This window comes from Erigeron canadensis, chromosome 6 (genome assembly GCF_010389155.1).
Source record: "Erigeron canadensis isolate Cc75 chromosome 6, C_canadensis_v1, whole genome shotgun sequence".
Lineage (NCBI taxonomy): Eukaryota > Viridiplantae > Streptophyta > Magnoliopsida > Asterales > Asteraceae > Erigeron > Erigeron canadensis.
The window spans coordinates 20,085,229-20,157,317 of record NC_057766.1 but is presented as its reverse complement, the minus strand read 5'-3'; the positions used below and the strand labels follow the sequence as shown (position 1 = coordinate 20,157,317).

The 72,089-nt window shown below is 33.1% G+C and overlaps 3 protein-coding genes, 2 long non-coding RNA genes and 1 pseudogene across 7 annotated transcripts in view; 4 read left to right on the top strand and 2 right to left on the bottom strand.

The window, feature by feature from the left end:
* Positions 1–1,022, top strand: part of LOC122605403 (chalcone synthase 2-like) — a 5,138-nt gene extending 4,116 nt beyond the window's left edge. The window contains exon 3 of the mRNA XM_043778351.1: positions 837–1,022. Coding sequence (XP_043634286.1) covers positions 837–967 — 131 coding nt within the window. The 3' untranslated portion in view covers positions 968–1,022. The remainder of the gene's footprint in view (positions 1–836) is intronic.
* Positions 1,023–17,270: 16,248 nt separating this feature from the next.
* On the top strand, positions 17,271–18,634 carry LOC122605408. Its single transcript, XR_006324604.1, has 3 exons — positions 17,271–17,480; positions 18,131–18,136; positions 18,263–18,634. It is a non-coding gene; the product is annotated as an uncharacterized LOC122605408 (long non-coding RNA).
* Positions 18,635–20,164: 1,530 nt separating this feature from the next.
* On the top strand, positions 20,165–21,509 carry LOC122605406 (annotated as a pseudogene).
* A 14,667-nt stretch (positions 21,510–36,176) lies between these two features.
* Positions 36,177–38,228, top strand: LOC122605064 (caffeic acid 3-O-methyltransferase-like). Its single transcript, XM_043777937.1, has 4 exons — positions 36,177–36,687; positions 36,773–37,083; positions 37,547–37,611; positions 37,715–38,228. The coding sequence occupies exons 1-4, from the start codon at positions 36,296–36,298 to the stop codon at positions 38,009–38,011; spliced, it is 1,065 nt and encodes a 354-aa protein (XP_043633872.1). The 5' UTR covers positions 36,177–36,295; the 3' UTR covers positions 38,012–38,228.
* Positions 38,229–49,094: 10,866 nt separating this feature from the next.
* On the bottom strand, positions 49,095–51,950 carry LOC122605967. Of its 3 annotated transcripts, none has more exons than XR_006324770.1 (5): positions 51,227–51,950; positions 50,025–50,758; positions 49,873–49,917; positions 49,592–49,723; positions 49,095–49,485 (listed from the first exon to the last, which is right to left on the bottom strand). It is a non-coding gene; the product is annotated as an uncharacterized LOC122605967 (long non-coding RNA). The 3 variants fall into 3 exon arrangements; XR_006324769.1 differs by having other exon boundaries at positions 49,469–49,723; positions 50,025–50,109; positions 50,438–50,758; XR_006324768.1 differs by having other exon boundaries at positions 49,469–49,723.
* Positions 51,951–55,616: 3,666 nt separating this feature from the next.
* Positions 55,617–60,825, bottom strand: LOC122604429 (TMV resistance protein N-like). Its single transcript, XM_043777323.1, has 5 exons — positions 60,332–60,825; positions 58,866–59,961; positions 58,428–58,748; positions 56,422–57,396; positions 55,617–56,264 (listed from the first exon to the last, which is right to left on the bottom strand). Exons 1-5 carry the CDS (start codon positions 60,823–60,825, stop codon positions 55,617–55,619), a joined length of 3,534 nt encoding a protein of 1,177 aa, XP_043633258.1.
* Between the last annotated feature and the right edge of the window lie 11,264 nt (positions 60,826–72,089).

The window sequence follows — 72,089 nt, the reverse complement described above, 5'->3', positions numbered from 1 at the left end:
CTAAAAGTTAGAGAGGTTACATATTTATATCAATATTTTATTATTATTAACTGTTATCAAATTAGTAATTGTAATCAGACTATAAATAGGATAATCATTGTTGTTATTAGTAATTAAAATCAAATTGTATTTAGGAAACAAAATCTTCTTATATAAACAAAAATCTACAAATAAAATCACAACATACAAAATCATTGAAAACCTTACAAACTAGCTACTACTTTTATTGTTCTTAACAATTATGGCTAATGAAAATAAAATTATTTTTTTGCAAGATATCAATGAGAACTCGGTTAATTATATAATCAAAGTTAAGATATTGTTTTTTGAAAAAAGTTTGTATAAAAAAACCGTGTTACACCATCCAACCTTTGATATGATTTATCATTCGGTATTTACATTTAAATATGTCAATTCATTTTTAAGTATATTTAAATATGTCAATTCAATTTTAAGTATATTTTTACATTTAATGTATAAGTATTTTTTTTTGTTTCGTATATAAATTTTTATATTAAATATTAATATTGTTATAAAACCCGTGTATATGACACGGGTCTAAAATCTACTAAGTGTTTGAAATTTATACAGTCATTCCATCTATATAATATATTAGCCCATACCCATTACGTTTCAGTCCAATTGACGTTTGGAAATTCGAATAGAACGTACGGTATTATGTTTTTAATTTCTGTTTACCTTTGCAATACTTTCACTTTAATTCATTTCTGTTTTTCACTTGGTTATTTAGCTTACTACGGAGTGTTCCTTTCAATGCTTGGGTTAAAAATATAACGAGCAGCCGAACTCAGCCATGATGTGATTTTTTATCCTAGATGAACTACGAAACTATTCGGCTACAAGTGGGCTAAATACCACCGGGGAGGGTCAGAAATGGGGCGTGTTATTTGGTTTTGGACCCGGCCTCACTGTGGAGACAGTGGTCCTCCGTAGTGTGTCCATTTAATTGGAATCACAAGCGCGCTATCAATGATTATAATTATGCTTTGTATCATGTATGTTGTTTTCTACTGGCTTTTAGCGAGCTCTATTACTACTTTTTAAATAGAATAAAATGAATAAATGACTTCTATTATGAGAAGCCTTTGCATTTCCAATATCCATTATCTTAGTTCTTTTTTTTTCCGAACATTCAGTCGGTGACATCAGAGAAACCTCACCGTATAATGGTGAAGCCTTACACATACCCTAGACAACGAGAAGTTGAGAAGGATTAGGAGATAAAAATTGTTAAAGTTTATAAAATATTCATACAAAATTACAGTTTTGACCAGTTTCAGTAGAAAAATCATATCTTTCGTTTGGTTTAGTATTTTTGAGTAATTCCAGTTGAAGGTTAATCTTAACTCATTTGTCTACAACTTTTATTTTGATAGTTTTTCTTGAAAATGTCCTCAAATGTTCAGTTTATTCGTTACAAGACAGAAGACCAATTCTGTCAGAATGTTTATTGGTTAATGCATCCCACCAACGGTTTTGTTTGCTTGCTTTAACCTCTAGATTCCCACTAACAAAATTATTACTTTATTTTGTATCTCTTAACATCAAATATACAGATTTCAATCAATTTCAAGTTCATCAATCATCCTTAAAAGATCTATCTCAAGTCCCATATCAAAACCAAATTAAACTAGTGCAAATCTAAGCATGCATGTAACCATCTCATCATTTTAACAACAAATCTTTATCCATCTTCAATTCAACAACTTAAAAACATATTTTTATGAAAAACTCTAGAAATATATTCATCAAAATATATAAAAATATGATCATATTTCAAAGGAAAAATCACTTTAAAATCTATTTAATCTATGACAACACCTTTGGGTCTTAAACTAGTTGAATCCTTGAATCTTTCTTCTAGATTTCAACATGCATGAGCATGAGGAAGAAGATTCTATCAACTTGCCTTCATCAAGTGTATTTTCAAGAGGAAAATCAAAGAAAAACATGGTCTTTGATAAAAATCGTTTAGTATATACAAAAACAAGATAGATTAAACTAAGAGATGATGAGTTATACCCTTGATGAACTCGAAATGGAGGCTGTTTTGGGCAGCCAAACCCACGACCATATGACCCCAAAATGGGCTCCTTAGCTTGCTTTAACATACCCTTGAATGATCTAGCATGAACCCTTATTATTATAGTTGATTCACTTAAGATTTTTGAGCTCTATTTTGTGTTGTAAGAATCGAAATTGAGAAGAAGAGAAGGAGAGAAAAGTGCAGAAAATTTGAGAGGAAAAGAGAGAGAGAAATGGGATGGAGTGTGTGTTGGAAGTGTGAAAGGAGTGATGGTGGAGTGAAAGGTGTGAAGGGGTGTATTGGGAGTGTAAGAATAAGTGGTGTAGTTGATTTTTGATTGGGTAAAGGGTTTTGGGATATGGGGGCCGGTTTTGGGTAAGGAAAAATAGAGGGGATTTTTGAATTTTAAAGGTATAATGTAAGTGTATATGTGTATGTGTATTTGTTGTAAGTATGGGTGCATGTATGGACTTGTAGGTTAGTTAGTTAGTAGTCTTTTAAAAGACTTGTGTGATTATATGAATATGTATATATATATGGCCGTATATATGTGTATGTGTTCATATATATTTGTGTTTTAATTTGTTAATTAACCTTTGTTTATAAACTTGCATTTTATATAAGATATATATATACTTATTATTATTCAACACTTTTAAATGCATATTAGCTTATAAATATATTTTTAGACGGTCATCATATATATATATATTTGTGTTTGCATATACTTAGATTCTCATGATGTTTAAATGGTTGGACATCTATAAGGATTTCTTGATTGTTATCACAACCTGTGAGTCTTGTACAAATATTTTTTTGCAACTTAACTTCTCGAATGAAACTTTTTGGTTCGTTGGCATTTCATCAAGTTTAATTGGAATTAATTGATAGCTTGAGGTTGTTTTGAATGATTATAGTTATTGTTTATGGCATTTCTAAGATATCTAGTCATCTATGGTATTTCTAAGGCCTTTCTCTTAATAAACCTCTACGGATCGATACCTAGATAAGTATAAGTAAATAGTCCTAATTGGAAATTGAGGGTTGTTACATAGTGAAATAAGACCCTAAATTTAATTTAAGACCTCAATATTCAATTGAGACCTCGGACTTCGATTACTACCCCGATATGGTCAACCTTGGTCAACTTTAGTCAATTTTGGTTAACTTAGTCAAACTTGTAATTTGGTCAACATTGGTCAAACTTGTAAAATTTGGTCAAAGACTAACTAGTATGCTTTTGGACAACATGGTCAAAACTTGGCGGCACGTTATGAACACGTTTACCTATAATCAACACATATTTAATTATGATAACTTGAAACAGATTGTTGCGTGCCGGTTACTTGCTTTCTGATATCTTGAGTAGCATAATCTTGTTGCTTGCATTCAGGTGAACTTCGTAGTCCCCTTTTTACATGTTTTTTTTTCTTGGGGCTGAAAGGATACAACATGTTTTCTGGTAAAACTGTAATTATTGGATACATTTTGATAACATATTTTGGATACATTTTGATAACATACTTTGGATACATTGGGTTAACATATTTTGGATACATTTTGATAACACATTTTGGATACATATATGACTTTCATAACTTGGATACCTATTGATTTATGTTATGGATACATTTGGATGCATTGGATATATGTTCTTGAGCACGGCTGGTTGTTGAACTGTAAGGCCTGACATTTGACTAAACTAGATGCATCGGCTGGTTGTTGAACTGTAAGTCCTGACTAAACTAGATGCATCGGCTGGTTGTTGAACCGTAAGTCCTGACTAAACTAAATGCATTGGCTGGTTGTTGAACCGTAAGTCCTGACTAAACTTGATAAGTCCATGGCAACCTTGTGATTATGACGACCTTGTGTTTATGACAACCTTTTGATTATGACGACCTTCTATTTATGACAACCTTGTGATTATGACGACCTTGTGTTTATGACAACCTTGTGATTTTGACGACTTTGTGATTATGGCAACATTGTGACATGGCCACTTTGACTATACATGAAATGCATCACGTTAACCTGAGAACCTAGACTACAACTCTACGAACTCACCAACCATTGTGTTGACGCTTTTAAGTATCCTTTCAGGTGTACAGGTTAGAGGTGGTTGAGGAGAGTAGCATGGAGCCTTTATAGCAGGCTTTGGATTCTAGGATTCCTTGTTGCTGCTATGTTATCTTATGTTCTCTTATTTGTTAGTATGGCATTATGCCTAACCTTTGATCCCTTGCGTGGGAGTTGGATTACGTTCTATTTGTGTTTGGATTCATGTTGAATGTTTGAGTTAAATCTATGCTAAGACTTACTATATTGGTGGTTTCATTTAGTCTTCCTATGTAATATCCATGACGCGTGTACAATGCGTCGCATCCCGAGATTTCCGCCTTAGTCGAGGTGTGATAGATTGGTATCAGAGTCGTGGTTATAGTGAACTAGGTGGTTTTGCCTAGACTATAACCTAAGAACCTCACATAGCATGCATAATAGGATTTATGTGTGCATTTTGTTCAAATGAACCTTATGTGATTCCTTATGTGGTATGAAAGTTGTTGATTCATATTGATCGAGATGTATGATCTTTTAGAACCATGCTACTAAGCCACCTAGGAATCATATTGTTATCTGGTGGAGTTCGTAGGTGTGATTGTGATGCATTTAATGTTGCCATGATGATGATGATGATGATGTTTATTTATTCTCTTATTCTTGTGTGCCCAACAAAATGAAGCGTTGTTAGCGACAAAGTATGGCGATATATCATCACAGAAAAGCCTGATCAACTTTTCGCCTTTGGTATAACCGCCTATGGAACCGCTAGCAACATTGATCGCGCCCCCGATGGTTAAAGTGTGGTAGCAACCCTGGGCTGCTTAATGGATGTTGGTTGGGTGGAGGGTTAGCCGTTGGTACACCCTGTATACATACCTTGCCAATACCTAGAGAGCATACTAGTACCGTGATCCAACCATGCATTAGATTGGTGTGGAGGGTTAGCCGCTGGTACACCCTATATACATACACCACTAGTGCAACGGATGTAGGTGTTAGTTTCGGACCGCATTTTAGCTGTCGAAATTTGATCGATGCATATAATTTACCGGACATGTGGAGGGTTAGCCGCTAGTACACCCTGTATACATACATGAATGGTGGGTTGGATGTAGAGGTCAGATTCGACTTGCCCATTTGTTGTAATTTATGAATGTTTAATTGTGATATTACCTTGTACTGCCTGATTGACGTTGATGACATTGTTTAACTTTGGTTGTGATACTTGTTTTCCTGAGTTTGTGAGTACATGAAATGCATGAATGACTAACATTGAAAATGCTAACACGGGTGCGTTGAGAGTATTTAGACGCTGAGCAACATGTACGACATGGAGTGAGCCAACTATTTTACATTCCACGTGAACACAAGGCACTAGAACGGGCGCAATGAATCCACGTTAGGATGAAGAAAGTAACACGACACTCGTTTAGGGTTATTTCTGATTTGAACGTCGATACTTTCTTTAAATATTAATACATCAACCATCCCTAAACTACCCGATCTACCGAGTGAGCTCAACGATAACTTCTCCCTTCATGCAAATCAACATTTCTCAGAATTAGAACTCGCGCATCTCCCATAATCAGCAATCAACTGAGGAGGAAGGTAACACTGAAAAAAGAAATGTCTATCCGATAAGCACCTCCAATACCCGAATATCCACCCATGTAGTCTCTCGGACGACTTCATCGACTATCAGACCTTACCAACTACGCACGAGTGAACAACCTGCTTATCGTTCGGATGGTGACCCATACCTGCCACATAATCATCGAGCGAGTAGTAACATCGACTATCGTTTTGTGAAAACAGACAACATGTGTTAGAGGAGGAGTTGATGAGGAGAGCGACAAACGGGGAAGGTTCGTCGCGAACAGTGATAGGGGTCCCCATTGACCACACTGCTGGAGTCATACCAGATGGGCTTCGTTTTATCTGAGAGCTAGATACTAGACTTCTGCATCTTATCCGAGTGTTTGAGTACCATCACCAGCATATCCGTCAGACGTAAATAAGCCAAGGCATGCAGCCTTAAAGTCTGACAAAGGAAAGGAGCATTAATCTCCAAAGTCCAATCCTAGCATGCAAGTCATTATCCCTGATTTGCTTGAATACCTAAAAAATATACTAAAATATGTCAACACAGAGGTTGGTGAGTTCGTAGGTTTTAGTTAAAAAGCACAGTGATGAAGTGAGTTTTATGTCGATTCTTTAAGTATAAAAGAAGTAGTTGTTCAATATATAATTAGCAGAGTTACGCCATAAGTCAAGGTACTCAAGATTTAAAGCACATACAGTCCAAGTACTCAAAGTGTGGCCTTAGGATTCAACAATCTGCCTTTAGTAATGATATGTGGCCTTATAGTTAAATAACTTGCCTTGGTACTAACACATCACAAGTACGTCAAAGTCTCAAAGTCCAGCCTTACGGTACCTGCCTTAGTCCAAAGTCTCAAGTCTCCAATGCACACAAAAAGCACATCAAATAAGCACGACCATCAAGCATATAATCACACACATACAATCAAGTACAAGCACGTCAAATGGCACAAGCAAATCTATACACACAGGCTCAATATTGAATATAAAACATAAATCGTCAAAACTGCTTGAAAAATAAGTATACTTTCCAACCAAAACTTGTAAAAAGAGGGGCTACGAAACTCACCTAAAAGCAGCAGAAGCACAGCACCATAGAATCAATCAATAACAACACGAACAGTCAAGTAGACCTGAAACACGATCACTATCTGCCCAAAAGTCTTACACTATCCACAAGTCACCCAGTAAGTACATACTTAATATCACACGTCTGTGTCCTATACTAGTGTCTTTAAGAAATACCATGTTTAATGTCGTAATATATTATACTTGAATAGTACTTTTAATGTCCAAGAACGACGTTAAATCTTGAATTAATTGTCTAAAGTGATAAGACTTTTCGTATTAGCTCGATTGACAATAACAGGATAGAACCCAAGAATAGACACTGGAGCATCTGAGTTAAGTTTCACTGGGTTAGATTTCATTGACCTTAATTTTTCTTTGATTTTAAATTCCATTGACTTTAAAACTCATTGAACTTATTAAAGCTTTGACGTTAATCATATTGATGTTAAGGCTTGGAGGTTAATGTCTTTGAGGTTAAATGTAAATGACGACTTAAAATTTCTCTTGACCTTACATCCTTTAAACTTAAAGTCTTCTTAGAGTTTAAAATCCTTTGATGTTAAAAATTTCTTTGAACTTAATGCTCATTGAACTTCAGTTTCTTTGAGATTAAACAATACTGGTCGACACTAAGAATTCCTTTGACCTTAAATCTCTTAGAGTTTAATTATTCCATTGAACTTAAATTAGATCTGGACTTATTGTCATTGAGGTTAAGGGCTTTGAGATTAAAGTGATTGAACTTAAAACTCTTTTGAGGTTAAATCTTTTGAACTTACACTTTCTTTGATCTTAATCCTTTGAGGTTAAACAAAGTCGACCAGACACACAAAATAGTCGAACTAAGATTTCTTTGAAATTAAAAGAAATGTTATTGAGGTTAAATAATGTAACACCCGTGAGTTGACCATTTAAGTTTTAGAGTCAAAATAAACCTTTCAGTAAATATGACCTCGTAATTGGACTCAGCCTCGTATTTAAGTAATTGACACTGTAATTTTAATTTGGCATCGTATTTGGAGTTAGCCTAGTATTTGAAGTAGCCTCGTATTTGAGTTGGCATCGTATAGTATTCTTGTGTCTGCCTCGTATTTAGGACGGCCTAGTATTAAGGCCTTGTATGGAATCTTCTAATTTACCCAACATATAAATACTCATTTTCTTTCACAATTCCTCATTTCCCCCAATTTAACCTCCAAGCAAAACACACACATGCCCTTACTACCCCCCTTTTTTGCTACCCCATATTCCTTTACTACCTCCCCATTATTACCCCATTTTACAAAAAGTTTAACTGAAATTCAACCTTACTTTTGTTTAGATTTAGTGTCAAAAACTGAGTTTCTACCTTCTAAGCATCGTTACAAATATCTATTTTGGTCAGATTTGATGTAAGATTCAAAACCTTTTTTATGCTCTTCTTTTGAATATTTTCGGTTTATCTTTCAATACACACACTACATCTGCCAAGTATCAAACTATTTAAGTCCAAAACGTTTAGAATCATATACTACAGCTTTTGTCAAAGTTTCGTGTGATTTCGTTAACAAAATCTTGAGATATAAGAGTTTTTGTACACTTTTTATAAACTTTGTTCAAATGGGTTTTCGGGTTTAAGTCCGTTTTTTGAGTTTTTGACTTTAGTTTTGTTTTCCCATCATATTTGTGAGTTTAAAAGTACAATCTGATGTTAAAAACACATTCCAGGTCGAAAGAAACGATTAGGGTTTTCAAGAATGAATTTTGGGGAAGAACACCCCAGTTTGCGACCCCGTCGAAATGTAACCTCGTATTTCCATTTGTGACCTCGTATTTGATTTGTGATCTCGTATTCCATTTGCGACCTCGTATTTGATTTGTGACCTCGTATTTCAGATGTGACCTCGTATTTCAGTTTGTGACCTTGTATTTCAAATGCGACCTCGTATTTCAAATGTGACCTCGTATTTCAAATGTGAGCTCGTATTTTAAATGTGAACTCGTATTTCAGTTTGTGACCTCGTATTTCAAATGGGACCTCGTATTTTGAAATACTATCCCAGATTTGCTAGTCTTTCAAATTTAGCCTCTTAAATCTAGCCTCTCAATTTCAGTTTTGTCTTTTAGTGAAATAAGACCCTAAATTCAATTTAAGACCTCAATATTCAATTGAGACCTCGGACTTCGATTACTACCCCGATATGGTCAACCTTGGTCAACTTTAGTCAATTTTGGTTAACTTAGTCAAACTTGTAATTTGGTCAACATTGGTCAAACTTGTAAAATTTGGTCAAAGACTAACTAGTATGCTTTTGGACAACATGGTCAAAACTTGGCGGCACGTTATGAACACGTTTACCTATAATCAACACATATTTAATTATGATAACTTGAAACAGATTGTTGCGTGCCGGTTACTTGCTTTCTGATATCTTGAGTAGCATAATCTTGTTGCTTGCATTCAGGTGAACTTCGTAGTCCCCTTTTTACATGTTTTTTTTCTTGGGGCTGAAAGGATACAACATGTTTTCTGGTAAAACTGTAATTATTGGATACATTTTGATAACATATTTTGGATACATTTTGATAACATACTTTGGATACATTGGGTTAACATATTTTGGATACATTTTGATAACACATTTTGGATACATATATGACTTTCATAACTTGGATACCTATTGATTTATGTTATGGATACATTTGGATGCATTGGATATATGTTCTTGAGCACGGCTGGTTGTTGAACTGTAAGGCCTGACATTTGACTAAACTAGATGCATCGGCTGGTTGTTGAACTGTAAGTCCTGACTAAACTAGATGCATCGGCTGGTTGTTGAACCGTAAGTCCTGACTAAACTAAATGCATTGGCTGGTTGTTGAACCGTAAGTCCTGACTAAACTTGATAAGTCCATGGCAACCTTGTGATTATGACGACCTTGTGTTTATGACAACCTTTTGATTATGACGACCTTCTATTTATGACAACCTTGTGATTATGACGACCTTGTGTTTATGACAACCTTGTGATTTTGACGACTTTGTGATTATGGCAACATTGTGACATGGCCACTTTGACTATACATGAAATGCATCACGTTAACCTGAGAACCTAGACTACAACTCTACGAACTCACCAACCATTGTGTTGACGCTTTAAGTATCCTTTCAGGTGTACAGGTTAGAGGTGGTTGAGGAGAGTAGCATGGAGCCTTTATAGCAGGCTTTGGATTCTAGGATTCCTTGTTGCTGCTATGTTATCTTATGTTCTCTTATTTGTTAGTATGGCATTATGCCTAACCTTTGATCCCTTGCGTGGGAGTTGGATTACGTTCTATTTGTGTTTGGATTCATGTTGAATGTTTGAGTTAAATCTATGCTAAGACTTACTATATTGGTGGTTTCATTTAGTCTTCCTATGTAATATCCATGACGCGTGTACAATGCGTCGCATCCCGAGATTTCCGCCTTAGTCGAGGTGTGATAGATTGGTATCAGAGTCGTGGTTATAGTGAACTAGGTGGTTTTGCCTAGACTATAACCTAAGAACCTCACATAGCATGCATAATAGGATTTATGTGTGCATTTTGTTCAAATGAACCTTATGTGATTCCTTATGTGGTATGAAAGTTGTTGATTCATATTGATCGAGATGTATGATCTTTTAGAACCATGCTACTAAGCCACCTAGGAATCATATTGTTATCTGGTGGAGTTCGTAGGTGTGATTGTGATGCATTTAATGTTGCCATGATGATGATGATGATGATGTTTATTTATTCTCTTATTCTTATGTGCCCAACAAAATGAAGCGTTGTTAGCGACAAAGTATGGCGATATATCATCACAGAAAAGCCTGATCAACTTTTCGCCTTTGGTATAACCGCCTATGGAACCGCTAGCAACATTGATCGCGCCCCCGATGGTTAAAGTGTGGTAGCAACCCTGGGTTGCTTAATGGATGTTGGTTGGGTGCAGGGTTAGCCGTTGGTACACCCTGTATACATACCTTGCCAATACCTAGAGAGCATACTAGTACCGTGATCCAACCATGCATTAGATTGGTGTGGAGGGTTAGCCGCTGGTACACCCTATATACATACACCACTAGTGCAACGGATGTAGGTGTTAGTTTCGGACCGCATTTTAGCTGTCGAAATTTGATCGATGCATATAATTTACCGGACATGTGGAGGGTTAGCCGCTAGTACACCCTGTATACATACATGAATGGTGGGTTGGATGTAGAGGTCAGATTCGACTTGCCCATTTGTTGTAATTTATGAATGTTTAATTGTGATATTACCTTGTACTGCCTGATTGACGTTGATGACATTGTTTAACTTTGGTTGTGATACTTGTTTTCCTGAGTTTGTGAGTACGTGAAATGCATGAATGACTAACATTGAAAATGCTAACACGGGTGCGTTGAGAGTATTTAGACGCTGAGCAACATGTACGACATGGAGTGAGCCAACTATTTTACATTCCACGTGAACACAAGGCACTAGAACGGGCGCAATGAATCCACGTTAGGATGAAGAAAGTAACACGACACTCGTTTAGGGTTATTTCTGATTTGAACGTCGATACTTTCTTTAAATATTAATACATCAACCATCCCTAAACTACCCGATCTACCGAGTGAGCTCAACGATAACTTCTCCCTTCATGCAAATCAACATGTCTCAGAATTCGAACTGGCGCATGTCCCATAATCAGCAATCAACCGAGGAGGAAGGTAACACAGAAAAAAGAAATGTCTATCCGATAAGCACCTCCAATACCCGAATATCCACCCCTGTAGTCTCTCGGATGACTTCATCGACTATCAGACCTTACCAACTACGCACGAGTGAACAACCTGCTTATCGTTTGGATGGTGACCCATACCTGCCACATAATCATCGAGCGAGTAGTAACATCGACTATCGTTTTGTGAAAACAGACAACATGTGTTAGAGGAGGAGTTGATGAGGAGAGCGACAAACGGGGAAGGTTCGTCGCGAACAGTGATAGGGGTCCCATTGACCACACTGCTGGAGTCATACCAGATGGGCTTCGTTTTATCTGAGAGCTAGATACTAGACTTCTGCATCTTATCCGAGTGTTTGAGTACCATCACCAGCATATTCGTCAGACGTATAATGTGGATTGGGCTACCATGGGCACATGTTGCTAAAGAGAAGAAGGTGAGGGAAGAAATGGAGAAAAAGATAAAACGTCTCAAATGGCTTTGGGCTTTGCAATCTTACTTTTGTCTATGATATTGGCACGTGCGACAGTGCTTTAATGCTCGTGTATTTCCTATCGTTCGAACTTTTAGTATGGAATGGAATTCATCTTCGTAATAAAATTTGTGGAGCTTGGGTGCTACTAGACTTATCATTTATCCTTTCGACTTACATGAAAATGATCAATCGTACCCTAAGAAATTTTGTTTTACCGCTTAAGAAAAACTCCTAGTTTCTTTGGGTTACTATCTCCGATGCACGAATATCTCGATTTCTATTACCGTTCCTAAGAAAAATCATTGGACCGACACAATTTGAGAAGCTGATGCACTCTCTTTCGAATATATATATATTGCAAATATATTATTTGAGTCAGGAACGAACTTTGACGTGTGTTTACTAACCATATGTGTAGGTTGAATGTGGAAACTTGTTACGTGTATACTTGTTACAAATAGAGGCAACTAACGACCAAAACGTCATTACTGGTACATGTCTTTTGAACAATCATGGCTACTGTGTTGTTCAATTTTGGAACCGACTATAGTTTTGTGTCTGCCAACCTTTTTGTGTAACTTAAATATGCCAACATGATACTTGCATACTTATTAGCTAGTGGTCAACTAGCTAAACTAGACCGTGTAGTGCCTAAGTGTATTCTTACTCTTGAGGGCCATTCGTTTTACATTGAATTGATTCCATTTGGAATGGGTAGCTTTGACGTTATTGTTGGGATGGATTGGTTGTCCCGAGTGGATGCATCCATCTTATGTCGCGCTAAAATCCTAAGAATACCTATGAGTGATGGACATGTACTAAAAATTCATGGTGAGCGAACAGAAACCATCGACCAACACCGTAAGAGTGCTACTGATAAAGTAGTCACGCTTACTGACATTCCTATTGTGTGTGACTTCCCCGATGTTTTTCTTGATGATGTGGTGGGATTACCCCCACCTAGACAAGTCGAGTTTTGCCTTGATTTGGTACCTGACGCTATGCCAGTAGCGAAAGCACTGTACCGTTTGGCTCCTTCCGAATTGCAAGAACTAGCAACACAATTACAAGAGTTACAAGATAAGGGATTCATTCGACCGAGTTCTTCGCCTTGGAGCACACCGATACTATTTGTTAAGAAGAAGGACGAATCTATTTGCATGTGTATCGATTATCGTGAGTTAAACTAGTTAACCGTTAAGAATCGATACCCTTTACTGCGTATTGATGATTTGTTCAATCAGTTGCAAGGCGCCAAGTACTTCTCTAAAACTCGCTCTTCGTTCAGACTACCAAAGACAACATTTAGCACGAGATATGGGCATTTCGAGTTTTTGATCATGCCATTTGGATTCACGAACGCGCCTGCCGTTTTTATGGACTTCATGAACCGTGTATGTAAGCCCTATTTAGATCAGTTCGTCGTGATCTTTTTAGTTATATCCTACATATACTTTTAACCTTATGAGGTATATTCTGATTTCATAGACATAAGAAGCCTTGATTCTATATCTGATGTGACTGTAGAAACACCTATGTTATAATGCGTAAGGATATGTATAGAAATATATGCAAAAAACACAAGAGTCCTATCTTACCTTTAGTATGATTAGTATGTAACCATATATTATGTTTTTTCGTGATGATGTTGCCTATGCTTTTGTTATATATATAACAAGTAGACAAAAAAATGGGTCAGTTGGTATAGTGTGAAGTATAATCAACGATTTTTTAAACGTAGTTTTTTTTTTTTTTTGAAGTCCCCTTGGTTCAGGTTACTGGTCGACAACTTCTTGTATAATGGGTCAAGTCTGGTAAGTTTTAAGTTGAGCACAGGGAACACAGGGGCCAGGGCATTGATGGAAGGGTGAGCTAATTTGGGACTGTTTAATTATCTCTTGAAAGAGTTGAAGTTGTATCGAAAAAAGGTAAACGTTTTAGTTTGAGCAAGACATAATTCATGTTGCTGGAGGAAAGAAGGGATTCATGTTGGTGATTGTTGTTGTTGATGATTTGAGTAGCAAGGATGGTTTAAACGACAGGTTTGTGGAGAAAGAAAGTGGGTCCATTGATCGGGTTGTCGAAGATGTCGATTCAGTTGATAAAGTTATTGTTTTGGAGAGAGTGGAGGAGGCGGTGATCCAAGAAAATGTGGCGAGTAATCTTGGCAGTGGGTTACGTGATGAAAATTGCCATGGGGAGTACTATAATGTGGTTCCCGACAACAATCTATGGATACATAAGCTTGATGTGCTACAAAAGGTAAAAGTGTTGTACATAAGCTTATGTTCAGAAAGGAAGTTTTTGGTTAGATGTTGCATCCACCACCTAAAAGCCCCCCCATGCATTTCATGGTAAACCAACCAAATAATTAACACTCCCCCTTCCCACCACCACCACACACCCAGGTCTCTCCCCCTTCCCCTCTCCTTCGATATACCTAAAACGAAGTGTTGGAACAAGGGTGGATGATCTGATTGTGGAGAGTGGTCATCTTGTTGGTGTCAGTGTATCCAATTCAAGTGGAGGATTACAGGTTAGTAGCGACAACCTAGGATTTGATGCAGTTGTTCTTGCAATTGGGCATTCTGCACTTGATGTGTATTAAATGCTTCTTTCTCATAACTTGGAATTGATTCCCAAAGATTTTGCTGTAAGTTATGTTTATGTCATTGTTTTCAAAGAAAAACATGGTCGGGTTGGGTAATGAGTCATAGTTTCTTGGGGCTGAAATAGTTTGTTTTTAAATATGGGCCCAAACAGGTTGGGTGGTTTCTGTTAAGTGCTACTTTTTTTGCACGAGTGAAGAAGGTAAATCTTTACTAAACGTTACGGCAGGTTGGGTAATGATTCAAAAGATACTCTTTTCGGTAGGTTCTAAAGGGGTTAGTTGTATCAACAACAGGTTTGCAGAGATGAAGTGGCAGTTGCAACAAGTAGTTGAAGCAAGTGATAGCCAATTCTCGAAAAATCTGTTCAACAAAACCCCTAAAAAGAACTCACTTGCAGAGATGTATTCATCCTGCTTGTAACTTTGTAAGTGATCATTTACATGAATTTGCAATGCAGGTAAAGGCTACTAATCAAGGCTCAAAGGTATAAATGATGATATGGAATTTTGTTCAAAACTTGCTAAAGAAGCAGCTGTCATCCTTTCACCTGGTAAGCTGGTTCGGCTTTGCAAGAAAAATATACTTTTTGACTTTAAGGCTATGCTGAAGTAGTATTTGCTTGGTGGCCCAATTAAAAAAAAGTGGGGTATTGTATATTGATGTATGTTATCAACAAGAATTGAAAGAGTAGTAATACATTTTTTAAGCAAGGTTAGTGGTTATAACAAGAAGAAATGAGGTTTGTTTTAGATGATAAGGGAGTGTAAATTTCTGCTTTGGAACCTGCTTGAAATGATATAGCTTTAGGCATTATCTCCTTCTGTTTGTGAGCACCGTACATTATCTTTGTGCCATTCTTTAGATTGACCTTTAGAGCATGGTGATTGGAGGTTCATCCAAGCTTAAATGATGCAAGTGGTGTATAGTCTAAAAGCAAAAGCAATGACACACTAGCTAGCTTGCTAAAACCGTCTCAACTTTAAAAGATGATAAGAAACAATGTCCCAAACAGGTACTACTACTACCATCTTATATTTTACTTTTCTATGTTGCTATATATCATATAATAATGAACTGAATCTGGTTTAAATTGGTTTTTTCATTTATGATGCCTGCACTTTATAGGTTCTTTAAAGAGTCGAGTGAAGAAAGACAGGGAGCATGCCGAGAAATTCTTGAGTTATTAGGTGTTTGATCATTTATTAGCAATTTGTAGCTTTCGCTTTTCGTGTATTTGAAAATTAACAGTGGTACTTTTTGTGTTATTGATTGAAGATCGAAAATAAATACAAAAGTTTATATCAAAAGGCCCGCGTTTTACGCGAGATTTAAATCTAGTTAGATTCTATGTATGTATCAAAAACATCCTGGAAAAGCACTTTGTACTATTTGCACATGCAAAATTAACAAAAGGAGAGAAAATAACTCTCTCATGGAAGCACAAGAAAGGGTCTAACTATTCTAATCTATATATATCTAAAAGTTTTATCAAGCAAGTGGAAAAATTGACGTATTCTTGATGCTTTATCAATGTGTACTTAATAGATTTAATTAGTTTTCTTTAGGATAATTAATATGTATTTGATGTTATGTTTAATGCATTCTCTATTTTGTGTTAATTCTTATATTAGTTGGTGTCCAAAAAAAAGAAAAATTCATATATTAGTTAATGAACGAAATTCAATATTCTGAAATCTATATCTATATATGTATACTATAAAGAAAAGCTCAAGTTGTGTTTTTGGCATTGTATTAATTGTGAAATTATGCTGAAATTTATTGCATTAAAGCTAATTTAATTGTTAATTTATAAGTTAAATCATAATATGGGATATTAGACGAGTTAATAATATGGTTGATTTAATAATATGGAGTATTAATCTTTTATTAATGATTTCAATGCTATGGGCTTCATAATCGAACTAATAAATCATGATTGAAGGTATAATAGTTATATGGATAATTATATTATGGTGTGAAAAGCTTCTCAACTCCTATCAGTTATAAATCTTTACCCAATTAAAGAAAAAATCCAACCATCTTCATTCTTTACTGTACACTCTATATATGCATTTGTTTATATAATGATGCAACAAGTTCCTGGCAGAAAGGTATCCTTTATGCCTCCTAACGTAAGGTCTACAACAAAAATTTGGTAAGAATCAAGCACTACAAAAGTTTGATTTATAATTAATTTTTTTGGTTATGATCAACTTTTTGATTGAAATATGAAAACTTTTTTGTTTAAAACTCATTATCTATGTCTATTTCATCTCTCTTTATATGATTTGGTTAACTAAAGATTGTGAACTTTATTTTTTCTTTGAAACGATTTTGTGTTTAAAACTCATTATCTATGTCTACAACAAAAAAAAAAATTTCTTCTTTATCTGGTTTATTGAGTGTGTGTGTTTTCCCTTCTATATTTATTTACGTTTTTATCTTCTTGAAAATATGTCATGTTTCAGGTTTTTTATACGAAGTGATATGATTATGGATTTTAGTTTCAAGATGGTTGAGGTAATATTTTATATTTTGTCTTAAATACAACTTTTTTTCTTGAAGTTTTGGTGAGCTTTATAGTTTCAATAATGAAGATGATTAATATGATCAATCGAAGGTATGTTTATTGCACACAAATATATTTATTAAGTTATTTACAATTTTCTTTTTTTTTTTTTGTATCGAGTGTGTAGTTTTTATTGCATATCAGTTGTTTGTTAAAATGCCCATATGAAAAACAACTTTTATATTTAGTGAAAATGATTCCAAAGAAGCAAGAGATGGGCTTCCATTACCCTGGCCAGTTCAGCATAATCATCAAGCTAAGTCAGCACATGAATTAGGACCATTTGGAAGCAGATTAAGAAAAGGTAAATTAGATGCTACATACGAGTCCACATTATATTATGTGTACACTATCTATGGGTTTTGTCATTTATTATTAAAAAGTAAACAAATTTCATCCATAAGATTTTTTTATCTTTGTACAATGTGACATTTGTGTATGAAAGAGTGCACGTGAGGGACGAACTTTTAGGAAGACAGGCCAATTTGCTCATCCATAAGATTTTGTTAGTAATTTGGTCATAGTATTTCCACCTTTCTATTTCGTTTTTAGTAGGTGCTTATATGATGGGAGAATAACATATTTGACATTTGAATTTTAGGAAGATAGTCTTGACTTCGCTTTTCATTTTCATGTGCTATGCTATGTTTGAAAAGTTGTATTATTAAGTTGTTTATCATCTAAATATACAAAAGGTTGCAAGATGGGGAGTTCAAGGGTTGTATTTAGCCCATATACATAAATCAGAACCCAAATAGACCCAATCATGAGTTGATGGATAGAAATATCTACATTACCCGATATTGCTTATTTATAATAATGATCTTCAAATAAGTTGATGGATAGAAATATCTACATGACCAGATATTACTTATATTTAATATTGGTCTATCGATGTGTTTTTCTTCCGCTTATGATTCATATTTTACCTTGATTCTTTGGATTTTGACACAGGACCAGGTAAAACTACTTGACGACCCTAATGTCCTACCACCTTGGACTTACATTTGCAGCTCGATGATATATATGCATCCAACAAGATTCAAGACTCACAAACTGAATATGGATGTCCGTTACCCTGTGCAGGTACATCATCATGCACAAGAGATCGGTTATTAGGGAAAGGCAGTGAATAGCTACCATGCACCTTGCCTACGCAAGATCGTCCCTCGGGCCCAAAATTGAGAAAAAGGCGGGAACGGATATTTTTGAATATTATAGTCGCATGTTTTGTGGAGGCGTATTACAATATACTAATAATGTGTATGCTAACTCTTATGTCAAACCAGGCACTATTTCGGGAAGAAGTGGAAAGAGATGTAAAAAAGCAGCTTAGATGTCGGCGGGTAAGAATCCTATCATGGAATGTTGTGAGGTTAGTAGCATATAGACTCTCAAGATCGGGGTTGGCAATGTTGTAAAGTGTTTGGTTCATGATCAGCTTTCATATGCTTTATTAGTTCTTGAATAATTAATTATCGTCTTAATTAATCTTAAATTTCCTTCGAACTTGAGCTATATGGAAGCTTAATTGACCGTAGAATGGATTTTTTAAAGACAACTTAATGATCATCATCTTTCTAATGGAAGGCCATACTATAGTATATATGGTTTTGCTCATTTGCTCTTGAGATCTGAAACGAGTTGTCTTTTCTCTACTTGAAAGCTTATAGTTCTAAGTTCTGTAAGTACATATTTATTTCACTCTCTTTTTTTTTTTCCATTTGAATTGAGAATGATTTCTCCACTTGGAAACGAAACACAGCCAACCTGCCCATTATGTTCACCTCTATTTCCAGTAAAGGTATCCACTATTAAGTTGACGTAGAATTAAGCAGGTACGTACATCCTGATTCATGACTCTGTGTTGAGTTCTTTTACAGGAACTGTGAATTCAATATCTCAAGATTGGTATATAGAAATTTATTATTAGCATAATTGAACAATTGATACATAATTGTTGGGTTCTTACAATGTACTCATTTGAAATGCGGATGCTGCTGAAAACAAATGGATACAATAAATTATTTGAAAAAGTGTGGATATTGCTAAAAATTATAATATAAAGGTGAAACTTATTGTATCCATTTGTTTGATGCTATTTGGTAGACCTGACAAAATGGGCAGGCTGATGAAACGGATAATGCTCTTATATATTTTGGCAGTTTTAGCTTTTATAAGTTAAAGGTTCAAGAGTTTTGGATTAGCAGATAAAGGTTGTATTGGTATAGAAAGATCGAATGGGGTCAAAGATCTTGGTGGCTCAAATGCTGACTAAAAATGTTGTCCATTTATGTTTGATATCGGTGCTTCTAAGTTGAAATTTAATAGAGTTGTCCACGTTCCTACATATAGTGTTTGACAAAGAAATACTCAAGCCGTGCATCGCACGGGACTTCACTCTAGTCTAACTAAAAGAATAAATTGTTTTTGGTTGCGGCATTAAAAATTTGATGTGCTAAAAGTTTTAATTTAAAAAGAAACAAAATTTAAATTATAAAGGTTGTAAAAGAGAAAACTCTCAACTACATACTCACTCATCATGACCCTGTTTTTCTTAATGAACTCCTTTTAATGGAGAGAGTTATTAGAAATTATCCAATTTGTCTTTAATTAATTAATTTACACCCCTAAATTGTTATTTACTAATTTATATTTTAAGCCTTTACTTTTTTAATATATTTCAACCGAAATCATTTGATACTCCCACCATCACCAATAGTCACTATACCATCATGTCCCGCTCACTATCGTCGCATTGCACGATTGTGTTAGTTATCAAAACAAAAGCTGTTCTAAGTTGACTTTTTGAATTAAAAAGTAAAGGACTTTTTGAACTGTTGTCATCAACAAATCTAAGTTGATATAGATTGACTCAAGACCAAGTATGCCTGCCACTCGTACAAATAAAACACTACATATTACTTACTATTGAGTTATACGTATACATTTTGGGCTCTTTTTTTGGCTATATATAACAGCCAGCCCAGCATAGACACCGAAACTCACTCATCACACAAATTCTCAATTCAAGAAATTTTGCCACTTGAAATATGTCTAGCGTAAATGAATTCAGAAAGGCGCAACAAGCTGAAGGTCCAGCAACAATATTGGCCATTGGGACTGCTACACCTCCTAATCGTGTGCTCCAAAGCACGTTTGCAGATTACTACTTTCGTGTTACAAAAAGTGAAGGCTTGAAAGAACTTAAAAAGAAATTTGAGCGCATTTGTGAGTGATATATACATAACTTCAATGTATTATTAAATTTTTTTTTCTAATTAAAATATATATGCATGGTTTTCTAATCTAAATGCTGCTGTGTATTTTTAATTAGGTGATAAATCTATGATAAAAACACGATACATGTACTTGACCGAGGAAATCTTGAAGGAGAAACCGAATATATGTGCTTACATGGCGCCGTCCCTGAACGAAAGACAAGATATAGCGTTGGTGGAAGTGCCAAAGCTTGGCGAAGAAGCGGCAACTAAGGCGATCAAGGAATGGGGTCAGCCAAAGTCGAAGATCACCCACTTAGTTTTTAGCACCTCAAGTGGCGTTGACATGCCAGGAGCGGATTACCAACTCACAAGACTCCTCGGCCTAGATGCGTCTGTAAAACGCTTTGTACTCTACCAGCAAGGTTGTTTCTGCCCTTCGTTTGGCTAAAGACTTGGCGGAGAACAACAAGGGGGCCCGTGTCCTGGTTGTTTGCTCGGAGATCACCGCTGTAACTTTTCGTGGGCCTAATGAAGCCCATATTGATAACCTTATTGGGCAGGGTTTGTTTGGTGATGGTGCAGCTGCCATCATTCTAGGGTCTGACCCATTGCTAGATGTCGAAAAACCACTTTTTGAGCTTATTTCTGTGGCCCAAACAATTGTTCCTGATAGTGAGAATGCAATTAACGTAAACTTACGTGAAGCGGGGCTTATATTTCATCTCCGTGAAGATGTTCCAAGACTTATTTCGAAGAACATTGAAAACAGTTTGATTGAAGCCTTTGAACCATTGGGCATTTCAAATTGGAATTCACTTTTTTGGGCTATGCATCCAGGTGGACCTGCAATCTTGGACCAAGTGGAGCAGAAACTAGCCCTTCATCCCGATAAGCTACGAGCCTCACGACAGATGCTTAGTGAATACGGCAATATGTGGGGTGCTTCTGTTCTTTTTATCCTAGATGAACTACGAAACTATTCGGCTACAAGTGGGCTAAATACCACCGGGGAGGGTCTAAAATGGGAAGTGCTATTTGGTTTCGGACCTGGCCTCACTGTTGAGACAGTGGTCCTCCGTAGTGTGTCCATTTAATTGGAATCACAAGCGCGCTATCTATGATTATAATTATGCTTTGTATCATGTATGTTGTTTTCTACTGGCTTTTAGCGAGCTCTATTACTACTTTTTAAATAGAATAAAATGAATAAATGACTTCTATTATGAGAAGCCTTTGCATTTCCAATATCCATTATCTTAGTTCCTTTTTTTTTTCCGAACATTCGGTCGGTGACATCAGAGAAACCTCACCGTATAATGGTGAAACCTTACACGTACCCTAGACAACGAGAAGTTGACTGTGAGCCGTTACCAGTATTCAGAGGAAAAAACCCCAAGACTTATCATCCCTAAGGATCGAACTCAAGACCTTGCGTAATGATGACTAGTCCAACTGGTCAGAGGCATCCCAAGTTTTACACAAGGTCTTGAGTTCGATCATTAGGGATGGCAAGTCTTGGGGTTTTTCCTCTGAATACTTGTAACAGCCCATGGTTAACATCTCGTTATCTTTGGCACGTGAAAGGCTTCACCATTATACGATGAGGTTTCCCTGATATCGCATACCGACTGAATGTTCGAAAAAAATTTCTTTAGTTCGATCAAATAAAATATGTAGAAACGATATACATCATATTAAGGAAAATATAATTCCATCAATACGAGACATGCATGAGAAGCCCCATGTTAGTCAGTATAGTATATGTAACACCTCACCGTTGACGGAAACATGAGGTGTCATGAAAAGTACAGCACGACATAGAATTACATAGATATTGCTAAATAAAATAGAATATAATAAATATATTCTCAAAACATGAGTTCAAAGTCAGAACAATGCTAGGAAAACTTAATACAAGTAGGTTCAGAACAGTAAATAAGCCAAGGCATGCAGCCTTAAAGTCTGACAAAGGAAAGGAGCATTAATCTCCAAAGTCCAATCCTAGCATGCAAGTCATTATCCCTGATTTGCTTGAGTACCTAAAAAATATACTAAAATATGTCAACACAGAGGTTGGTGAGTTCGTAGGTTTTAGTTAAAAAGCACAGTGATGAAGTGAGTTTTATGTCGATTCTTTAAGTATAAAAGAAGTAGTTGTTCAATATATAATTAGCAAAGTTACGCCATAAGTCAAGGTACTCAAGTTTTAAAGCACATACAGTCCAAGTACTCAAAGTGTGGCCTTAGGATTCAACAATCTGCCTTTAGTAATGATATGTGGCCTTATAGTTAAATAACTTGCCTTGGTACTAACACATCACAAGTACGTCAAAGTCTCAAAGTCCAGCCTTACGGTACCTGCCTTAGTCCAAAGTCTCAAGTCTCCAATGCACACAAAAAGCACATCAAATAAGCACGGCCATCAAGCACATAATCACACACATACAATCAAGTACAAGCACGTCAAATGGCACAAGCAAATCTATACACATAGGCTCAATATTGAATATAAAACATAAATCGTCAAAACTGCTTGAAAAATAAGTATACTTTCCACCCAAAACTTGTAAAAAGAGGGGCTACGAAAGTCACCTAAAAGCAGCAGAAGCACAGCACCATAGAATCAATCAATAACAACACGAACAGTCAAGTAGACCTGAAACACGATCACTATCTGCCCAAAAGTCTTACACTATCCACAAGTCACCCAGTAAGTACATACTTAATATCACACGTCTGTGTCCTATACTAGTGTCTTTAAGAAATACCATGTTTAATGTCGTAATATATTATACTTGAATAGTACTTTTAATGTCCAAGAACGACGTTAAATCTTGAATAGTACTTGAATAGTACTTTTAATCCTAAATTTTTTAGTTTTGCCGTTCCCCGTTCCCATATCGTTCCCGTGCCACTTTGCCGTATCCGTTTCGGTGCTACATAGATGTATTGCATAAACTGAATTTCCAGACGAAATTCCCTGAAGTTGGGGAGACTGTAACACCTGTGAGTTGACCATTTAAGTTTTCGAGTCAAAATAATCCTTTCAGTAAATACGACCTCGTAATTGGACTCAGCCTCGTATTTATGTTGACATTGTAATTTTAATTTGGCATCGTATTTGGAGTAGCCTAGTATTGAGTTGGCATCGTATTCCTGTGTCTGCCTCGTATTTAGGACGACCTAGTATTAAGGCCTTGTATGGAATCTTCTAATTTACCCTACATATAAATACTCATTTTCTTTCACAATTCCTCATTTTCCCCAATTTAACCTCCAAGCAAAACACACACATGCCCTTACTACCCCCCCTCCCTTTTTGCTACCCCATATTCCTTTACTACCTCACCATTACTACCCCATTTTACAAAAAGTTTTAATGAAATTCAACCTTAATTTTGTTTAGATTTAATTTCAAAAACTGAGTTTCTACCTTCTAAGCATCGTTACAAATATCTATTTTGGTCAAATTTGATGTAAGATTCAAAACCTTTTTTATGCTCTTCTTTTGAATATTTTTGGTTTATCTTTCAATACACATACTACACCTGCCAAGTATCAAACTATTTAAGTCCAAAACATTTAGATTCATATACTACAGCTTTTGTCAAAGTTTTGTGTGATTTCGTTAACAAAATGTTGAGATATAAGAGTTTTTGTACACTTTTTATAAACTTTGTTCAAATGGGTTTTCGGGTTTAAGTCCATTTTTTGAGTTTTCGACTTTAGTGTTGTTTTCCCATCATATTTGTGAGTTTAAAAGTACAATCTGATGTTAAAAACACATTCCAGGTCGAAAGAAACGTGTAGGGTTTTCTAGAAAGAATTTTGGGGAAGAACACCCCAGTTTGCGACCCCGTCGAAATGTGACCTCGTATTTCCATTTGCGACTTCGTATTTGATTTGTGACCTCGTATTCCTTTAGCGACCTCATATCCTCGTATTTCAGATGTGACCTCGTATTTCAGTTTGTTACCTCGTATTTCAAATGCGACCTCGTATTTCAAATGTGACCTCGTATTTTAAATGTGACCTTGTATTTCAGTTTATGCCTCGTATTTAGAAATACTACCCCAGATCTACTAGCCTTTCAAATTTAGCCTCTTAAATCTAGCCTCTCAATTTCAGTTTTGTCTTTTAGTAAAATAAGACCGTAAATTCAATTTAAGACCTCAATATTCAATTGAGACCTCGGACTTCGACTACTACCCCGATATGGTCAACCTTGGTCAACTTTGGTCTGTTTAGTCAACTTTCGTCAACCTTGGTCAACTTTAGTCAAGTTTGGTCAACTTAGTCAAACTTGTAATTTGGTCAATATTGGTCAAACTTGTAAAATTTGGTCAAAGACTAACTAGTATGCTTTTAAACAACATGGTCAACACTTGACGACACATTATGATAACATGTTTTGGATACATATATGACTTTCATAACTTGGACACCTATTGATTTATATTATGGATACATTTGGATGCATTGGATACATGTTCTTGAGCACGGCTAGTTGTTGAACTGTAAGGCCTGACATTTGACTAAACTAGATGCATCGGCTGGTTGATGAATTGTAAGTCCTGACTAAACTAGATGTATCGGCTGGTTGTTGAACCGTAAGTCCTGACTAAACTAAATGCATTGGCTGGTTGTTGAACCGTAAGTCCTGACTAAACTTGATAAGTCCATGACAACCTTGTGATTATGACGACCTTGTTTTTATGACAACCTTGTGATTATGACGACCTTCTGTTTATGACGACCTTGTGATTATGACGACCTTGTGTTTATGACAACCTTATAATTTTGACGACCTTGTGATTATGGCAACATTGTGACATGGCCACTTTGACTATATATGAAATGCATCACGTTAACCTGACAACCTAGACTACAACTCTACGAACTCACCAACCTTTGTGTTGACGCTTTTAAGTATCCTTTCAGGTGCATAGGTTAGAGGTGGCTGAGGAGAGTAGCATGGAGCCTTTATAGCAGACTTTGGACTCTAGGATTCCTTGTTGCTATGTTATCTTATGTTCTTTTCTATGTTAGTATGGCATTATGCCTAACTTTTGATCGCCTGCGTGGGAGTTGGATTACGTTCTATTTGTGTTTCATTCAACATGATTTTCAACACGTATTTATACAAGATTTGGTTACATAATTAATCTAGGTCAAAAATTACGTTACGTTCTATTTCTGTTCTGGTCAAAAATTACCTAAGATAATCTACGTTGAAGACCTAGATTAATTATGTAACCAAACTTTCATCCGTGAGGTTGTGTGCTTAAAGATCTTGAAGGGTGAGTATACTGAGATGTCAAAATAATTGCGGAAATGTAACGTATTTGCTAGATATTGAATAATCACGTAAAATAATACTTAAAAGAATGTTTTTATCAAGATAGGACTGTGAAAATAAAGATCTACTTGTAAAATCTAACAAATGAACATTTAAAGTACCAAGATCTTGAATAAATAACGTTAAAACGTGATAATACTTAAGAATTCGTTGAGAAACAGTATAAAAGCATGAAATATGGCTAATTAAAGTACTTTAAAGTAAATAAAGAGATTACTTTGTAAAAATTGATCTAATGTAAGCAAAACGTAAAGGTATGAGCGATAATCGTAAGAAAAACGCTATATAAAATATATATATATATATATATAAAGTAAAATGCATAAAAGGAATAAGAACACTGTGATTTGTTGACGAGGAAAAGCCCTTAATCCTTCTGGATTTCCGGCATAAAAACCCCAGGAGGAAACAATCGTTCTTGCCTTTGTTGTCTTATTGATTATCGTAAAAATGTTTACAAGAGGTGGAATTTGGTTGATCGATCTTTCTAAGTGTGAGCACGGTGATGAGAATAAAGAGAGTAGTGTGTGAATACAAGTGTGTTGTAAGCAATAAGTGAGTAGAAGATAAGATGCCTAATATCGATCAACCTCCTTCGTTTATATAGACTAAGGGTCTAACTGACTATCCTAAAAATCTGGGATCTTGTGGCTGAAAATCAGGGATCTTGAGCAGATTTTTTTCTTTGAGCTTATTACTTGGTAAATGAACGTTGTGGAGCCATTTCTACACGTTTTCAACCATAAATTCCGACTTTGGGGGCAAGTCTTCCATTTTAATCGTTCTTGTACAGCTAAGTCAAAATAAAGTAACGGTCAGATATCTTAGAGCCCCAAGACCTTGAACCACGAAGATCTTGAACCACGAAGATCTTGGACTAGAAGATCTTGGGACCTGAAGATCTTGGAGGTGAAAATCTCAAGCATAACAATTGTCCCCAAAATTCTGACTCGCATTTAGCTCCTTAAACGGAGTTAGAATTTTCCAGAAAACATCTTTAACAATGTCAAAATAAAAGTTCAAAATGATAATCAAAAGTATAAGGGATAGAAGTGACCGTGCATAGAAGATTGTTTTCCAATTTGTTATTGGTGTCCCTTGTTTGTCTTGACGATCGATTAGGAGGTCATTATTGGCTTTATAGCTATTCAATATTCATAAGTTCGTTGAGAGTATATGCAAACCCTACATTAAAGTAAAATATATGTATATATATAGATAAATCCTGCGTTCAGGATTACAATGAGTGAGCCAAAATTAAGAGGGGAGACTCTTAATTTCAACGAATCATTGCATTTGGGATGTTGGTATCCAAGATCTGGAGGGTGTCCCCGGTCCTTGAATATTAATGGGTGGCGGTTAGCCAATTCGTGTGAATGAGTATTGGGTGGCGTGGTTAGCCAATTCGGGAGATCGATGATAACATCGAGATTCGGTAGAATTAATTTCACAACCTTGGAATTTAACCCTTCAACCATGAAATTAACAACGTGCGACTAGGGGCAAATTGAAATCGATGGTCACATCGACAACCAACAGATTATTTTCTAAACCTTGGAATTTAACCCTTCAGCCAGAAAATTAATAACGTGCGACCGAGGCGATAAGGTGAAAACCTTAGACAAAAGTTGGCGTGAAAGCCAAAAGGTGAAGACCTTGTTCCACGATGCTATGCTTGCTTTTGTTGGTAGTGATCACTCTTCAAGCTTAACCTGCAAAACTAGACTTTGATAAAGAGAATATGACGTTAGCCTGTTAGCTAACGCCACTCCAACGCTCAAGTCAGTATTGTGATGGAAACAAATGAAATTCTATAAATTTGAAATAGATTAACATAATAGGCATACTATCCTTAATTGATTATAAAGTTTCTACATAAATATGATTGCATGAATATGAGATCTAAGAACATAAGGATCCTTGGTTGTCCCCAGTATCTTGGAGTCGAAGTAAAAGATTAAAAATTTTCACAAGTTTCTTTACTAGATGTATTGATGATTTGATACCTTTAATAACTAAGGCAATTTCAAAATAGATAAAAACTAATCATAAATTTAAAGATTTTTAAAATTCATATTCCAAATTAATAACTAAGTCTTCAAGGTTCATCATCTTTTCCAAATATGTTGCTATTATCAATGTCAAGATCTTTAGCATGTACGAATCTTGGTACTTCGGGATATTGGTGCCCAGAATATCACCCATAACAATTCCTCATACTAAGTTCGCCTAATAACATCTAATAAACTGAGGTATTATGTCCCCTGTGAAAATTTTAGCATGACATCTAATCTTGTTCTTTATATGTCTATTGTACTTGTAAAATTTCTAAGTTTATTTTATGTCAGAGATTGCTAGTAAAATTAATCACAAGTTTACTAACATATGGGATTCTATCACCGCTGTAGGATCATATTCTAAATCACAACATGCAGTCATCCTAATGGTGATTTTCAGTTGTTATGTATTGTATAAGATATTATCCTTTATATATGTAGCAAGCATTTCAAATATTTCCTATGTTTTGTAAAAGTTATAAATAATAATAAAGTAATATTTTTAAGAAGAGAATACCTACTTTCCGTATATGATAAATTCTTACTTGGCATTTGATGTTATTCACGTAGAGATCACGTCTCATTTCTACTCAATATCTCATCAAGGTATCCTTTGCTCACGAGAATGCTTACTTCTTTCCTTAAAGCAAGACAATCTTTAGTCATGTGGCTAAAATCTTTGTGAAAAGTGCACCAATCAAGTTTTCCGCTCTGTTTAGGATTTTTATTTTTCGCCTTTGGCCATCTCACTTTGTTCCCAAGTTTATACATTGCAAAAATTAGACCTAAAATGTCAACAGAAAAATGATAGTCATTTATGCTAGGATATTCTTCATTATTCTTATCTTTATCCACGTCATTGACTTTGTGATTGTTAGATCTCGAATAGGTTTTAGCCCTAAAAGATTTAAAAGATGAGGTTTTCAATTTTCGGTTGGCATGATGATAAGCAGATTGCAACTTTATCCTCATCCTATCCTCTTCATCTGCATATCTTGAACCTCGAATCCTTGCCTCCAATAAGCTCCTACATGGATTTTCTGATAGATCATCATAGAGTGGAGAATCACTATGCAAACCCATATGGAAAGTCTGGACCGCCGAAGTGATCTCAAGATCTAGGATATGGAAAGCCTGTACCTATTGATTTACATTATGGATACATTTGGATGCATTGGATACATGTTCTTGAGCACGGCTAGTTGTTGAATTGTAAGGCCTAACATTTGACTAAACTAGATGCATCGGCTGGTTGTTGAACTGTAAGTCCTGACTAAACTAGATGCATCGGCTGGTTGTTGAACCGTAAGTCCTGACTAAACTTGATAAGTCCATGGCAACCTTGTGATTATGACGACCTTGTGTTTATGAAAACCTTGTGATTATGACGACCTTCTGTTTATGACGACCTTGTGATTATGACGACCTTGTGTTTATGACAACCTTTTGATTTTGACGACCTTGTGATTATGACAACATTGTCACATGGCCACTTTGACTATACATGAAATACATCACGTTAACCTGACAACCTAGACTATAACTCTACGAAATGTTATTGAGGTTAAATAATCTGATTAACACTCGAATACCCAACATCAGACTCTAAATCGGATCCAAATTAAGAAAAAGAGATGAACAAAATGAGTTGACCAACTTTGACCGAAACCCTAGGCTATGAATGTGACCAGATCCGGTCAGGAGGAGGAAGTATAACACGATTTCAAAGCAATGAATGTTGTGGAGCCATTTCTACACGTTTTCAACCATAAATTCCGACTTTGGGGGCAAGTCTTCCATTTTAATCGTTCTTGTACAGTTAAGTCAAAATAAAGTAATGGTCAGATATCTTAGAGACCCAAAATCTTGAACCACGAAGATCTTGGACTACGAAGATCTTGGGACCTGAAGATCTTGGGGGTGAAAATCTCAGGCATAACACTTTCCACCCCAAAACATGTAAAAGGATGGGCTACGAAACTCACTTGGAAGCAGCACAAGCACAACACCCTAGAATCAATCAATAACAACACGAACAGTCAAGTACACCTGAAACACGATCACTATCTGCCCAAAAGTCCTACATTGTCCACAAGTCACCCAGTAAGTACTTACTTAATATCATATATCTATGTCCTATACTAGTGTCTTTAAGAAATGTCATGTATAATGTCGTAATATATTATACTTGAATACTACTTTTAATGTTCAAAAACGACGTTAAATCTTGAATTAATTGTCTAAAGTGATAACACTTTTCGTATTAGCTCGATTGACAATAACAGGATAAAACCCAAGAATGGACACTGGAGCATCTAAGTTAAGTTCACTGAGGTTAGATTTCATTGACCTTAATTTTTCTTTGATTTTAAATTTTATTGACTTTAAAACTCATTGAACTTATTAAAGCTTTGACATTAATCATATTGATGTTAAGGCTTGGAGGTTAATGTCTTTGAGGTTAAATGTAAATGACGACTTAAAATTTCTCTTGACCTTACATCCTTTGAACTTAAAGTCTTCTTTGAGTTTAAAATCCTTTGACGTTAAAAATTACTTTAAACTTAATGCTCATTGAACTTAAGTTTCTTTGAGATTAAACAATACTGGTCGACACTTAGAATTCCTTCGAGCTTAAATCTCTTAGAGTTTAATTATTCCATTGAACTTAAATTAGATCTGGACTTATTGTCATTGAGGTTAAGGGCTTTGAGATTAAAGTGACTGAACTTAAAATTCTTTGGAGGTTAAATCTTTTGAACTTACACTTTCTTTGAACTTAATCCTTTGAACTTACACTTTCTTTGAACTTAATCCTTTGAGGTTAAACAAAGTCGACCAGACACACAAAATTGTCGAACTAATATTTCTTTGAACTTAAATGAAATGTTATTGAGATTAAATAATCTGATTAACACTCGAATACCCAACATCAGACTCTAAATCGGATCCAAATTAAGAAAAAGAGATGAACAAAATGAGTTGACCAACTTTGACCGAAACCCTAGGCTATGAATGTGACCAGATCCGGTCAGGAGGAGGAAGTATAACACGATTTCAAAGCAATGAATGTTGTGGAGCCATTTCTACACGTTTTCAACCATAAATTCCGACTTTGGGGGCAAGTCTTCCATTTTAATCGTTCTTGTACAGTTAAGTCAAAATAAAGTAATGGTCAGATATCTTAGAGACCCAAAATCTTGAACCACGAAGATCTTGGACTACGAAGATCTTGGGACCTGAAGATCTTGGGGGTGAAAATCTCAGGCATAACACTTTCCACCCCAAAACTTGTAAAAGGATGGGCTACGAAACTCACTTGGAAGCAGCACAAGCACAGCACCCTAGAATCAATCAATAACAACACGAACAGTCAAGTACACCTGAAACACGATCACTATCTGCCCAAAAGTCCTACATTGTCCACAAGTCACCTAGTAAGTACTTACTTAATATCATATATCTATGTCCTATACTAGTGTCTTTAAGAAATGCCATGTATAATGTCGTAATATATTATACTTGAATACTACTTTTAATGTTCAAAAACGACGTTAAATCTTGAATTAGGTGTCTAAAGTGATAACACTTTTCGTATTAGCTCGATTGACAATAACAGGATAAAACCCAAGAATGGACACTGGAGCATCTGAGTTAAGTTCACTGAGGTTAGATTTCATTGACCTTAATTTTTCTTTGATTTTAAATTTTATTGACTTTAAAACTCATTGAACTTATTAAAGCTTTGACATTAATCATATTGATGTTAAGGCTTGGAGGTTAATGTCTTTGAGGTTAAATGTAAATGACGACTTAAAATTTCTCTTGACCTTACATCCTTTGAACTTAAAGTCTTCTTTGAGTTTAAAATCCTTTCACGTTAAAAATTACTTTAAACTTAATGCTCATTGAACTTAAGTTTCTTTGAGATTAAACAATACTGGTCGACACTTAGAATTCCTTTGACCTTAAATCTCCTAGAGTTTAATTATTTCATTGAACTTAAATTAGATCTGGACTTATTGTCATTGAGGTTAAGGGCTTTGAGATTAAAGTGACTGAACTTAAAAATCTTTGGAGGTTAAATCTTTTGAACTTACACTTTCTTTGAACTTAATCCTTTGAACTTACACTTTCTTTGAACTTAATCCTTTGAGGTTAAACAAAGTCGACCAGACACACAAAATTGTCGAACTAATATTTCTTTGAACTTAAAAGAAATGTTATTGAGGTTAAATAATCTGATTAACACTCGAATACCCAACATCAGACTCTAAATCGGATCCAAATTAAGAAAAAGAGATGAACAAAATGAGTTGACCAACTTTGACCGAAACCCTAGGCTATGAATGTGACCAGATCCGGTCAGGAGGAGGAAGTATAACACGATTTCAAAGCCACAACATGATTTTCAACACGAATTTATACAAGATCTGAGCGAAAATCAATCAAAAGTCATATATATTTTCGGATTTCAAGGAATTTTGGGTCTAAGATATAGATTTTTACATATACAACCGATTTACATATATATATTTGAAAAGATTTCAGATTAAAACATAAATATACATGTACATAGATGAAAGTTGGATCTATACATACATATATATATAATATATCCGAGATTTATAAGTATGTAAGAAAGAAATTCGTTATTTTTGAAGAAGAACAACCATTTAGATGTTAAATCCAAACAAACCTTACCCAAAACTAAAAAAAAACTGACCGGGTTAGGGTTAGGGTTTTGATGTTCCTACTCCCTTTGACTGATTTTGACCCCCTTTGACCCTCACAAGAATCATTTGACTCGATCATTTCACAAAACCTGAGGCTCATAAACTTATTTTATCAATTTATTTGAATGTAACTTTTCAATAGCTTTCTAACGGATATAAACATGTCTATATTTAATTATTAAATCTTTAATTGATTAAATTTTAAATACTTCATTTAATTTGGCATTTCCACAAGACAACTAGTATTCCTCCTGTTTCCGAGTCCACGCACAATCTTTCTAAGTTCTAATTGCTCATAAAGCCCAAATAAAACTTAAATCCGCTCAATCCGTCGATAAAGTCTTAAAGTCTAATGACGTACTTAAACAAAATAAACTAAAATGACCGGAAAAATACTTCAAAAAATACGCTCAGATGACGATTGTCACAGTATATGCATGTCATATATTTAAGGCTAACATCAAACGAATCGATGTATAAAAACTTCGAAGATTTTGTCCAATTATAGTAATTTAACCCGCCTTTTGTGGCATGAAAAAATTGTTAATGATTTTTAAATTTTTAATTTTTTAAACTTACAACAATAGAAAGTTTAAGTCGGTAACGTCAAATTAACTTATAAACAATAAATGTCATCTAAAAGGGGGTGTTCGTTGTCAGGTTTGGTCCGATTTTCACCAAATTTCAAACAAAAGTGACATTTGCGGTTTCAACCTATATCGAACCAAACCAAACCAAGTGGATTGTCTAACTAAACCAAACCAAACCATGTAATTCAGTCTGGTTTAGCCGGTTTGATGGTTTCACTTTTTTTTTTTTAATGTTATCTCTATTTTTTTCTATATAATTTTTATTACTTTTATCACACAAATAGACAACATATTTTACAATCAACAAGCAAAATATATATCATTATTTTATATATTTCACATGCTACTGAAATATGTAATAAAAATTTCTTCAGCAACTTTTATATATATGTAAATTAAATATACATATATACTCTTTGATCCGGTACTGTTCTTTTTTTGTCAAAGTGTAATTGGACCGAGAAATTCGGTTTTTCAAAATTAAAACCGTTAAAATAAACTTTAAAAACTCAATCCGTCCGAACTAATCCAATTACCCCGATTTGTTTCAGTTTTGTCGGTTTGATAAGCACCCTGATAAACTCAATTTCTCCCATCAAAAATGTCTAGTTTACTCAAAGTCTTTCCTTTATAACTTTGACTTAAAAAAATTTTTTTATTGCTTTATATAATACTTGATAAAAGTTATTCAATTGAAAAATACCTAAAGTCAGTTATTTCGTATCGCTTTTAACAAGTATTATACAATACAAACAAAAATATGTAAACCAAAATTGCATAAATAAGTACTTGAAAGGTTAAACCTGGACCCTTTTAATAGGAAAAAAAATATAACAATAACTATATTAATATCAATTATGACACTATTATAAAATAGAAATTATGTGTTGTTCTTTTTATGTAAAGTAGCAATAATATAAAAAAATATCATATGATAAAGACAATCTTATTAATCATTTTTCTAAAACCATACGATTCTCTATACTATTCTTATCATTTGATTTCCTCATCTTTCCTCATCTTACGAGGATTTATAAGGATCCTTTATATCAATAGGTAAAAAATCTTTAGATTAAAATCAAAAGATTATTTTTTAATTTTAATCATTGATTTCAATCTAAGGATTAATGATTCTCCAACTTCACTTCTAAGGTTAATTTTAAAATAAAAGATCCCTATACATCTAATAAGAAGATTTTTAAGTTAGAATTAATGATTAAGCATCTTAATATATACTAAAAGGCAACCGACCTAATATCAATTGATCAATCACAACCTCTAATTTTCTAAAATTAATTAAATTAACATATGTTTAAATTAATTTACACTTTATAGTTTTCTATCACCAATTTAAACTTCTAACCCATTTAAAAATATTAGTTTATACTTTTTAATTTTTTATCACCAATTTACACTTTTAACCCAATTTAAATATAACTAATACTTTATTGCATAATGTCTATCTAATAACAAAATAATGCTAAGAAATAGAGAGGTTACAACCATGGCTAACGAAATTAAAATTACTTTTCTATAATACATCAATGAGAACTCGGTCAATTGTATAATTAAAGTTAAAATATTGCTTATGTGAAACAGTTTGTATAAAAGAAACTCTACTACACTATCTAGCTTTGATATGATTTAGTATTCCAGATTTACATTTGAATATATCAATTTCTTTTTAAGTATATTTTTATATTTAACGTATAAGTATTTTTTTGTTCAGTATACTAATTTTTATATTGATAACGTTATAAAACTTGTGTATTTGCCACAGTCCTAAAAATTTAGTATAAATTTTATAAGAGTATATCTATCTTTATATATAAAAGAAGATTGTTTAACATAATCATTTTACAAAAAACCTTATGTGTCACCTTTACATTTTTTCTTAAAGTTTAATTCTTTTTTGTTTAACTTACTTATGATGTCATATATAGTTTCTTTCTTAAAATTTATTTTATTTTTAATATTATTATTTATGATGTAAATTTTGTATAACAAATGTTTTTATTCTTTTTGAAAACTCTAATAATTTTATCACAACTTTAATGACGACTATAAAGAAAGATTGTGATGATATAGATTTTTTAAAAATTGTATTACTACACATCCTTTTAACTTAATTATGACATCATCATATTTTTTATTTAAAATTCAAAACATCCTTTTTTTTAATATGTATCATTAATATAGATTTTTATTAAATGTACAAATTATTATGTAAGATTTTAATCAGCTTATTTTTTCGTTATAATAGGCCGAAAACTATGGTATTTTTTTTTTCAGATAATGGTTTTTTTTTTTTGCCATCCGAATGTGTTTAAATGTGTGTTCACAACTACACAACTTTTGTTTCCGTTTAGTTTCGTTTTTTACATAACAATATATCACAACTTTTCAACTTATTTAACGTTGTTATTATGCATTTTAATATGACAACATATTTTAAAGTTACTCGGGTATCATTCGGTTTATTTGCAAAGTGTTTATCAGTTAACCCGGGTTGATTAGGTAGTTTTTCATAAATTATATTCGTTTTTTATACATAAAACAAAACGATATGAAACAATAAAAAGCCAATGAGATTGGACACACGGACAACATTAAAAAAAAAAAAAAAAGGTTTCCAAAGTAATCGAGAATGAGGGTAGGGGCATAGTTAAGGAAAAATTTACAAAAATTACAAACATATTTGTGTGTGATTACTATGAGGATGATCTATAAAAACATTGAATAGATTGAGAAAAGGAGGGAGGACTTTCTTTGAAGAGAGATATCTTTGTTAATTTCGCATATGCAAATAGTACAAAGTGCTTTTACAGGATTTTTTGATTTATTCATAGAATCCAATGTGATAAAGAGTTCATTAAAAAACACTTACTTGAAGGGCTGCTGATGATGTCGACATTGAATCCTAAGTGGGGGATCCCCCTTGGGCTGCTACTGCTATACTCCACGTTTAATTACGCCCCTCAGATCTCTCTATATTATTTGATGATAGAATTCAGACACTCTTTCTTTTCTCCCTATTTAAACAGAAGTTGTTCTTAATTTGTTATCCCACAATTTGTTTTTCCTCTCTTTCTTTTGTATCCTTATTTAAACAAAAGTATTCTTTGTTATCCCACAAGAGGTACCATTCTAAAAATGGCCAACAATGATAATAACTCTGACGGGCAGTTCACTTACGCATTGCAACTTATTACTTCCATTGCATTGCCTATGGTGTTATCAAACGCTATCAAGCTCAAGCTCCTAGACGTTATTGCAGAGGCAGGCCCGGGTGCTGCACTCTCGGCTCAGGAGATCGCCTCCTCTTTGTCAATATCAAACCCTGATGCTCCTGACATGATTGACCGGATGCTTCGATTGCTCGCTAGCTATGCAATTGTCACTTGCGTCCAAGAAGACCGCGAAGCTAAGCCAGTAAGAGTATATGGACTTGCACCTGTTTCAAAACTATTCATCCAAAATGAAGATGGAGTGTCGTTATGTCCAATGTTGGAGTTGCACCAAAATAAGTTGAACATCGAAACTTGGTAACTAGCTTATATCTTCTTTTTACAATTTACTTATGCTAATAAATTAGTTAACTAATTATTTACTTTTTCTATGATGAACAAGGTTTAAACTTAAAGAATGTGTACAAGAAGGAGGTATTGCATTTGAAAAGATCCATGGAATGCATGAATATGAATATCTTGGGTTAGATGCTAGCTTAAATGAGGTATTTAACCAGGCCATGCTACATACTTCTGCTATAGTGGTTAAGGAGATGCTCAAGAATTACAAAGGTTTCGAAAACCTCACTTGTGTGGTTGATGTTGGAGGTGGTGTTGGAACAACGATTAGTATGATTGTATCCGAATATCCAAGCATTAAGGGCATCAATTTGGACCTTCCTCATGTTATACAGAATGCACCTCTCTACAAAGGTATGTTATCTCTTAATTGAATATTTTTATAAACCAGTATTAATTAACACAACAATTAAAGTACTTAATAGAGGTTGTATTGTTGATGGAAAAGGTTTGGTACTTTTCAAGCTTCCATCAAAAGCTAAGGATTAAAACCCACGTTTTTAAAAATCCGGAAGCAATTTTTGTTTCAAAGTGTGGGGTCATTTTATACTTGGATAGTTGGGCTGGGTTCATTTTAAATTTTAGGTTGGGTCAATAAGATGAATGTTGGGCTAAGTAGGCTGGGTTCTATAACACCCCCACCCCCCATTGTTGGATACTTGGATAGTTTGATCTGCCAATTAGTATGATTTGGGAACCACTAAAGATCGAATACGTGTTTCTCAACTTTACATGTAGGAATACGACTCAATTTGTAACGTATATATACCACTCCATCTAAAACGCAATGGTATTCTTTATGTTATATAAATTATAGGTATTAATCATGTCGAAGGAGATATGTTTCACCATATTCCACAAGCTGATGGCATTTTTATTAAGGTAAAACATATTTAAAAAATTTTATTTATACATGTATATAGAGATAATATGACATATTTTTATTTAACTTAATTAACATCCTATATAACATGTGATATTATAGTGGGTATTGCATTGTTATGACGATGATCGTTGCATAAAGTTGTTAAAGATCTGCTACAAGGCTTTACAAGATGGTGGAAAGGTGATAGTTGTAGAAAAGGTTATTCCTTTCTTACCGGATACAAGTTCCTCTGTAAAAACCGCTACCCATCTAGATGCAATCATGATGACTCAAACTCCAGGTGGAAAAGAGCGCACCGAGAATCAATTTTTAGCTTTGGCTAAAGAAGCTGGATTTGGTGGTATAGCCAAAAAATGTTTTATTTGTAACTACTGGGTCATGGAATTTTATAAATAAAACAATTAAGGGATTAGTGGTCTTAAATATACGAATGTTTATGTCACGTGATAAACTATTCGAGTGTTCAATATATGTAATAAACTCGTTATTTTTTCCATTGGTTGTAACTAATTGGTACGATGTAAGAGCCAAGTGAGTGACACGTCAAATGGACAGAATAGAGATCTTTATTTGTTTTCGTATTAAATAAATGTGAAATGTTTTTGTTTGGTTATACCGATATGATTGTCTTTTCAACTCTTTAATTTCATTAATCGCGGGTAACACAAATAACGTGATTTGTGTTGTTATTAATGTGGGTTCAGGAATTGATGAGAAGTTCACACAAAAAACCTAACAATCATAAAGATACAAAATATAAAAAAAATTCTATATCAAATTTATAGATATTTTCCGAACAGCATATAAAAAGGATAATTTCACTTTGGTGTTGGAGTTTAGTGTTTTTAAAACGTTGTAAATATTGTATTTTTCTTTCATGAAAAATCTTCTTTTGAGAACCAGTTATAATGAAAGTACGATGAAAAATTTCAACAATAATAATAATAATAATAATAATAATAATAATAATAATAATAATAATAGTTAATATTAAAAAGAGCAAATGATACTTTTAAGTCAATGTTCATTCTATACATTTCTTGTAACACTTCAACAAGGCGGAATCATGAGGGTTACATATTAAGCATTTCTTGTAACACCCTAACAAGACGGAATCATGAGGGTTACATACTAAGCACAACACGACATGAAAATTAAGTAGAGACAATTTAAATGCATTAAAAGGATCAGACAATCCATATAATTTAATCAATTACAAGTACCAGAAGCATACAAAAATGCATAAGGAGCACGCTCATTAAACATTTACAAAAGAATAATTCAAAAGATGGTGAATGATCCTAAGCATAACCCATAAGTCGGATCTATGAATCACGGATCCATGATAAAGTCCAAGTCCAATCCTAGCATGCAAACAATCAATCATTATCCAATACGTCTTTGGTTAACCTGTTCACCTGAAAAGTGTACTAAAACGTGTCAACATAAATTTTGTGAGTTCGTAAATTTAAGTAATGAAAATCAAGTGTCAGGATATCAAGTGTTATCGATAGGTGAGGATTAGAATACCTAATCACGTCAAAGTCAATACAATAAACGTCACGTCACAATAATCGTCAATATATATAAATGTCATAATATGGGTTCAAAATCCTTATCCGAGTGTGATCATGCTGGGTGTAAATTCGTCAATCCATCATCACGTCATAAATATATAATAAATGTTATACGTCATAAGTATAATACCGTCATAAGGTGGACATGATCATATCGGGTGTGGATTCGTCAATCCATCGTCACGTCATAAATATATAATAAACGTTATACGTCATAAGTATAATACCGTCATAAGGTGGACATGATCATATCGAGAGTGGATTCGTCAATCCATCGTCACGTCATACATAATAATATAATAAACGTTATTCGTCATATATAAACGTATACCAACACGTAATCACAAGTAACAGTCAAGTATCTAATGTCACGTCACATATCTTAACGTTGTAAAATTAACCAACAATCATTAAATCAACAAGTACACTTGAAAACCCAAAAATATGATAAACATAGGGGCTAGGAGACTCATCTTTGCCTTAACATCGAATTACAACTAGATCTATACCCTGTCATTGACCGGGTTCGAAACAATAGAAGTAAGAGTGAACTTTATATATAAATTTAACTTTTATTAGTAACGCATTACATAACACATTGCAAAGCAAAACGTAAGATGATGGATATCATTAGAATCTTTGCATATCATTAGAATCTAGATATTTAAACAATAAATTCACGATGCAAGAATTTCATTCTAAAGACATATTTCTATGTACTTTTGAGCATATCATTAGAACCACTAACTTTAATAATAACTTCAACCATTGAATTATCAACATCATCGGTCTTTTTATCTGCTTCTTCAGTAGCATCTCCAAGATTGGAATCTTCGCATTCCATAGTGTTGATTTTAGTATATTAATCGGTTAAAGTTTTATATATTTTAATAATATAATGAAATTTAATTTGTAAGATTAATTTGATAGTAAAAATTGTAGTTGTTTAATTTTTCGTAGTATAGCTGTAGGTGGCAAAGTCATTAATCTTTGGTAATTTTGACTAACTTCAATTTAGTAATATTGACATTTTTTTTGTAGATGTCGAAGAAATGTTACAGGAAATCATTAACTATCATATCTTTAGATTTTTGGAAAGACTTCTCTCAAAAAATTTAGATATTAAATATATTTATCAAATATAGGAAGCATGGATTTAGGTAGAGATTTGTCCAATTATATTTTGGTGGGAAAATTTTATTGATTTTTTAAATCGAAATTGTTTATGTTAACTTTTTAGGAATTATATGAATGTAATTTTTGACTTTTCTTAATATATAATTGCAAGATTGGTTAATATATAAGGTTTATATAATTATATCTTTTAGTTGTCTAACTTCTTTATATTTAGTACGGATTTTGGCCATAAATTATATATATTTATGGCTAGAGAAAAAATTAAATTTTTTTTTTCATCCTAGCCTTACAAATTCATTCAAAAGTTAATCATAACCCTTAAAGTTAAAATCCTTAATTTAAAAGTCTCTATATGCGAATCTTTTGTCTATCAATTTTTACCACCACCACAAACCCTTCCCTCTGCGCCACCATATGCGTCTCTACCGCCCGATATTCTCTATTTTTATTCGATGCAATTGTGGAATGAAAAAGGAACTACATATGTAGCCTAAACCAATCCCCAAGGTATTTTGTTTTTTATTCTTTTTTTATGATTCAAATTCAAGACATGACAGGGTCATTGTAATAGTAAAAATGACCGGATTATACCCATTTCTTTTTGGAAAATATATACCATCCATTTCCATCCCCTTTTATTTAGTACTAAACGGATTTATCGTGTTTATCTCAATCCATGTTTTGAAACAAGGATCACACTTATCCCGGAATAGCAACAGCAATGAGAATCCTATCATCCAGGTAATTATCATTTGTATTTCTTATAACTTAATTCTATCAATTTATATTCAATAAAGCTCGTGAGGTTGTGATTGTGTATTTTTTATAAGACAACAGAGAAGTTACTTAACAAGACAGCAAAGGCAATGGTACTGCTTTGACAATAAGGCAATCTCGGGATAGCTAATGCTTTGTTAGACCAGTCAAGCATTAAGTTTCCTATTTCGTGTTAGGAGGTATATATATTCGCTTTTAAAGTTCTTTGGTTGAAACTCAAATCGATTTTCAAAAATTAGACGGTAAACGTTTAATGAAACTGCCTTAAACGAAGACCTGGACAAATCGTGGGAGGTTATTATTGAACATTGTCTATCTTGCTTTCATAGTATATCTTCTTTTAAACTGGCATCTGTTTTGATAATTGCAAATGAGTCCTTTTTTAATTCTCTTAGTTACTGAAGTAGGTTCACCTATTGATATCTTCATCACTATGTCATGCATAATGAAAAATGAGATCTCTTCTTTTTTGAAATTGGTTGACACTAAATGTCGTTGGTTATATGCTGCAAAAGGGCTAAAAAGGTTGCGTGTCAAGAGACTAAATGGTCCTGGGCTAAATGGGTCTTTTAACCTGAAACTGGACATGTAGTTGTTAGTCTTTGTTGCAAGTCTAGTGTGTGGACGATTCGGTCTTTCTTTGACCGAGCATCCAGGAGGTCTTACTATACATCAGAGTTGTAGTTTTGTTGCAAGAGGTTTACTGATTAAATTGATACTATATTAAATGCAAGTGGTTAATCTGAAAGGTTAAATGAGCAGGATGAGGATCAAATGATGCTGCAAGATATGTTGCTTCACGGCCTATTTTTATGTAAGTACACATATGCTTAAGTAGTGTTTTTTTGTGTGCTTATTGCTGATTTTTATGTGGTTTTGTCATCTTTGCAGAAGATTGAAATAACTTTTAGCGTTATTTGATTATTATTAAGTTATTAACTTTGAGGATCATTTCTTTAGAACATTAATTCCATCGAGACTTGGGCTTTATTTCTAATGGGTTCTGTTCGTTAATCAAGAAGACCTCAAATTCCTAACGGAGCCATTACAGTTGGTACAACATCTTCTAAAAGATGGATGGCCAAAGTACCATGATGGTTAGAAGGAACGTTATGTCAGGAAGCTTCTAAGATACTTGTCTTTTGTTTCTAATCTCTAAGTAAAGTGTGTATTGTGCTTATATGTTGCTAAAAGTTTATATGGCAGATCAAGTAATCGACTTAAGAATCAAGCAATAAATAAGTGAATAACAAGGTATATATTCTGTTCATGATAGACAATTTATATAATGAGTCTTTGTAGATCCATTTTTCTTTGTTCATGGGTTTTTCTTAAACATATATATGATTCTCCGTTTAATCAGTTCGAGTCTTATGAGGAGTCTCATGGAAAATGTCTTTATTTTGTTTGTAATGCAAAGTTCTATAGATCATGAATAGATGTTGTTGACTGTCACTTCACATTTTATTTATTTGTTGTTTTAGTACCCTCTTGCCATTAAATATTGAACTTAAAGGAGCCTCTTAGTTTCAATAAATTGTGAAAAGCCTAAGCACCATAAATTTTTCGTACAGGTTTCCTGGTAAATGTTGCGTTACAATGTGGAGACCCTTGGCCGGGCCAAGTTTGAGCTGTTGAGTTATATAGCTACAAGACCTATATTTGAAACATTTTCCATGTTTTCTGCAGTTTGATGAATGAACAGGGGTAGCCGATTAGGGCTTTAGTTAAATGGGCTTTTTTTTGCTTTGTGTAATGACTTTGGGTTGACTATTTTTCTCGATAAAAGCATATACTTAGGATGGACTACTGAGTAGTTATTGAGTATTAACTAATGGCGTGTAGTGGATCTAAAGTCCTGGACCAATGGTGAGAAGAGCAGCAACTGCAGACTATCACCTCTTGCCATTAAAATGTCGAATTCTGAGGAGCCTCTTAGTTTCGATAAATTGCAAAAAGCCTAAGCACCATCAATATTTCGCAGTTTTCTTAGAAATGTTGCGTTACAATGTCGAGACAAGCGGATATAATAGCCATATAGGGGAGGTTGTGCATTCAGTGAGGTATGTTAAATGGTTTGAGATTTCTTTTTCATCTCTCTGCACGCCACCCTCTTTACGGGTTTGAGTAAATTTTGATTGATAATTTTAGTGTATTAAGTTATCTATGCTTTGTATTGTGGTGAATGGCTTTTTATATGTAAAGCTTCACTTAGAGTAGTTGCAATTTGTCTTCCTCCTATGTCTATATATTGTTTGTCTTCCATCGGTATTCTAAGAAAAAGATATGAATATTTAGTTACGATGCGTTTTGCAATTCTGATCTATTTTTATAGTCCATTTTTATTTGCATTTTCGTTAATTCATTCTATCTTTATAAATGATGTTTAAACATGTTTTGTTTATATGTATTTATTGTTTCTAACTTGGTCAACGACCGGGTATAGATCTAGTTCTTATTGGTGAAAATGTCTTTTTTTAAAAGCAAAGTATTATTTTTAAAGGGTAAGTTATGCTAATAAAAATTTAATGCAATTTAGACTTTCTGTTTAAATGTAACTATCGACTCTTTAATGCAAGTATCAATTAGTGTATATGATAGTTATTTTCGAATTTTTGTCAAATTTTGAAATTAAATTACCTCTTTATACAATAACTTTAAACTTAGTAATTGTTATTAGTTTAAATTTGACCTTTTTTCATTCAATTTTGTAATTTTGACTATGTTTGAATGCAATTACACATGAATTGTTCTTAAAATGATTAGATAAATACATATGTCATTGATTAGTTGTAGCTTTTAGGAGTCTCTTTTACTAAGGGGGTGTTTGGTAGGAGAGAATCATAGAGAATGAAAATGTAATAGAGAATGAAAATAGTGAGAAAGAGAATGAGTATTTGGAAAGAGAATTAATTCCGTCATTTGGTACCCACAGATAATTAATATATAAAAAAATAAAATTTTAAATAATTATAAATTTAATAAATATAAGTATATAACATCTTGAAAATAAAACTTAATTTTTTTTTCATTCTCACCCATTCTCTGCAATTTGTAGAAAATGGAAAGAATGAAATTGATTCTCCTTTTTCCATTTTCATTATCTTTCTTCATTGCAAACAAACAAAGGAAGTCTTCTCATTCTCTTTCTCTCCTTTCCATTCCATTATACCAAACGCCCCAGGTTTAACAAATTAAAATCTTACTTAAACTAGTGAATTTACCCGGGTTGAATAACACAATAATTTATAAATTAATACGAGAGTAAGTAACCGCGCGTTGCGGCAGTAAGATAGTGGGATGATAGGTCATAAAGTGTGATAGCCAAAAGCCTTAACCGTACGGGTTCCGCCCTCGGATTTAATAATTCGTCGAAAGTATATCGAATGACATCTCTAACGAAAGAACATGAAATTTTGAGAACACCCATATAATTTTTATAATTTATCGATGTACGGTTTGTGAGATAAAAGATTTTGAATGAATTTGATGAGTAAATGATTTATGGAAAAAAGATGATTGGTTGATATTTAAAAAGAGAGAAAAGGTGTTTGGTAATATAGAATTGATAGAAGGGACATTTTGGAGAAGTAAATGTTGAAACTTAAAATTTTAGACAGGGAGAATCTGTTTTATAATATAGTATAGATAATATAATATTTAAACTAAAAAATATGCATGTAAATTTTTTAATTAATATAATATAAATCGATATGAAAACGATGAGTTGAATAACACAATAATTTATAAGTTAAAGTACCTATTGCATTAACAAAACATAAAAAGATTATACTATATAATAACTTTCTTTGTTTATAATAAAAGATTAAGAACATTAAATAAGCATTTAGTGAGCTATATTTTTTAATTAAAAATATTGTAAATTATTTATGACATTATAATTGAAATAAAGATATTCTAAGTAAAATTGTAGACTTGCCACATCATATTTTTTCTAAAAATAATTTTGAAAGACAATTGTCTTTTATTTATTATAGAGGTAGAGATGTGTAGTTGCAATAAAATGACAAAAAAACATTGAGAAAACATATTACTGATTGAAAATTGTGATGTATTAATCGAAATGAAAAGATAAATTGTAATATTTATAATGGCATAGTAAAATCTCTTTAATATTTGTTAAGGATTTCTTATTAATTACAAATTTTGACTTTTAATAATATCTATTAGGTAGTTTTAAACAAAATGATATTGTTGTTTTAATTTTAGAGTGTTGCGACATAGAATTAACACTTTAATTTGTATGTATTGTAATATTGCTATTATGGGTTTGTATGTATGGTAATATTGCTATTATAGGTTGTGATTCTTTATTTACATGTCTAGATAGCTAGCCGTGTATATCAATTTTGTTATTTAAATTTTGACTTTGAGTTTAAAGAGTCAAGATTAAATTTGATTGTGAATTTGGATAGTCAAGATTATTTTAGTCAATTTATTTTTTTCTTTTGGTTATAGTAACCATATATATATATATATATATATCTATATATATATTAAAACAATAAGAATCCTAGCTTTCTAAAGCTCTCACCTCAACTCAAAGTTATATTTAAATGTTGTCACATAGGATTTAGCCTATGTGTCATCTTCACCTTTTTTTATATATATTTATTTAAATAGATTTGAATTATTTAGGTAAAGATTATAACAAATAAGATAGTTATAATTTATTTCTTTGAGAGAATAATTCCATATAATCTTTTTAAAGATTATATTCAATAAATCAATCTTTAACGTATCTAAATTTTGATAAGCTATTCAAACATATTTATTTTGTTAGTTATTTGCATAACTTGACTTTTATTCACTTCGTAAAACTTTGATAAGATACAATATGAATGACTTCTCATAATAATTAAATTACATATAACATTGAAGAATCTTAGATGAATACGGATATGGACCGATGATATACAGGTCAAATTTTTTTTTTTGTTTCCGACATATTTATAAGTTGTGCATTGGTTTGAATCATTATTTGGGTCAGTTACTTCTACTATATTTTTGCTTTCAGTTATTTTGTTTTAATCATCGACAATGAAAGAAGCATGATGATATTTTTATTGTTTATACTCTTCGTGTGATATAATAGTTATAAGTGTTTTATGAATTAAATAGTCCATACTATTGTTAAACATATAAATTATTACATGGTCAATTGTATGTTGCTCTAGCTATGCAAAATTTTAGTTTGATAGTATAGTAGTTGTAATATCTTTTTTTTTATTTGTATTGGTGTATCTACATAGTTCATGCATACAATAGAGTAACTGAAAAATTCGTGCACACTATAACTTTTCGATCTTAGTTATTATCAGCATTTTCACGCACTTATCCCTAAAAATAAAGAACATATTAATATTATGCTAACTAAACTAAATTTTATTAATTATCAATGTCATGTTAAAATATTTGATAAATCAATTAAACAACCGCACATCGTGCGGGTAAAAAACCTAGTATATATATATAATTGCATTATAATTATTTATCGTGCTACGAATGTCCAAAACTCTTCAATGTTCACGACCTACCAATGCATTTGCATAATATATGTATATTTAATATGTAAGTATATCAGTTATATATATATATTATATATATTGTTGGTAGAGCTAAGAGAAATAAATAAATCTAATATTTAATCTAAGCCATTGAAAATAAAATACAACTTAATCCTAACCATTGAAATTAAAAGTTAGATATGGAAACTAATTTATTATATTAAAAAGATGAATGTATTAATTATCTCCCTTCCAAATTTATAAAACTAATAATAAGTACACATATAAGAAAAAGGGACCGTGTAATTAAATGAGAATATGAATTGTAAACATGGATTGTGTTCATTCTTCATGAGTTAATTTTTATTCCATCTTTACCATATCCATGTTATAAATCATTTCTATATGATTAAACTATAAAAAAAAAATTTTGTCATATTATATCTATATATATTATATATAAATTGTTGGTAGAACATATTAAAAAACAAAACTATTCTTTTATCTTGACCATTTAAAATCATTTCATATTTTTATCTTAACCATTTAAAATACTTTTATATTTATGTTAACATGATACTCATAGACTCATAATTATATTCTACCAAAAAGATAGAAATGCTAATTTACGAGGACCATAAGTGTCGTAGGTCAAATGAGTTTTGCCAGCTTTATTATTTAAGTAATTATTGATTTGATGATAAAAATTTAAGGATTTAATTCATAACTTTTACTCATATCAAAGTTAATGATAAAATGTTTTCACAAGAAAGTAATAATATGAACATTTCGGAAAAAAAAAAGGATAAAAAGATTTCAAAAAACAAAATAAAATAACGAATCCCTGATTATAGTAAGTAAAAGCTTTAAGAAAAATCATATAAATATGTATAAAAAGTAAAAAACAAAAATAAAATATTTTTAGGAGAACCTAATACCCAACAGTCTATAAGTAAGCGGAAATTTAGCGGCTTCGGGTCCAGGTTTGGGGGGGGGGGGATTTCTAAACGGGTTTGAATTTGAAATTACCTAAACACTACCTGTTGGTAAGGATAAAGGTATTATGGTAGAATTATTATCCTTTAGATTTAATGATTTAAGACCAACTTGTATGCTTTATAGCAATGTTGATTAGGTAGACTCGGGTCTCATTGGTGGGTTGAAAAACTTTGGCCCTAACTCAATCTAGGCCTAACCGCGGTCGACCAGGTTAATACGTTGGCGGGTTGATATGTCAAATAAAATGGTTTTGTTCAAGTGGGTTTAATGTTAGTGCTTTCAAGTAGGTTGGTTTTGAATCAAGTCGGTTAAATGAGTTGTTTTTTAAATCAACTGGGTTGCCGGGTTTGCAGGTCAAATGTGATGGTTTTAGGTCGAGTTGGTCAGTAATAATTAGGTTTTTAGGATTGGCGGGTTGGCCTAACAACCTTGGTAGAGTTGGGGAATTAGCAGAATGAAAATCTCGAACCCTAATTCGACCCATTATAAATTCCAGCTTGAAACCTGGATCTACACGAGTTCATTTGGGTGGACTTCCGTCAACCTGATTAATAAATGGGTTTGAGGGTTGACAGATCAAATAGGTTGATTTTGGGTCAAATGACTTTGATGTTAATGCTTTCAATTGGATTTATTTTAGGTCATGGTCAAATTGGTAGTTTTAAGGTTAGAAAAGATGACAGGTCAAATTGATTGGTTTTAGTCAATTAGTTCAAATGAGTTGTTTTGAATCAAATGAGTTAGCGGACTGGTAAATCAAATAAGTTGTTTTCGGGTTTGTTGTTTTTTGGTAAGTTAGATTTTGAGTTAGATCAAGTATTGATAGCTTCATAATCTCGGGGTGTTGAAAACATTTTATAAGCAACTGACGACAAAAATAATATCCATAGTTTCATATACATAACTCATTTGTAAACTCTTAGCTCAATATGTGATCTTATATAATGTATCATGTTATTAGGACCATACATTGTTTTTTATCCGGATTTTGTTTAACCCGATCAACGACCGGGTATTAATCTAGTATATATGTTGCCGGTATAGCTGAGATAAAAAAATAAAACGAACTTTTAATCTTCGTCATTTAAAATAGAATGAACTTTTTGATCTCACCCATCCAAAATAAAAAGTCAAACCTTTCTCATTAATAGCACCATGGACTTTACATATATAATGTTGACACTTTCTATAAATAATTTTAAAAACGGCATTACAAACATGTTAACACCGTACCCATTTAATACATATATGCTAACACCTTATTACACCCATTAAGTACACTAGAATGAAGGCCCGCGCGTTGCACGATCGAACTTCACGGGTTAGTTTGTACGTTTGTAAGATAAAGTGAAGACCTGTGATGCATGACTTAAATTGTTTTCTTAGTCAAATGATATATGTACGAATTAGAAAAACCTAAGCTCAAGTTTTTTACCTTTTAAAAAAAAAAAGAAATTCCCTTTTTATCAACATCATTCAAACTATACAATTCACTTCTTTTGGTCAATCAATGGACATGCCCATTGATGACAACAGTATACAAACTATATAAACCATACTTAACAAAAAAAAACTACACACTAAATCACTTCAAGTCATATACCTCATGAGTTCACGTATTCACCACTTCTATTATTCTAATACTAAAAATCACAGATGGAGCAATCATGCATCTATGATCCAAATCAATCGTCATCATTATCTAGAAAACTTGAATTATGTTTCACTCCACTATCTTTCAACTGTCGATCTGTCAAATACTTCATGCCCAACTGCATCATTGCACTTTCATCTAAACCTTTGCATATGAGCATCCATCTTAAGCTCTCAATTACTTCGCTCAAGTTGTTCACTTGTATAGACATTTTAATAAACATTTGCATATATCAAAATGTATATATAGTAGGAGATATACAATTATACACAATGTAACTTAGATTGTCTTAATTTTACTATACCAGTATACAGCGGATCCAGAAAATTAAGATAGTGGGGGCAAAAAGATTATACGTTAAAAACAACGAAACTGCCTCATGCTCAAATAGCCTTATCGGAACATCATTACATCCCCATACAGAGACCCAAATCTTCTGCACCAAAACAACTTGTTAACAGGGACCAAAAATAGCAGTTTTAGAATGCAAAAGCTCACCTAAATAGCCTCAAATCAGCAGCTCAGATAATAGAGATTTGATAAAGCAAACAAATAACAACGACGTCCTAAAAAGTGTGTACTCACCTCTTGAGAAAAATGCCGCCCTTTTAGGGGTTCTTATGTAGATACCTGAACGATTAGGCGAAGTAAGTATTGTAACTGTATCACATACTATCATTTCAAGGACAAAAGATATAGGACGGTATGGAACAATTGGATAAAGGAACGAATAACACCTTTTGTGTTCTTTTTCCTAATACTTGTGGTTGGAGGTGAAAGCCTCATTTCATGATTATTGCCAACGGGCTGATAATGCGTTGCCTATCAACAATGGTTCATTTAGAATGGATCTAAACATTAGCACGAACATAATATAATTGTATGCTGTAATTTACATCTGTTGGGCCCTCTTAAAAGAGCATGGTTAGTATGCTTCCTACCTTTATAACGACTCAGAAATCTGAACATATATAAAAAGGTCATGGCTACCTTGAGAAGTTAAAAGATTCTCATGCTAGATACCTTGGCTTCAAGTGTTAACCGGCGAGGTCCGAAACATAAATGGATACACGTGATGAGTAGAAACTTATACACAATATGTTCGTCAGATATTATGTATAAACTACTACTTGTCAGGATAGAGCTTAACCTGTGGTCCTGTGGAAGCCGTCTTTTATTGTTTTTACAGTGCGTTTCCGCGACCCAATTATATTGGCAGACCCTATAGTCTTGTTTCCTGTTACTAAAGGTTTTTCCATTGGTACTGAAGACATGAGTATACTGTAGATTACTTGCCTCAGAATCATTTTTCATAACTTGTGTAGTACACGGTGCATAAAGCAAGATGCTTTTTAAGTATAGCTACAGAACTTCCCCCCAATGTCAAAGTAGGGACCCATTCCATTATTCATGGGATGCTGGCTGCGAGCCTCTGTTGGCAGTTCGTGTGCCCGGGTTGATAAAGCATTATCTGCAACCAATAACGTATGAGACATCGAATATAAACCTTCGTAAGTACCGAATACAAATGTGCATTCAAATTTAGATGTATTATGTGCTACGAAGAGCCATTATGTAAATGTCTGTCAACAGATGGTTAGGACCTGCTATCCTTATTTGTCGTGGTCCGGATCATTATCTTCGTGTTACCTGGCTTTATATGGAATACATGCATTTGAACACACATATTGAAAGCCACATGTATCTTGGGAGGGGACATGGTAAATCACGGAATACTGTTTTATTTCATTTGAATAAATGTGGTCTTTTTGATTAATATATTCTATCTGGGCTTTTTATAGTGCCTTCAGATATAGAATCATAAATAACCCAAACTGAATCGTGCAAAGCAAGGTAGACATTGTCAGATTGCCACCTCTTCTGCTTAAAACCAATATGGCATAATGTGGATGTGCTTATTATTATAGTTACCACTTACCAGATTAAGAAAACGCATAGCAACATGACGAGTAAATTCCAAGCAAGAAGGGAGAAAGGGTAATGTTTTCCTTGCTGGTACACCATTTTCTCCGGTATTCTATCTCATAATAAACATTATTAATACCCTGAAAAGTTGTGATACAAAAACAGATATGCGGCTGTCAAAATAAACATGTTAAGATCTGGCATAGTATACCAAATTACTAATATACCATTGTAAAAAAATGACTCACTCGTTCAAGTATGCAAGCCTTTTCTGGTCTTATATATGTTGTATATAAAACAGGTGTAGCAAGATTGACGGGTCAGGCAATTCGGGTTATAGTTGAACAGGGCCACTTATTAGTACCGGTCAAAACATACCATCAAGGGTTAACCCGCAAAAAAATAACTAATATCTTGGATATTATTACCGTTAAACCGACGGATTAGTTTTTCTACACAAACCCAACTCGTGCTTATGTGTAGCTTGATCCCATAGATTGGCACCTCTTGATAACAGCTTCATAGGTCTACCTTCTGGAGAATAATTTGGAGAAGGGAAGGGCAGAGTAAATATTTTTGTAAGATTATACTTGAGCAAACCGCAATGATAATGTTTTAGATATCAATTCATAGGGCCAGAAGGCTTCATGTAACAAAACTGATATTTGTTACTCAATTAGATAACAATAATTGAGAACTTTGTAGATGAAAGGTTTTGTTTTCATAAATTATAAAAGAACCCAACTATACTTTAGGATTTCAGGGGTGTATAGTTGAGTAAATTCAGTCCCAATGATATTTACTCAAACATCGCAGATGTGTATAATAAAATAAAAAGTACACCGTTTACTTGTAGCTCTGCATAGTGTAGCCAATGTATCCTAAAAGAAACCTTGTCATTCAAAAGCATACACCAAGCCTACATATATAAATATATAATCAACCGCATCATACTCATTATTGATCTCGGTTGATCTCGGTCATTTTAAGGGAAAATTATGTAACTAACCTGCACCGCAAACTCTGATTTCACTGCAACTCCCTGTTCGCTCTTGTTAGTTGAAAAGTTTTTTCATTACTCTGCATTGGATTCGTATAGATGTGCATGACCAACATAACTTATATAGGAGCATGGTTATTTTTGAATTAGAAAAATCATCGAACATAACCCTAACCAGAGAAAAAATCAAAAACATGCGCTAATAATAACCTGGGATAATCGGTTCTACACACTATATAACAAATAAAGTGTGTTACCTATGTGTAACCATAGGTATAATATGTTTCTTACAAAATTTTGACATTTTCCCAAAAAGTAAGAGAAAAAAAAACTAATGATAGTTCATCCTTTCATTTCTTATTGTCCCACGTATAAACATTAGTATTTACCATAAAGATAAAAAGCATTGATCAGGTAATGCATTCAAAGGTCACCCAAAAAGAACACCGGGAAATTTAAACAATCACACGGGTTACCCAAGTAACCATTTTTGGTTTTATCATCACCAACTATAAAATATGACCACTATAACCTTGGTATCAAATTCAAATTTAGAACTATCAACTTATAATCTATATAAACTCAGGGTCCTTGTGGGAATTTTTTTTTTTTTTTTGTAGGGAATCAGGTTCTGAACTTGATACTAAAAACTGTATGCAATAGAGACACGCTATAAGAGTCGGAAAATATAAACTATGGTGAAGAGAGGAAGACCCATTAAATGTTGATGTTAAAGGATGCAGAAGAAACCAATAAAGCAATGCCCCATCAATGGTATAGAATATCATATGTGTCATCTCTGCAGGATGCAACTATGGCAACCACGTCATGTTTTCCCTTAAGAAAACCCATGTCTCAAGCAAACAAATGATATTGCGCATATATAAATTATAAAAATAAATAGAAAACTGTTCCAAAAAAATACATACCTATGACATATATAAACACATCCCAAATTCTGCAAAAAAAATTAAATAAAATAAAAATAAAAAATTAGTGCCAATCAATTTCAATACCAGATGATCACCTAATTAATATAGTATAAAGTAGTAAAACGAATGAAATTGTTGGTGTTAGGAGGTCAAAATAATAACCCCAAATTGAAAGGATTTGGAGATTTAGGGCAAAAACTAATTCTGATGCGTATGATAGACAACAAACCTGGTGGGATCGTTTGGTGGCTGGCCGGAAAAAAAGTGGTTGGCCGGAGAGGCAGACTGCGTTGGTGGTTGTAGTAGCGTGGCGATTTGTTGATTTTGAAAGAAACCGATGAATTGATATCATCATCATTATCATATATATATATATATATATAGGGAAAATAATATATATAAACGGTTCATGTCCTAATTACCTTTGATTGGAGAAATATATTGCAACCATGAATTGAAGATATTGATTTAACGAAGCCTACCTGAAATATAGTGACACCTTTTTTTTATTACAGGGATATGAAGCTGGAAAAGAATGAATAGAAGCATTGATAAAACAAAGTGAATTTAAGACCCGATAATATTAATAGAATTGAAGACAGATGGTTCAGCTACCAGAGATACAAACACTTCATTTAATAAAGGAAGGATATGAACCAACGATTACATATTTATCACTAACAAATTACTTTCATTAATTAAACTATATAACTATCTAAATACACCTCAAACCATAAATAAAAAAATATATGTATATACATTCATTCATTGATTTCATTATCTCATCATCCCAAAATTCAGTCTAAAAACACATTCACACAATATGAACTAATTGGTAAAATACAATTCACGAACCCTAGTAATTAACCTCATACAAAATGCATTAAATAAAACCTTAAATACATATGCATTATAGTAAAGAAAAATAATTAATCCTATTAAGTATCCATCGTAAAGCGTCAAGATTGCGCTAAATTCTTCCACCACCATGATAGAACTTTTATATATAATATATATATATATATATAGATATATGCTAACACCTTTAGTTTTTATACAAGAAAATTAAACGACATTACCCATTAATTTGCATATATGCTAAACATGTTTTTATATAAAATTACAAACATTAAATGAATATTCTTTACAAATTTATGGAAGATTTAGCAAAAGTCATTATGTAAACAAGTTGTCTTCGCTTCTCATTTCACGCCCACGGCAATTACAAACAAATTTATTATGATTTAAAATTTAATTTGTGATTTTTACTAGTAAAAAAATTTATTCATATATTAAAACTTTTAAATGGGTTAGTTAGTTGATTTCAGGTTATACTAGATTTCAAGTCCGTGTTCAATACACGGATGCTTACGACAATATCAATATTAAATCTTAATTTATATGTTGGACTAGCCGACTCCCTAAGCTTTGCCGTATTGCATTAAAAAATGGAGAATTCCGTCATTAGTTTACTATTTTTATTAATAAAAAATTGATCCATATATTAAAGCTTTTAGATTTATCTTGAATTATTCACGAATTCCATCTGCCATTTTTTTTATACTAGAACATTGGATTATTGCTTCGATTTTTTTCTAGGTCTGTAAGTAATGGAGGGAAATAGAGCGACGTAGAGAGAGAGGAGGGTTAAAGAAAGAAAAGTGTTTGATTTTTACAAGGATGAAAATGATTTTTTGGATTAAAATCGGGTATAAAAGGTAGGTATGATTGGCTGATTACGTAAATGCCCATCACGTGCAGATCACGTGATGAGCCTTTAACGTCCGTTTCCAGATTTGGACCAAAACAGTTGACGGAGCAAACTTTATTGGACCAAAAGCGTAATATATGCAAGGTAGGGATAAAAAGCGTAATTTTTGACCCACGATAGGGACCAAAAGTGTAATTAACTCTTTAAACTAAAATATTCAGAATTTTTCAAGGATGAACAAAACAGGATTTCCAACGTGTTGAAAACTCTGAATCTTAAACTGCAATCATTTTTCTACAGCATGAGAATTATGTCGCTTTATGTGTACATCGGTACATTGATGTACGTTTTTTCTCTGGATCAAATGAGATTAACATAGATATATTTGAGTGTAGAATCCTCGAGTATATCCAAACGTCAATAACAAGCAATATCAAAAACGTAATATCCATCAAATTAAACAGGTCTTATATTGATTACAAATTGTTGAATACAATCAAATAAGGCTCCTGCTAAAAACACATCTAATTGAACGTTTAACCCTAATTACATTTGAGCTAATATATATATATACAAACATAATGGGTTTGGAAGAAACTATCTATCAGTTACATGGGTCTGACACTTGGTTTGGGTCGAAACTTGCAACTTCATTTGAGTCGAAACTAACTCCACTATACAAAAATGAAATACAACTAATTACTGACAAATATTCAAATAACGATTACAAAAGACTTCATTAACTAAAGTTATCTAGTATCTACAATATATCAGATAACCGATTATCTGCCCACTTTTGTGTCTGAATAAGTGATTTAAATAGACACTTAAAACGTGACCTTGAATCATGGAAGATTTTAAATTTACATTTATAATCATCATCATCTGAGGAATTATTAGTTGTAGTATTTCCCTCCATTTGATTCCTTTTGGAAACAAGTCTAGCCCCAAACCCTCTAATAAGTGAATTTTCAGAAAGATAAGGGTCAATCGAAACGTCAACAACAGTGGATGTTGTATCCCACCAAGTTGTGCATCTCATTGACCCAAATGAAACATAACCCATCCAAGTATGTAAATCAACATTCTCCTCTTCCCAAAACACTTGCTCATCTTCAGAATCCGAATCAACACTCTCATCTTTAGATTCCCAATCAACACTATCATCTTCAGAACCCCCCATTCCCATCTGCAGTTGTTGCTTCTCCTCTTTCGTCATGGTTACTACTACATGATTAAGCATAGTGCTCTTCTTCAAAACACAACAGAATAAAAATCCAGAGAATTCATTGAACCAATTCTCAGGAAGTTTCAATCTACATCTCCTCCGTCGTTTAACAAGACGAGGTTTAAACTTTTTGGGAATCTCTAACCCTTTTAGCTCCATGCTCATACATTGAGCGTTTCCCTGTTTATTGATCCAAACATATAATAAAATTTAATAAATTGTTCATTTTCATATCACACACACACACACACACACACACACACACACATATATATATATAAACAAGTGTTAAGCTCAACAATGTACGTGATGTCGGTGAGCCATACATACAACATACCTGGAGCATGGTTTCTAATAATCTATCACCACCAACAAAGCTGCAAAGACCATCTGATTTAGTGATTGAGACTTGTTTAATAACCGAGACTTGACATAACCATTTACAGTTTCTATGAACATCATCTCTAATGGTTTCAAGTGAGTCACAATTGATTGCTTGGAGAATAGATAGATTTGATGGGAGCTGAGGCAATTCGACAAGATTGTTGCAATGACTTAGATTGAGAAGCTTGAGCCGAGTGAATTGGATGAGGCTGAAATCTAATCGTGAGAAATGATTATCGCATAGATGTAGCTCTTGTAAATTGGATAGCTCACTAATCTCACACGGTATTTCTCTATTGTTCAGTCTGAGTCCACTGAGATTCAACTTTCTTAACAAACGTGGCAAGTGAGGAGCACTAGGTGGTAAACCGATAAACCCCGCCGAATACGTTAAGTCAAAACAAAGCTCGTCTAGACAACAGTTTTCATCGAATAGATCATTTGGAAGCCACTCAAGTTTTGTGAAACCAGATAATTCAAAATTCTGAAGATGTTTTAAGGCCCAAAAGTTTCCTTCTATGCCTCTTAACTTTGAACAATTTTTCAACTGCAGCGAAATAAGGTTGGCACAACAACTTCCGACCGATGAAGGGAAAACCTCTATCCCAACATTTTTTAAACTCAAGTTTACCAAGCTATCCAAGTTTCCTTCAATTCCTGGGAACTCAGATAGTAAATAACAATCTGAAATTGTAAGTCTCTCCAGTTTTTCCAGCCAAACAATGGTCGGAAATTTTGTAACCTTGTTACAAATACTTACAACTATGGAAGCAAGTCTTGAATAATTCCCAAGTAATGGACCAATATCTTTTAAACTATCACATCTACGGAGTGTCAACTTTTGAAGACACGGAAGTCCACCAAATTCAAACGTTCTTACCAGATGTCTCGCATGATCGACTTCAAGCTCTTTCAAACATGGCAGATGCTAATGCATACACAAGTTATCAAATATTACCGAACCAAATTATAAAGGACAATCTTGCATGTCTACAGTAAATTTTGTTTGTTTTTTTTTTTTAAATACTAATTTAATTTTTTCTTTCAAAAACTTTTTAAAATTCCAATCAATAGTCATGTAACTAACACAATATCTTATAATAATTCCGTGATAGCAAAGTACTTACTTTTGTTCTAATTATATGTTTCTTTTAAATGTTTCCAACAGCAAGTTAATCACTAACCAACGGCTAGAGAATCATACATTCGTTTTTATCGTTCCTGTAGTAAATTAACGTCAGTGGCTTTGTTTTTTTAGCCATACAACCACCATAACATTTTATAATAAGTCTACTATAACAAAAGAGTTACTTTTTGATTATAATTAATCGTTTTCTTTAGACGATTCTAACAGCCAGTTAATCACCGACCAACATCGTCCGTGTAATACTTTTATATACGTTTTACGTGTCGTTATATCTCCCGGGGCAGTGCTTGGGGTCAAAAAACTAGTTTATGAAAATTATGGAAATTGAGTAATGGAAAAGCATTCTGATGCAATATGTATACCTCATATGCATATTTTCATATCCACGATAGTGGTTAAACAACCAACTCCTTGGAATAAATGGCATCTCATTAACATAAGAAAACAAAGCGGTAATGTAGCATAACATATTACTATTTTTCCCCCTCTTATATTTTCGGTATTCAATTAATAAGTGCAACCTAACAGATGACAAATTCCTTGCAATTTGTTGGCTTATTCAAAGGTTAAACAAGCAGCAAAGCAATGGTGTTTTTGGTATAGGAGTTCCTAATTTATAAGAAATACAGAGTAATAATATATGTTTTGGAAGATGACAAAGGATCAGGATATGTATTAGCATAAAGGTTTGCTTTCAATAATCAATATCTATTATGATGCCACAAGCAAGCGAATGTATTCAGTTATATTATTAAAATGTTATTCATAATCTATGAGCTAATTAAAATAGAAAATTAGAAATAGAGAATTACCTTGCAACCTTTCCAAAGTTCCTTTTGCAAGGTGTGATGCAACTTTAAAACAACAAGCTTCGTTGCTTTAAAACTTTCAGGGAACGGACTTGCACAGTAACCAGACCATTTAACATACTTCAGGTCATTTGAAAGACAAGTAGGCCCTTCATTGTAGCTACTTCCTGACCCTTCATCGCTACTGCTTTCAGCCTCTTCCTTATCTGAAATAGTCACATCAAGGAATCGTAGTGTTTTCATGTTTGAAACAAGCTTAATGAAGTTTGGTGAACAATCACAAGTATGACAAGTGTATTGTATGGCTTCAATCTTATCATTCTCCTGCAATAAATGGGGAAAAAAATATATAAAGATTGGATTGTAGTATCTTATCGGTATGTATGTGTCCGCTCCCAAATACGATGGACATCTAACAGAAATATATAGCATAACCTTTACCATTGTTGCATTCTGGGAAAACATGCTTGCAATCTCGTTCTTTTTCCAAACTCTGCTATGTTTTTCAGGATTGTTGGGATGTTCCCCTCTAACAATGTGAACTCCCATTTCTTGAAGGAGATCGTGCATATCAATATAATCATCCGAAGATAAAGTTAAGAGAGCCTTTTGTACCAACACAGTTATGCCTATACCAGGGTTAAAACCGCACGCATCGAGCCTCCTTGTTGCCTCATCTTTCTTTATTCCCCTGTGAAAACACGCAATATCTAAGAATAAGTCTTTCTCGTCATTATCTAGTCCATCATAGCTTATTTTGAGTTGATCCATGACCTTTCGAGGTGGGATGTGTGCTAACTTATCCAAGGCACTGAGCCACTCATTCTTGTCTTTGCCACACAGAAAAGACCCTAAAACTTTAAGTGCCAATGGGAGCCCATCAACATACTTGATCACAAGTGAAGAAAGCTCATCATAACCTTCCAAAGGTTTATCTTCATGATATGCATGTATTCTAAAGAGTCGAATAGCCTCATCAAATGATAATAAACTAACATGACAGACCTCGACCTTGTGAGATATTAGCACTTGTTTATCCCTAGTCGTGATAATTATTCTGCTTCCATCACCAAACCAATCACATGATCCAGCTAACGCCTCCAGTTGCTCATGGTCATCGACATCATCAAGAACAATTAACACCTTGCGATGACATAGCATACGTTTAATCATGAATCTTCCCTCTTGATCACTCGGTACCGACACGTTATAATTCAAGACTTCTGACAGAATTTTTTCTTGCAGTTGTTCTATACCATGTTTAGTCAACCCCTTCCAAATATTTCCAACAAAGCAATGCCCTTGAAAACGTTCACGAATTTTCATATAAACAGAAAAGGCAAGAGTGGTCTTGCCACCACCCCCGATTCCCCATATCCCAACCATGCGCACACCACCTGATTCTAATAGAAGTTGTGATTCCATATATTGGAAGCGAGAACCCATTCCAACAAGGTCTTCATCAATATCTGAATTTACGGATAACAATCTATCCAGAATGGTCCCAACAATTATTTTAATGCCAAGTGCTTCATGCCTACACATTTGAAATATATATATATATATATATATAGGGGTTAGTTATTGTAAAACAAATATTAAAGTAAAACAAATAAGATAAGATCTAGACCCTTAGATCATGATAAAACTGATACACGGAGATTCACATATATATTGGTGCTCGATGATTTTCATGATGCACAGTGATTTCTGGTGAAGACAAACCTATTGTTTTATATGTTTTACTTTAATACTTGTTTTATTTTACCTAAAACCTATATATATATATATATATAATGTGTGTGTGTGATTAATACATACCACGTTTACATAATAAAGAAAAGAAATGCATAATTTATCCACAAATAAGGCAAAAAAAAAAAAAAAAAAAAGAAACATTAGATTACCCATTGGCAATGTGCTTGGTTTCCCATCCAGCAATGTTACTTGCATCCCAAAGTGCTTTTCTCCATAATTCAATTTTTTGGTAGTTTCTTTCCAAGAATTTATGTTTGGAAAATGCTTGTTCATACTTCCTTTGTTGTTTTCTAACATCAGAGGGATCCACATTATAGAATACAGGTAAAACAATTTGCCCTCTCTCCTGTCTACATTTCATAATATGTTCAAGTTCTTCCAAACACCAGGACGAATCGGCATAATTCTCAGAGAATATGACGACCGCGATCTGTGATTCTTGAATGGCGTTCATGAGGGATGGACCAATGGAATCACCCCTTGGAAGTGTTACATCATCCTTGTAAGTGTGTATTCTTCCGTGTTGTTCAAGAGCAGAATAAAGATGATCTACAAAGTTCTTGCGAGTATCTTCACCTCTAAAGCTAAGGATCACATCATATTTCCATGTCCTAGAAGACAAAGTTGATGATGAAGATGCCATCATAATTAATGATGTTTTTAAATGAGTTCAATGAAAATGATTGATGAAAATTTTCTTGATGTTAACAAGAATCAAGAAATAGAATCATGCACAAAACAAAGGCAAACGACCAGTAATCATATCTACAGATATACAAGAAAATGAAAACGCTACTCATCAACTACCCAGAAATATTCAAGCCCAATTGCCCATAGTTGTATCAATAAAGCAAGTAAAAAAAGAATATTAAGAGGACGGCAGAGGTAGTTCCTGTCATCGATGATAATTTAATTTCTGAAAATTGATTGAATAGGAAATTTGGGGGTTAATTCATGGATGGGGACATTTTCATTAAACTAGAAATGATAAAGCTTCCCGTTAAATTATTATTATGTTTTTTAATTTTTGAACTTATAATTACAATGTGACAGTATTTTGTTTCTCTATCAAAGAATCTAATTCTTTGTTTCATTTTGCCGTCCAAAATAAAAAGAATTCTTTGTTCCAACCTAACATGTGACAATCTTATATTATATGATAATGATGTACATTTTACACTTATCTTTTATCTGTATAAATCAAGGTTATGGTTAAAGATCCTATGTGACACCTCTAAGTTTGCAAGAAAAGGGCTTAATTCCTATGTGGCATTGCTATATAGAATCTACTGATTAGTTATTTGGGTTGGAGCGGTTATAAACCATTATTAACCTCGATTGCTAAATGCTAATAATTAATAACCGCTTCATACTCTGCATTTCCTTCCCCTCCTGTCTCTCTCCTTCTTGCTCTCTTTGTGTGTTTTCTGGACACAGATCTTCTCCTAAATATGGATTTGGGACAACCGTCAATTTTCAGGTTTACAAAATTTCTTAATTAGTGATAATGTTCAAAACCAACATACCAAAAATATGACTAATAAACTTATTTTCATTTAAGTCTCATATTCAAAGTCTCAATCAATATCTTTATTCAAGACTTCGATGTTATTTTCGAATTCACAAAACTACATTCAACGTTCCATTCTTAATTACCATAATAACAGCTTGTATTCTTGTCTATTATTATAAATCTACAGTAAGACATTTATATGAAAATTAATTGAAAGTTATATATGATATAACAGTTTTGAAGTCGGTTCCTTCATATCCAAATTAAATAAGGTAATTAAGCAAGCAAATTTATGTCGATGTTTACATTGCAGAATCATTATTATGTTTACATTTAGACAAACACATATTTAATTTCTAAAATCTCATCATATACAAATACAAATCTGATCTAAATCATTAATGTTAACTATATATATTTCGATCTAAATTATCAACTTAAACCATAGGCACTTGATTAGAAATCGATATGTCGTATTTTATACCCATTTCCCATTGCTTAATTAGTTGTTTTTGTATAGTTTAAGAGTCGTTTTCGTATATACTTGGTACGTTTATGGTATTTGTTAGTGTTTCAGGCTGTTGACAGGTACTTAAGCGTTAATCCGGAGAAAACGATGTTTCTGGAGTAAAATGTGTGCTTACGGACGTTTTACGAGGCACGGAAATGAAGATTGGAAGCTAATCAAAGTTAGTCAATGCTGGTCAACAAAAGTCAACGAGCACTGCGGCACAGTATGTTAAGCATAAAATGTAGAAGCTTTATATAGAATAAGACCTTTGTAAGCTGCTTTCAAAGCAACATATATCTTGGATGATGAAGCCACCAACAATTCAACACCTTGCTGGACAATGTCGTCTGTTAACTATAGTGTTTCAACTACATATATGTTTAATCACTAAATCATTGTAGAATTTAGTTCCCATACTGCTCTTGCAAAGCCACAGTTACAGATGAAGATTAGCAAGCGACAAACAAACGCCGAAACACATGCTTCGTGGTCAAATGATAACAGCACTTCGACTTAACGAACCTAAAGGAGAAAGACAAAGACCCATGTTAACCACCTTGACACCATCAAATCTTCCTTTGACCAGCTCTGCTGGAGCACCATACTTCCAGATAAATCTCCATACATTTGCACAGCCCTCTGCACCTTGTATATGAACGTGATCAGGCTTGTTGTAAACTCTTGGTCCACTTTCTGCAAGATAATAATGGTACAGTTGGAGAAAAGCATAACACATACCTAGAACAACCTACAAAGGGAAAAGAATAAAGTACAACCTTCGACAGTGAAGTTTTAAGCGAACATCATTTGCCAAGGGTGCTCTCCTCCACTTAATGGCTCCAGTCCAGTATTTACTTATGATCCACCCAACCAAGCAGCCTGATTAAATATACCAATTAATCAACACGTGTAGAAGGCCAAACATGAAGAAAGAGCCAAACTGGAGTATAACATATGCATATAAAAATCAACTGAATGCTTACAAACTCAAAATCGATTAAATTCTGGTTGGTCCATTCTGCATATGAAGGCATGGGTTCGTTCAAAGACACCAGTGACACCTCCTCTTCATCTGCAAGTTCTCCCCAAAAAAAAATATTTATATAGAAATAACAAGAAATAAATTTTATGTTGTTAATGGTCGAATAACGGTTATAACGGTCGACCACGGGTATCTGATATATCGGTTATAGCGGTGGTATAACGGTGGTATAATTGTTATCATAATATTATGCTATATATATATATATGGGTTTATGGCATACAAATGTAACACCTATGACCAAATGGTTATGTAATGTAGTGACCTATTCATGTGGCTATGTAATGTATACACTTATGTTTTCTTGGCTATACTATGTAAAATATGTACGGACTTTACATAGTATAGCCAAAAAAAATACATAGGTTCTTACGTTGATTGACCCAAATAAAAAGATCCTTACATAGTATAGCCAAGAAAACATAGGTGCATACATTACATAACCACCTGAATAGGTCACTACATTACATAACCATTTGGTCATAGGTGGTTACATTCGTATGTCATTATCCCTATATATATATATATATATGTAAGAATTCCAAAATAATTAATACTTTATACTAATATTAAACTTAAAAGTCAAGCTTAAAATTATTTGAAGCATTGTGGGAGCTGCTGTGTGTAGGATTGATTGAAAATTTAGGGTTGGGACTTGTTTTTCTTTTTTACCTTCTGTTAAAAATATTAGATGAATCGCTGGGCTTTTATTTAGTTAGTATGGACTGTTAATAAAAAGGTATTTATTAGTTTTGGGCCCAAAAAAATGGGAAAAGAAAAAAAACCTGTAATAACACCGTTATAAACGAAATTTTAAAATCTAACATCGGCAAAATAACGGTAAATACCACCGTTAATAACGGGACCGTTATTTTGGGGAAGGACCAATAATCGTTATACCACTGTTATCAACAACATAGATTAGTTACACACAAGAGAAAATGACGTTATTGCCTGAAATTTGGATACTAACATCATTTTGAGTTTTGACCATCAGAAACTCAACCGTTAATAGCCTTATATGAAAACAACACTGTTTGGGCCACGTCCAAGTTACATATCTTTACATACTATAAGAAAGAGAAATAATAAGATGGTTCACAAGTAGCTTATGAAGTGATACGTGAATATATTTAAAAACCTTCAACGCCATCAATCTCTAGCAGGGGAAAGTGTAGATGGTGATCGCAAAACCAAGCAGCATTGATACAGCAGCCTCGAAATTTGAAAGTAAAATTATTTCAGGCTGCAAAAGCAAACACAAATTTTGTAGTCATATGAAAATGTACTTTTAAGTAAATAAAACATGAACAGTACAAATGTTCTAATTGTATGTATTTCGTTGGGAATGACAACTTATATAGATGGATGTCACGTGAGCAAAACGACTACTAGATACACACAATAGCAATAATCTAAGAGTTTAAAGATCTAAATTTTGATGCCTATAGGGGTAGTTATACAATAAATATAACAAGATTGCGAAAACGAAAAGGTTTATCTCAGAAGAAGAGGGAAAACGAAGATATCTGTGAAGCGGGAGGCCCCAATTTCGTTAATGTATATATAAAGTTATAAATCATTTTTCTTGATTACTTCTTCCTTTCACTTGATTCCATGCACTTTAGGTTTTTTTTAATTTACATTTATAAACTCAAACTGTTTGATGATATGTCTGTATCTATATGTGTGTGATTTTGTGTAAATGTGTTTGGAAAATGAAAGTTCGATGAGCTAAAATGTTTTGTTTTTTATTTGGACATCAAAATAATATGACAAAAGGAGATCATGTATATCGCTAATGGCAACGCGTTGCTAGTAGCCTCCCGTTACAATCAATTCAATCGTATGATCGAATTATAAGAAGAAAAAAAAAATTTAGGGTACAAAAGTCTATCTTCATCTACGACACCATCATACATTCATACACCGGTAAAGTTCGCTTCACATCACACTGCGAAGGCCGGTCATGGTACTCAAACGGGTTGAACTCACTTTGAAGTTGGATCATGTATTTGCTCCGATGCATTGGCGCCTGGCAGGGGTTGAGAATAATTGTATTGGTTTTGAATTTTGATAGAGCGGTTGAGAATTTATTTGTGAATAATACCAAGCGACTTGGATTGGAAGAACTAGGGGTGGTAATCGAGTCGAGCTGTTCACGAGCTGCTCGAGCTCGAACTCATTTAAACCGAGTTCGAGTTTAACTTTTTTGAGTTCAAGTCGATCCCGAACAAAAAAAAAAGCTCGATTAGTTAGGCTCGGCTCGCTCGATTACTTTTTCGATCCGAACGAGCCGGGCGAACTTTACGAGCTACTCGAGTTAGTCGAGCTACTCGAGCCTTGGTATACAAGGTTAAAATATCACTTATATGTTAGTAAGGAGAGTTGAACCAATGACCTCCAAGTTTAATGGATGACCCTTTAACCACTAAGGACAACCATTTTTTTATCATATATTTTATATAAAAGCTCAAATCTTTAAGTCTTTAACCATTACTTAAATAAAAATATAAATCAAGACTAAATACTTTAATAGTGTATCAAAAGAGCAAGTGTTAGCTAATCGATCATTTTAATTTATAGTACAATAGTTATCATTTTAATCGATCATTATTATTTAAAGTAATGTGATCAAAGTTTCGATTATACACGAATAAGGATCGATAAATGTTTAATGGTAACATAATTGATAACTAATACATATTAGACATCGTTTAGTACTAAAACGAAAACGAATATCATATAGTTGATTTTGTCCAAAGTTCTTTTTACAAGGATAACATATAACCATATGTATAAAGTAACTAACTTTATTTTAATATTGGACATTTTAATATATTGTTTTCATTCATAGTAATGTGATCAAAGTTTTGAGTATACACGAATGAGGATCGATAAATGTTTAATGGTAACATGTACCGCGCGTTCTATAACACGAGCTAATCGAGCTCGAGCTCCTCAACATGAAAATGAAACTCGAACTAAGTTAATTCTACAACTATTCAAATAACTATACGAGTTTCGAGCTCGAGCTCGAACACTAATGAGTCGAGCTCGAGCTCAATTTTGAGAATTTATACGAGCTCGAGCTCGAGCTCAAGCTTGATTCAAGTAATAATTAAATAAATAAGCCTAAATATCCTGAAACTCGACTCGACTCGTTACCACCCTTAGGAAGAACGAGTTGAGGCCGATAGGCCCTTCCACTCCCTTTTATAATACGTGTCATTATGTTTAGCATTAGGCCTAATTTTTAACTAGCACACTACCTGTACGTTATTCGGGTTTCTTTTTATCGAATTATTTTTTGTAACTTAATAACAAACACTTAAGTGACTATTATAAGGAATACAAATTCATGACAAAAGATAACATATAAAATTGGTATAAATGCCTGACTCCAATTAATTTGTTCCGCTTTGACAATATCTGAGTGTATATATCTTATAATCTTAACCCACTAAACTTAGTAATTAGAAGACGTGGATGAACTTTGACAACAATATGTACATATTGATAGTTAACGCATGAATATGTATATACATTTATATATTGTTTGATATCAAACATTTTACACGGATTCGAAATCCAAGATTGGTTGACAATAGTTTGTTACAAAGATGTACCTCCATGGCTAGACCCGAACTTGATGTATATATTTAACGGGCATTTTTAGTAGCCAAATAAAATTCCTCTTGTCACTTAATTATTCATCTTCATGACCATGTATTTTGAGTCCTTCTTCACCAAACTTTGAATGCTAGCTCATTTTTCGAAAATTGCAAAAAAGAACCAAGATCAAAGTTAGCACCACCATCAAAATATCGAAATGATCACTCATAGTTCCCATTTCGATATCTTGATTTTTCTGCAGGTCAAGCCCATTCTCACTTTCACTGAAGAATCGTCTGATGAGGACAACGAACTATCTTTAATATTCCTTTTTGCTTTGAAAATTAATTTAGAAACGAACCAGTGCATGTCTCTGTTTATTTTCTTTTTTCTTGCTAGAACATAGAGTATATCATAAGCTATGATCACTGTACATCTCATGATATATATATCAATAAAGTAATACGCTCCTTTATATTTTTTGTTGCATACCAAAACAAATGATCATTAATATGAAGCATACAACATATAAAATAAAAATGAAAATGATGTCGTGAGCAAATACTTTCAAGGTGTAGAAAAATGATGAATAACTATTGACACGGATACTGAGAGATGAAGATGAATGTTTATCGGCAGAAACATTAATATCCTAAACACTCCATAATTATCTCACTAGTTTCCGACTAATGCATACTTGCATGTGATAATTAATGGGTTGATATTTTATAGCACTGGAAGTTAACAAACCACCGGATAAATTTCACTTAAAAAGGTGGTGAACAATTTTAAATATCAAACTTAATTTTATCTGCATAATATAGTGTATGAATATAAGCACATGGACTTTTAGAGATAACTAACATTAAGATGAAATCCACTTAAAAAGGGTGAATTTAAACTGTGGTGATGGATGTAAAGTATAATCCTATGGTCTTTTTTTGTTTTAAAATGAATTACCGGAAACAATACAATTTGATTATGCGGGCTCTTTTACTAAAATAACAAACCACTTTGCGCTTATCCCAACTGTTTAACGTTTTAAGTAACTTTTATTCAAATGACCAGTGTAATTAAAGCTTATATCGGAACATTTCACTGTGACAATTTACCTTTACGGAACTATTTATTCAAATGACCTCAGTTAAAGCTTATACCACAATATATTTTTTTAAAGGTAGAAGCATTATATTTGTTTATGTCATCATTAATCTATTTACGATTTATCATTAAAACTTAGTTAAATTATCTCTTTACGTAGTATAAGAGATATATATGAACAAAAGATTTATATTCAAACAAATAATTTAAAATAAGTTAGAGTTATAAAATAACTAAAACTTAATTAAATTGTCTCTTTACGTAGTAGGATATATATGTGGACAAATAATTTATAATTAAACAAATAATTAAATAAGATATTACTTAATTAAACAATTAAAATATTTAAGATAGGTCTGTTCATCTAAAATTAAGATATTATTTATAATAGTGTAAAATAAAAATGTAATACACCATGTATAAAATATAATAAATAAAATGTAGTAAGTTATAATGATTTTAAAAAATTTAAATATCGCTAAGTATGTCACAAGTTACAACTTTGATGAACGTGTTATGATTTTGTAATATTTAAATATCGTTAAACATGTCATAGTAAACAACCTTTGACAAACATATTTTTAAAAATATTTTATTATACTAAAACACAGTTGATCTAATAACTAATGAACAAAGATTTCTAAAGTCGACTTTTGTGTTTAACTTTGACTTTAAATTTATACTTTTTTGTTTTTCATCACAAATTTACACTTTTTAACCAATAATAATTCTAATATAACAAAATAAAAATTATAACTATCCAATAGAATAATTTACACTTTTTACTTTTTCATCACAATATTACATTTTTTAACCAATAATAATTATAATATAATAAATTAAGAACAATAGCTAATATATACCAATAGAATGGTCGGCTAATGTATATTCAATAGAATAATATTGGATACACATGTTAATATTACGTTTTATTATATAAATAATTATTTAAAAATAAATAAAATTTAATGTAAATATATTAGGATTTTAAAAGTAACTATAATCCTTATTTTATTTTATTTTTTTAAATTGTGATAACATATATATTTAAGAAAAATAAAACATGTAGAAATATAATGATCATAAGAAACACATATAGCAATGTCATATTCTAATTTAAATATTTAAAATATCTTTCATCTAAAAATAATATTTTATTTCTAACAGTCTAAAATAAGAATGTAACATACCATGTGTAACAATAAAATAAATAAATTGATAATGACCTATATATTATGATTTTTTTACTATTCAAATATCATAAAATATGTCACAATATACAACTTTGATGGAAATATTATGATTTTGTAATATTCAAATATCGCTAAGCATGTCACAATACACAACTTCGATGAACATATTTTTAAAAACTGTTTCAATATAAAACTCAAAATTCTAATATATAAAAACAAACTTTTATTACTAAAAATAATAAACTAAATTATGAACCATAATAAATTAAATTCTAATATTGATAACATCGTAAACCCGTATATTCGACACAAGCCTAAAATCTAGTAGATAATTATATTTAAAGCTATAATCATAAAAAAATTTATATCAAAACAATTTTTTTTAAATTTTAAAGATATATAATATCCTTAAAACTTTCCCAATAATTAATTTATTATATATACAACCTAAATTTTTATTGATCATTATCATTCATATTATTTCTTTGCTTTTTATCTTCAATAAACAAATCAAGTTAAGTAAATTTGTCAATAAAGAAAACATACGGTTTTTTTATATCACTTTTTAATGTTATTTTTTGGTATTTTTGTAACATTCGAGAAATTTGACTTTTGTTGACCCGTTAGTTTTGTGTACATATGATTAATGATGATCACTTACTCTATATATGATCGACTTTGGCTATGATTTAATTGTGTTTAAGGTGAATATGCATTTATATATATATATATATATATAATGATCGTTTTTAGTCAAGTTGTGTTTGCATGATATTCAAGGTGTTTTATGAGATCGAATGGTCGTTAATCTAATGGTCGATTGCTAACTTGTGGTGTAACTATATTGATTAAGTAAATGAACTATCCATGGGTCAACCCATGCCCAAACCCATACCCAAGACCCAACTTCATCCTCTTGCATTCAATCCCCTCCTACCCACCAAATTCCTTTCACTATCTCTTTTCTCTCTCTCACTTATTGCAAGAACTTTTGCACATAGCTCTCTCTCTCTCTCTAAATTTAATACACAAAATTAGATGTTTCTAGCAAGATTTGGTTTGGGTTTTCATCTTTGTCATCATAATAACAATAAATCAAAATTTGGGGTTTCATAGTGCAAGGATTCATTCAAAAACGGGTCAAATCTGGAATTTAGCTTTTGTTGAAGATTTTTGTAAGGTATATCCATCTCAAATTCATCATTTAAGATTTATAAACTTGTTTCTAAGCTTAACCTCTCAAACTCTTGGTAAAAATCGGATTCAAAGTGTAATTAGGTCAAGATTAGGGTTCTTGGATGTGTGTAATGGGTCATGAACGATTTTAGACAAGAAATGATGTTATGAATCGAATTTATATAGTGGGTTATGTTTGTTTATGTTCAATTTCGTCTATTCAAGCTTGAAAATGAGTTTTGGGTCAATTTTAGTGTCAAAACCCGTTTTAAGCAAGAACATGCCTAGGTTTGCCACATTGTATGCATGTGCCACAGTTTTTGTGTAAATTCTGAACAGGGTCAAGTATGTGCCACATGCATGTGTGCATGTGCCACATAATTGACAAAAATCCGAAATAGCTAAATATGTGTCACATGTAGTAATGCATGTGTCACAGTTTTTGTGTAAAGTCTCAACAGAGTCAAATATGCGCCACATGCATGTATGCATGTGCCACATATTTGCCCAAAAATCTGAAAAAGCCAAATATGTGCCACATGTATTTCCTGTGTGCCACATATTTGCTAATTATGTATATTTTGTGTTCTTTAGTGTCTCATCCTTAGTTGCTTAACCCAAACTCATTCTTATATCTTAATGATCCTTAACAAGGCGCGTGTAACACTTTGATTTTTCTTCGTCAAGATTTAGTGTCAAACCTCAACTCGTGTTTAACCAAAACATTTATATCTTTAACCAAATGTTCTAAATCCATCTCATAAACCATTCTTGGGGTTGTGGCATAGTGTAGGATATAATGTGACGATAAGATGTTGATGTAATAGGTTTGTGATCGTTGTGCTCCCCGCTCACCCGCTTAAGCTCATTCTAACAACTTCTAAAGCTAAGGTGAGTTCGTAGCCCCTTTTCTCTATATGATTTTGGGGTGGAAAGTGTACCACTTGTTTACTCGTTTTGTTGATTGTTATGTGTTCGTTTAATTGTGAATCAAGGTTGCATGAATGATTGGCTATTTTATCAAGGTTATGTGTTTGTTTGTTTTGTGAATCGAGGTTGTATAAATGTTTGGCTAGTTATCAAGGTTATGTGTTTGTTTGCTTGTGAATCAAGGTCGTATGATTGTTTGGCTAGTTTATCAAGGTTATGTGCTCGTTTGGATTGTGAATCAAGGTTGTGTGATTGTATATGTTCGTATCAAGGTTATGAGGTTCATTAAATGATCCAATCAAGGTTTCAAGGCTTGGTGATCGTTTAACGATCCCAATTATGAGATCATTTAATGACCCAATCAAGGTTTCAAGGTTGTGTGATTGTTTATCGATCCAAATCAAGGTTTCAAGATTTTATGATCATTTAATGATCTAATTATGTTCGTATCAAGGTTAAACGGTTATTATCCCGACACTTGTTTCTTATAGTCAAAACCTACGAACTCACCAACTTTATGTTGACGTTTTTTTAGTACGCTTTTCAGGTAATCAATTGAATCAAAGACATGATGGATGATCGCATTGCATGTGATAGGATTGAGCTTGGACTTTTGTGGATCCGTGATCCATTGCACCCGTTTATGGGTTATGCCTAGGATCGGTGTCCATCATTTGGACTATCTCTTTTGTAAACTATTGATGGTGTTGTGCTCCTTGTGCATTATTTGATCCGTAACTTGTATTTGTACTTGAATTATGTATGGATTACTAAATCCTTGAAAGCATTTAGCACCTCTACTTAATTTCCATGTCACGCTGAGCTT

What these genes read in the sequence shown, in the direction of transcription:
- LOC122605064 (XM_043777937.1), top strand. Translation starts at nt 36,296, where the DNA reads ATGGCCAACAATGATAATAACTCTGACGGGCAGTTCACTTACGCATTG. An exon ending in AAGTTGAACATCGAAACTTG is followed by an intron (nt 36,688 to 36,772) that starts GTAACTAGCTTA and finishes ATGATGAACAAG; the next exon opens with GTTTAAACTTAAAGAATGTG. An exon ending in GAATGCACCTCTCTACAAAG is followed by an intron (nt 37,084 to 37,546) that starts GTATGTTATCTC and finishes TATAAATTATAG; the next exon opens with GTATTAATCATGTCGAAGGA.
- LOC122604429 (XM_043777323.1), bottom strand. Translation starts at nt 60,825, where the DNA reads ATGGCATCTTCATCATCAACTTTGTCTTCTAGGACATGGAAATATGAT. An exon ending in ACCAAGCACATTGCCAATGG is followed by an intron (nt 59,962 to 60,331) that starts GTAATCTAATGT and finishes TCAAATGTGTAG; the next exon opens with GCATGAAGCACTTGGCATTA. An exon ending in TTTCCCAGAATGCAACAATG is followed by an intron (nt 58,749 to 58,865) that starts GTAAAGGTTATG and finishes CATTTATTGCAG; the next exon opens with GAGAATGATAAGATTGAAGC.